The sequence below is a fragment of the Ylistrum balloti genome, unplaced genomic scaffold (genome assembly GCF_031769215.1).
Source record: "Ylistrum balloti isolate Yb309-2 unplaced genomic scaffold, AGI_CSIRO_Ybal_v1 Utg372220, whole genome shotgun sequence".
Classification (NCBI taxonomy): Eukaryota; Metazoa; Mollusca; class Bivalvia; order Pectinida; family Pectinidae; genus Ylistrum; species Ylistrum balloti.
In genome coordinates this window covers 12,754-81,112 of record NW_026783043.1, presented here as the reverse complement: position 1 = coordinate 81,112, position 68,359 = coordinate 12,754, and the positions used below count along the sequence as shown (strand labels likewise).

Here is a 68,359-nt window from a genome sequence, read left to right as displayed (position 1 = left end):
TAAGTTTCTGATTCCGTCTGTATCGGTTGTTTTGTTGAGGTGTAATTTTCCGTCTTTATCGGTTGTTTTGTTGAGGTGTAAGTTTCTGATATTTTCCGTCTGTATCGGTTGTTTTGTTGAGGTGTAAGTTTCTGATTCCGTCTGTATCGGTTGTTTTGTTGAGGTGTAAGTTTCTGATTCCGTCTGTATCGGTTGTTTTGTTGAGGTGTAAGTTTCTGATTCCGTCTGTATCGGTTGTTTTGTTGAGGTGTAAGTTTCTGATTCTGTCTGTATCGGTTGTTTTGTTGAGGTGTAAGTTTCTGATATTTTCCGTCTGTATCGGTTGTTTTGTTGAGGTGTAAGTTTCTGATATTTTCCGTCTGTATCGGTTGTTTTGTTGAGGTGTAAGTTTCTGATTCCGTCTGTATCGGTTGTTTTGTTGAGGTGTAAGTTTCTGATATTTTCCGTCTGTATCGGTTGTTTTGTTGAGGTGTAAGTTTCTGATTCCGTCTGTATCGGTTGTTTTGTTGAGGTGTAAGTTTCTGGTTGTTTTGTTGATGTAAGTTTCTGATTCCGTCTGTATCGGTTGTTTTGTTGAGGTGTAAGTTTCTGATTCCGTCTGTATCGGTTGTTTTGTTGAGGTGTAAGTTTCTGATTCCGTCTGTATCGGTTGTTTTGTTGAGGTGTAAGTTTCTGATATTTTCCGTCTTGATCGGTTGTTTTGTTGAGGTGTAAGTTTCTGATTCCCTCTGTATCGGTTGTTTTGTTGAGGTGTAAGTTTCTGATATTTTCCGTCTGTATCGGTTGCTTTGTTGAGGTGTAAGTTTCTGATATTTTCCGTCTGTATCGGTTGTTTTGTTGAGGTGTATGTTTCTGATTTTTCTGATTCCGTCTGTATCGGTTGTTTTGTTGAGGTGTAAGTTTCTGATTCCGTCTGTATCGGTTGTTTTGTTGAGGTGTAAGTTTCTGATTCCGTCTTTATCGGTTGTTTTGTTGAGGGTTGTTTTGTTGAGGTGTAAGTTTCTGATTCCGTCTGTATCGGTTGTTTTGTTGAGGTGTAAGTTTCTGATTCCGTCTTTATCGGTTGTTTTGTTGAGGTGTAAGTTTCTGATTCCGTCTGTATCGGTTGTTTTGTTAAGGTGTAAGTTTCTGATTCCGTCTGTATCGGTTGTTTTGTTGAGGTGTAAGTTTCTGATATTTTCCGTTTGTATCGGTTGTTTTGTTGAGGTGTAAGTTTCTGATTCCGTCTGTATCGGTTGTTTTGTTGAGGTGTAAGTTTCTGATTCCGTCTGTATCGGTTGTTTTGTTGAGGTGTAAGTTTCTGATTCCGTCTGTATCGGTTGTTTTGTTGAGGTGTAAGTTTCTGATTCCGTCTTTATCGGTTGTTTTGTTGAGGTGTAAGTTTCTGATTCCCTCTGTATCGGTTGTTTTGTTGAGGTGTAAGTTTCTGATATTTTCCGTCTTTATCGGTTGCTTTGTTGAGGTGTAAGTTTCTGATTCCGTCTGTATCGGTTGTTTTGTTGAGGTGTAAGTTTTGTTGGTTGTTTTGTTGAGGTGTAAGTTTCTGATATCCGTCTGTATCGGTTGTTTTGTTGAGGTGTAAGTTTCTGATATCCGTCTTTATCGGTTGTTTTGTTGAGGTGTAAGTTTCTGATATTTTGTTTTGTTGAGGTGTAAGTTTCGTAATCGGTTGTTTTGTTGAGGTGTAAGTTTCTGATTCCGTCTGTATCGGTTGTTTTGTTGAGGTGTAAGTTTCTGATTCCGTCTGTATCGGTTGTTTTGTTGAGGTGTAAGTTTCTGATTCCGTCTGTATCGGTTGTTTTGTTGAGGTGTATTGTAAGTTTCTGATATTTTCCGTCTGTATCGGTTGTTTTGTTGAGGTGTAAGTTTCTGATTCCGTTGTTTTGTTTTGTTGAGGTGTAAGTTTCTGATTCCGTCTGTATCGGTTGTTTTGTTGAGGTGTAAGTTTCTTGATGTAAGTTTTGATATTTTCCGTCTTTATCGGTTGTTTTGTTGAGGTGTAAGTTTCTGATTCCGTCTGTATCGGTTGTTTTGTTGAGGTGTAAGTTTCTGATTCCGTCTGTATCGGTTGTTTTGTTGAGGTGTAAGTTTCTGATTCCGTCTGTATCGGTTGTTTTGTTGAGGTGTAAGTTTCTGATACAGTCTGTATCGGTTGTTTTGTTTGTTTTGTTGGTTTAAGTTTCTGATATTTTCCGTCTGTATCGGTTGTTTTGTTGAGGTGTAAGTTTCTGATTCCGTCTGTATCGGTTGTTTTGTTGAGGTGTAAGTTTCTGATATTTTCCGTCTGTATCGGTTGTTTTGTTGAGGTGTAAGTTTCTGATATTTTCCGTCTATATCGGTTGTTTTGTTGAGGTGTAAGTTTCTGATATCCGTCTTATCGGTATGTAAGTTTCGGTTGTTTTGTTGAGGTGTAAGTTTCTGATTCCGTCTGTATCGGTTGTTTTGTTGAGGTGTAAGTTTCTGATATTTTCCGTCTGTATCGGTTGTTTTGTTGAGGTGTAAGTTTCTGATTCCGTCTTTATCGGTTGTTTTGTTGAGGTGTAAGTTTCTGATTCTGTCTGTATCGGTTGTTTTGTTGAGGTGTAAGTTTCTGATATTTTCCGTCTATATCGGTTGTTTTGTTGAGGTGTAAGTTTCTGATTCCGTCTGTATCGGTTGTTTTGTTTAGGTGTAAGTTTCTGATTCCGTCTGTATCGGTTGTTTTGTTGAGGTGTAAGTTTCTGATTCCGTCTGTATCGGTTGTTTTGTTGAGGTGTAAGTTTCTGATATTTTCCGTCTGTATCGGTTGTTTTGTTGAGGTGTAAGTTTCTGATTCCGTCTGTATCGGTTGTTTTGTTGAGGTGTAAGTTTCTGATTCCGTCTGTATCGGTTGTTTTGTTGAGGTGTAAGTTTATGATATTTTCCGTCTGTATCGGTTGTTTTGTTGAGGTGTAAGTTTCTGATATTTTCCGTCTGTATCGGTTGTTTTGTTGAGGTGTAAGTTTCTGATTCCGTCTTTTCCTGATTCCGTCTTATCGGTTGTTTTGTTGAGGTGTAAGTTTCTGATTCCGTCTGTATCGGTTGTTTTGTTGAGGTGTAAGTTTCTGATTCCGTCTGTATCGGTTGTTTTGTTGAGGTGTAAGTTTCTGATTCCGTCTGTATCGGTTGTTTTGTTGAGGTGTAAGTTTCTGATATTGTGCGTTTGTATGTTTTGTTTTGTTGAGGTGTAAGTTTCTGATTCCGTCTGTATCGGTTGTTTTGTTGAGGTGTAAGTTTCTGATTCATTCTGTATCGGTTGTTTTGTTGAGGTGTAAGTTTCTGATAATCGGTTGTTTTGTTGAGGTGTAAGTTTCTGATTTGTTTTGTCTGTATCGGTTGTTTTGTTGAGGTGTAAGTTTCTGATATTTTCCGTCTTTATCGGTTGTTTTGTTGAGGTGTAAGTTTCTGATTCCGTCTGTATCGGTTGTTTTGTTGAGGTGTAAGTTTCTGATTCCGTCTGTATCGGTTGTTTTGTTGAGGTGTAAGTTTCTGATTCCGTCTATATCGGTTGTTTTGTTGAGGTGTAAGTTTCTGATTCCGTCTGTATCGGTTGTTTTGTTGAGGTGTAAGTTTCTGATTCCGTCTGTATCGGTTGTTTTGTTGAGGTGTAAGTTTCTGATTCCGTCTGTATCGGTTGTTTTGTTGAGGTGTAAGTTTCTGATTCCGTCTGTATCGGTTGTTTTGTTGAGGTGTAAGTTTCTGATATTTTCCGTCTTTATCGGTTGCTTTGTTGAGGTGTAAGTTTCTGATTCCGTCTGTATCGGTTGTTTTGTTGAGGTGTAAGTTTCTGATTCCGTCTGTATCGGTTGTTTTGTTGAGGTGTAAGTTTCTGATTCCGTCTGTATCGGTTGTTTTGTTGAGGTGTAAGTTTCTGATTCCGTCTGTATCGGTTGTTTTGTTGAGGTGTAAGTTTCTGATTCCGTCTTTATCGGTTGTTTTGTTGATGTGTAAGTTTCTGATTCCGTCTGTATCGGTTGTTTTGTTGAGGTGTAAGTTTCTGATTCCGTCTGTATCGGTTGTTTTGTTGAGGTGTAAGTTTCTGATTCCGTCTGTATCGGTTGTTTTGTTGTAAGTTTCTGTGTAAGTTAAGTTTCTGATTCCGTCTGTATCGGTTGTTTTGTTGAGGTGTAAGTTTCTGATTCCGTCTGTATCGGTTGTTTTGTTGAGGTGTAAGTTTCTGATTCCGTCTGTATCGGTTGTTTTGTTGAGGTGTAAGTTTCTGATTTTTCGTCTGTTATCGGTTGTTTTGTTGAGGTGTAAGTTTCTGATTCCGTCTGGTTGTTTTGTTGAGGTTAAGTTTCTGATTTTTCCGTCTGTATCGGTTGTTTTGTTGAGGTGTAAGTTTCTGATTCCGTCTGTATCGGTTGTTTTGTTGAGGTGTAAGTTTCTGATTCCGTCTGTATCGGTTGTTTTGTTGAGGTGTAAGTTTCTGATTTTTGAGGTGTAAGTTTCTGATATTTTCCGTCTGTATCGGTTGTTTTGTTGAGGTGTAAGTTTCTGATTCCGTCTGTATCGGTTGTTTTGTTGAGGTGTAAGTTTCTGATTCCGTCTGTATCGGTTGTTTTGTTGAGGTGTAAGTTTCTGATTCCGTCTGTATCGGTTGTTTTGTTGAGGTGTAAGTTTCCGATTCCGTCTGTATCGGTTGTTTTGTTGAGGTGTAAGTTTCTGATTCCCTCTGTATCGGTTGTTTTGTTGAGGTGTAAGTTTCTGATATTTTCCGTCTTTATCGGTTGCTTTGTTGAGGTGTAAGTTTCTGATATTTTCCGTCTGTATCGGTTGTTTTGTTGAGGTGTAGGTGTAAGTTTCTGATTCCGTCTTTATCGGTTGTTTTGTTGAGGTGTAAGTTTCTGATATTTTCCGTCTGTATCGGTTGTTTTGTTGAGGTGTAAGTTTCTGATTCCGTCTGTATCGGTTGTTTTGTTGAGGTGTAAGTTTCTGATTCCGTCTTTATCGGTTGTTTTGTTGAGGTGTAAGTTTCTGATTCCGTCTGTATCGGTTGTTTTGTTGAGGTGTAAGTTTCTGATTCCGTCTGTATCGGTTGTTTTGTTGAGGTGTAAGTTTCTGATTTTTCCGTTTTATCGGTTGTTTTGTTGAGGTGTAAGTTTCTGATATTTTCCGTCTGTATCGGTTGTTTTGTTGAGGTGTAAGTTTCTGATTCCGTCTGTATCGGTTGTTTTGTTGAGGTGTAAGTTTCTGATATTTTCCGTCTGTATCGGTTGTTTTGTTGAGGTGTAAGTTTCTGATTCCGTCTGTATCGGTTGTTTTGTTGAGGTGTAAGTTTCTGATTCCGTCTTTATCGGTTGTTTTGTTGAGGTGTAAGTTTCTGATATTTTCCGTCTTTATCGGTTGTTTTGTTGAGGTGTAAGTTTCTGATTCCGTCTTTATCGGTTGTTTTGTTGAGGTGTAAGTTTCTGATTCCGTCTGTATCGGTTGTTTTGTTGAGGTGTAAGTTTCTGATTCCGTCTGTATCGGTTGTTTTGTTGAGGTGTAAGTTTCTGATATTTTCCGTTTGTATCGGTTGTTTTGTTGAGGTGTAAGTTTCTGATTCCGTCTGTATCGGTTGTTTTGTTGAGGTGTAAGTTTCTGATTCCGTCTGTATCGGTTGTTTTGTTGAGGTGTAAGTTTCTGATATTTTCCGTCTTTATCGGTTGTTTTGTTGAGGTGTAAGTTTCTGATTCCGTCTGTATCGGTTGTTTTGTTGAGGTGTAAGTTTCTGATTCCGTCTGTATCGGTTGTTTTGTTGAGGTGTAAGTTTCTGATTCCGTCTTTATCGGTTGTTTTGTTGAGGTGTAAGTTTCTGATTCCGTCTATATCGGTTGTTTTGTTGAGGTGTAAGTTTCTGATTCCGTCTGTATCGGTTTTTTTTGTTGAGGTGTAAGTTTCTGATATTTTCCGTCTTTATCGGTTGTTTTGTTGAGGTGTAAGTTTCTGATTCCGTCTGTATCGGTTGTTTTGTTGAGGTGTAAGTTTATGATATTTTCCGTCTATATCGGCTGTTTTGTTGAGATGTAAGTTTCTGATTCCCTCTGTATCGGTTGTTTTGTTGAGGTGTAAGTTTCTGATTCCGTCTGTATCGGTTGTTTTGTTGAGGTGTAAGTTTCTGATTCCGTCTGTATCGGTTGTTTTGTTGAGGTGTAAGTTTCTGATTCCGTCTGTATCGGTTGTTTTGTTGAGGTGTAAGTTTCTGATTCCGTCTGTATCGGTTGTTTTTTGTTGAGGTGTAAGTTTCTGATATTTTCCGTCTTTATCGGTTGTTTTGTTGAGGTGTAAGTTTCTGATTCCGTCTGTATCGGTTGTTTTGTTGAGGTTTCTGATTCCGTAAGTTTTTCTGATTCTGATATTTTCCGTCTGTATCGGTTGTTTTGTTGAGGTGTAAGTTTCTGATTCCGTCTGTATCGGTTGTTTTGTTGAGGTGTAAGTTTCTGATATTTTCCGTCTTTATCGGTTGTTTTGTTGAGGTGTAAGTTTCTGATATTTTCCGTCTGTATCGGTTGTTTTGTTGAGGTGTAAGTTTCTGATTCCGTCTTTATCGGTTGTTTTGTTGAGGTGTAAGTTTCTGATATTTTCCGTCTTTATCGGTTGTTTTGTTGAGGTGTAAGTTTCTGATATTTTCCGTCTTTATCGGTTGTTTTGTTGAGGTGTAAGTTTCTGATTTTCCGTATCGGTTTTTTTTGATGTAAGTTTCTGATTCAAAAATTATCGGTTGTTTTGTTGAGGTGTACCACTCTCAAAAATATTTGCACTTTTATGAAGTTTAAATATTTAATATAAATCGACGAGAAAAAAGTGTGTTGTGATTATATATCAACTTAATGTGAACGGCTGAGACCGTTTAAACAGCCATCGTCTTTAACAAGATTGCCACATGTTTTGTCCATATCATCGTTAACTTACTTTGACAAAAAGATTTATGTTTGCTTGTCCTCTGTATTATTCTATAAACGAAATTAAAGTACCAAATTACCGAATTTAGAGAAATTTGTGTCAGATGTAAAGTTCCATGCTAGTTCGTGATAGATGCTAATCTTAATCTGAATAGTGTCAGGAGCACCTAGACAGAACGCATTTGTAAGTTTTTAGTATAATACTTGCTTGTCTTATGACGATAGTATGCATGCGCAATACGGTTTTGAAAGGAGGCGGTATTATTTGTAACATACAACTATCACTAGTGAACATGGTAAACTCGTTGGAATTTGTTGACAAGTGAGAAAGCTAATTTCAGAAGCTGTAACAATAGGGTTAAACCGTAACTGTTATATTAGGATTAGATTTGGTCTAATAAAATCAGATTGTACAGAACACTGCCTGTTAGACCACGGGAAAATGGTATGTATTTAAAGATAATTCACAGAAAACGCAGTAGTTTTATATTATTGTAGCACAATCACAAATTACAGCCATTCACTGCATGCTGTGGACAGTATAGTAACACTCTTTAAATGTTTTTTTTTGTTATTTCACACGTGAAATATGATTTCGAAGAATGTGATTTTCTGAAAGTTTTTGTTGTGACATCATATTTCCATCATGGCGAAATATTCCTTGTGACGTCATCAAAGGGAAAAGACATATATATATATACTGAGATCTTTAAATATTCTTTTTCAGTAGTGTGTAGGTTACATGATAAACATAATCTTAAATTCGTCTCCCTTTTTATGCGATTTGACTGACCCATAACAATATTTTTCATTTTTCATAGTCTATGTCTTGGTGAAAGGCAAGGCTCGTTATTTCATATTTATTTTACTCCTGTAAAATCTCTGAACAGACAGGCAAGAAGAATATTTAAAAACAAATAAATCAGGGTATGACGTCATGATGAATTTATTCGATGCGGAGCCTGAAAGACTTAATAAATAAACAGATATGACATTATTGCACAATGCGGCAAAACCTTAAAGGGAATATTGTATTTATAACACAGGCCACATTAAAGGAAAAGGTGAAAGGATACCGTTGTTAAGACTTAACGAACCATTGTTAAAGAAATGTGAGAAACTTGTGTATATTGTATAAAGAATAAAAATCAATACGTAAGAATATGGTGGGAAACATATACGGGAATTTTATGATAATTACTTAAAAGTATGATGGGATAAGATGGTGGGAAAACGAAACAGGAATAAGGTAACACTTTTGGGAATATTGTCTTAAGTCATGAAAATACTGAGGGGCATTTTTTCTCAAATCATTTTCAATATCGTATTGAAATCATGCATAACATGGCATTAAAATATTATTACTACATTAAACATAGTGTAAAAATAGTATTTTCTATAGAATATATTCCCCCTTTATGCCATATCCTGGCAACTAATCGATAGCGATCCATACATATTGCGTCAGTAAAGAGTTAAGCGAAACATTCCAATGAGATAGATGCAATAAAATTATAGGTAAAATGTAACAAAGTCTAACAACAGACGACATGAAAGTACATCGTCATTATCAATTTAAATACCTCCGCTAGGATTCGAACCCGGGACCCCTGGCGTACTAGTCTGACGCTCAATCGTTCGAGCTTAAGAGGATTTCTCTTTAGCCGAGCGGTATAATGCGGCTAGTATTTTACCAGGGAATAACTCGTCCCCGAGTTTCCGGGGGTCACAAGAATCGCTGAATATTATTCCCTAGTCCCAACATGGGCGCCAATGTAACAGAGGTCATAATTTATTTCAATGCCGCAGCTAAGATTCGAACCCGGGACCATTGGCGTACTAGTCTGATGCTCAACAGATCGAGCTAAAGTTCTCTCTAGCCGACCAGTATATTATGGCTAGTATTTACCAGAATTACAGCAATACAATTATTAACATTTTCGCAGAAATCCATTTGTAATATATTTTTCATAAATATGAGTCAACAGTGACCTACTTTCAATGTAATAAATGTATGCATGTCTTAAAAAAGTGTTAAATCTCATCTCGCTCATGATACCAGGTCAACGATTTATAAAATTCTTTCTACATTTCGAATTATGAAAAAGCAACATGAAAGAATCAACCAGTATTAACAATGATCTATAAAGTAATGGATTCTCACTAGATCTAGATATAAGGTTATTTGGTAACATATATATATATATATATAGTCTTCCCTCTGCATACAATTTAACAATGGCGGAAAACATTTCAAAACTTCAAGAAATAGATGACACACAATGTGTATGAATTATAAATATGGGTACATGAGCGTGAAAACAGATTTACAATAGTGGCCAATTTATATAACACAAACAAATAACAAATCACACTCTACATCTTCTCGCATATCAATAACAAGTAATTGCCTCTAGTTGAAGCACAGCGATGTAACTAAACAAGCCACACCCAGACTAGTATTATAACTAAACAGGCCACGCCCAGTCTAGTATTGTAACTAAACAGGCCACGCCCAGTCTAGTATTGTAACTAAACAGGCCACGCCCAGTCTAGTATCATAGACGGACCGCTAATATTTGAAGTCATGGTGATAACGACATAACCATGAGGCGAAGGCCATTCATGGCTATAAAAATCAAAGTCCACTCTTTTAAAGATATGTACTAAAACATTTAGCTTATTAATCACAAAGCAGTGGGCTCAAAGTCATACAGGAATATAAAGAAATATTTTTTTTACGATGTACGTTGTTTTACTTAGTAAAATAAGCTTTATAATTGATACTTTTGAAATGTTTTGATTAAAAAGCGTTCATTCATGATTAGGAGTGATCGAATGAAAATGACCCGAATTTCCCGAGAAATAAATATATAGATTTGAATATAGCGTGTTATTCCTAGTAGTATGTAGCCAGAGAGAATGGAAAGGAATTCCAGTATTCGCGATTTGAGTTTGGAAAAAATGTAATGTAAACGAAAGAAATGCGATTTACATTATATAAAAAATAACCTTTTAAAAGAGCAATTATCACAGAAAGCCAACAAATCATCTCTATTAAAGACACGGAAGAAATTTTTAAAAAGAACGAAATATAAAACAGAACAAAACACTAAACAAATATAACACAGAACAAATAAAGCATATCTATACCAAGAAAGACAACTCCGGTTTTCCTTTAACCGATGTAACAAGAACACAGATAAAGAGTTGAATTTATAATTTAAATCTCTGATTAAACAATGATACATTGACACGAGGCGTTTTATAATGTTTCCCTGTCAACATCAGTTAATAGTGGAAAGATATTTTCCAAATTTAATATTATAAGATAAATATTGTATATGTCTTTTCTATCTTTATATTATTCCGTATATGACAAATAAATTATCTAATTTTTAAAGATATATTAATTTCTCTAGATAAATGGTGTTTAAAATCAATGGTATGAGAGATGATATAATTTGGAATGTTTCCATTAAGTTCCCCGTTAGTTGTAATTATCCGTGCATGTCGTTCATGGTTGTGTCAGGGAGATAACTCTTGGTATCATAATTTGTTGATGGTCTCGTGACCGGATCCAGTTCCATCTTGTCCGTGGCTTCTGCTAGTCCATCCTCTGTCATTTGAGAATAGTATTTTACTGCGGCAGGTTTGATGAGAGTGTTCTCCCCTCCTTTACGTCTTTTATAACCCGGCATCCACAAGAATGAATCCATACCGTGTTCTTAACAAAGATACAAGAAATATATAAATATGATTTGGTGGAAACAAAATTATCATTCCAAAATATGCTCCTTTCACATTCTAACATTTAAAAAAATGGAAATCAATATTTTCTAAATATCACAACTGATTTTGATAAATTGATAAATGAATGATGTTTTCTTACGTCAATGTAAAGACATTATATATATTTATTTTTTTTATCTTTATTTATTTTTATTTATCAATTCATCTTTTTTTTCTTCTTTTTTATTTATTTATTTATCTATTTTTTATTGATTTTTATTTCAAGAAATTCATCTCTTAAGACTCGGAAAGATTGATCATATCTGTTTTGTATACAATCATGTTCTTGTTTTTATCCGGGAAATGTAGTTGATGTTTCATACCTTGATATTTATGTGTGCCACGTCCTATGGCATACAGACCCCAATAAAACAACATGGCAATTAATACGATGACTAGGCAGAATACCAAGAAACTCGGCGGTCCAAACGACACAAACAGCTGCAGAAAATAACAGAAATCAATTACTGATACACCATTTTGTTTTGTTTTATAAAATTAATTTCATATTTCAAAACAAACAAACAAACTATTAGTGATACTTGTTATATAAGAATAATTCTTCATCTTCTGCTAACTGTAAGCATGGCCCACAAAGTATTATTACTCCGGGGAAGACTATATTGAGATAATACCATCACAATAGTATATGTTCCGTGTATGTATACAGTGAACATCAACATTAGAAGAACGGATGTCGTAATTACTTACATTACCAACAATGACTGGACAAAGAGTCTCTCCCAAGGCTGCACATACCACAAGACAGGAGGCAACAGATGCTGCAAATCAAAAGCAAATATTCTGTAATATAAGATACATTTTATTTCAAAAAAGAAAATTCCAGCTTTCGTTAAAATACCAATCCCGGATCCAGATATCATTTTCGGCATGTGTAGGAGAGTACCATAAAAACTAACGAGCTAGGGTTAGGGTTAGGGTTAGAGTGAGTGATTACAACACGATGTATTCGAAGATAATGATGTTATCAATTATTTATTCCTGGTAAAGAGCTTAGACTTAATATAAAAAAGTGACCGATTAATTAAATCGTATATTAAAAAGTAAATGGCAGAATGGTTAATACTTAATTAACATTTTGTACTAAATATCAAGTAGACACAAGCATAAAATCAATTAAATTTATTCTTCCGGATTTGCCTTATTCGGGAGAAAAGAGAAAATATTTAAACCAATCTCAATGGTCACTTGATATTCAAAACAAAATGAATACTGAGCTTGTTCAAAGCAAATGTGATTAAGGGACAAAATCCTTTCTACTTTTTTTTTTTTTAATGTCAACAAATCCAATGAGAAAACTCGCATTTTTATTGAGTACATTTAGATTGCCAGGCAATTGCTATCATTCCAAACAAATAATTACGTCGTCACTGTCTGGAGCGGGATTCAAATCAATTTCCTACAATTTGCCGTGATTGCGCAAGCTACTTTGTTTTAATAACCCAGAATGGTTGCCCTCACACACGACTTTTGATTGCCCGGGAACGACTTCGTGCCTTCGTCGCTGGAAAAAGGATGAAGTCACAGTCGTAATGAATACTGAGCTTAAATCACTCCCGAAAATGTCATTCAGGTCGATAAATAGGATTTATCCGTCGGAAATGTTGTAAGAAGAATTAATGCCACAGGAGGTGACGGGAACACAATGTGAAAAAATTCTGTTTCATGTGTTGTTGAAAAACTTAATGCTGCAAATAAAACAAATGTATTAGAAACTAATAGTATACGCCTCAAACTCATCTTGTGCTTCATTGTTTCAATCGGAAGAACTACACGTGATCTGCAGATAATTATTCTGAGTGATTTACAATAAACGAGTAACAATTGTAAAAATGATATGATATGTATAAAAATTTTGAAATATTGTATAAATGTATATTGTAAATCTCTATAGAAAATGGCTTTATATAACTATAAATCGAAAACAACTTTTATCACCCATAAAAAAAACATTTCAAGGTTTTTGTTTATCGTCTTTAGATTCATATGTACACTTAGTTTACTGAAAGTAACACATGACTTCTGAATTGCTTTTGGATATTTATTTCTATTTCAAATATTTTATGATTGATAAAAATAAAATGACATCGGTTTTTGAATTAACCTACTTAATTGACTTTGAGTTATAAGAGGATATTTAAAGAAACATATGAAGAGACACGGCACAAATTACACCCCAACATGTAACAAATTACCAGCATTACAACCAGAAGGTCCCTCACCGTGCCGAGTGCTTTTCATCACCGTGCCGAGTACTTTTCATTTCTTTAGACTTTCAACAATAAACGTACAGATACATACATATTCCAGACAACAACGAAAATACAAGGGCATACATGTAATTTTATATACATTTTCTTCCAGACAGAGAAAGACAGCTCACATCCGCTTACGTCATGAAATTTTCCTGACTCCCAATAATGATTGCATCGACAAGTGCCGTTATTTCATATTTTGACACACAAAATCGAAGTGGCAAGATAATTTAGACCTCGTGGACAAGGAATTATCAGCTAAAACAGGAGAAATCTTATTGATAAAGACATTACATGCAGACCCTTCACCCAAAGGGGAATACAGGCATTAGATCAGACAGTGAAAATAATCCCTCGAGCTCTAACTGTCAACATCACAGACGTTTCAGATATTAATGAAACTTTGTGGCACCCACGGAACCAATCCTAGAAATTGACATCAGTCTTTTATTTGATTCCACCAACCAAGTGAGTTATCCGGAATTCTTTTACCAATGTAGTCGTTGTGCACTCACAAATTCATACTAGATTTGTCAAATATTAAAACTCACCCATATCTGTTGGACGACGTTCTGATGGAATAGTGTGGGAAAAAACGTTAAACAGATGGATGGATGGATGGATGGATGGATGGATGGATGACAGGCAAAAAATTACCATAATAACACAATATATGTTAACGAAAGTAGTAAGAGAATATCTACATGTCAACATAATCATAATCCACGCTCAACTGAAATAAAACAAAAGCAAAATATGAACAAAAGAAAGATTTCTACGCAGGTTGAGGATGCAGGGATATTGCTATTCAGAAATGGAAAATTCACAATAGGGAAATTAAACGGATTACCCTTATCAAACAGCTTGGTGAAAAGCTGTTCATGTTGGTTTCGGTGTAGGATAATATCGGAATAAGTAACTGATGTAGAAGAGTCTGCCATATCTTTGATTTCGAATGCTGATGGATACATATATGATAAACGTAGGAAATAAATATCTCGTTATTTAAAGACAAGTCTGAAAGTGACATTTAACGACTTTGCAAGGTATTTGTGGCCTGATTTGACATGGAATCAGACTTGATTAACGCAATTATCATTATTAAAAGCCACTTACAAATAATTAATAGAAATTAAAATGTAAGAACTGCTTTGACATGATAATAAAGATAAATATTTATACGTGTAGTATGCTGAGAAGATCCTGTGTTAAAGTTATTTTCACTCTGTTTAAAATTTTGTCTCCAAAAGAAAGATCTAAAAACCAATAACGAAAAAAAATAATGGTTTATTTCTCGTATCCTTCGCTGGAATAAAAACCTCTTCAGACACACATTTTAGAATTATGCTATTATTTAAACGCGGTCATAACAGTTAATCTAACCACACACTGCTCCGACTTAGAAGCAATTGGCTAGCTTATTCAGACACTTATACCGTACGATCAGAACTGAGAATTCTTGCGTGTAGCTATTTCCATAACATGATCATATAACGTAATTCGCATTGTTATAAACAGGAGTGGCATTTCATGGTCCCGTGCCAATAACACATCCTTGTCAAACAAACAAATAGTCGGTTTTATACTTACGGGTAATTTTTCATACTTACGGGTAATTTTTATATATTGTTCCGCCATTGACATGCACGAAGGTGACATGCTACTGATGAATAGGCCAACGATGCACGTGCCCACGTACACGACTGTGTGATCAGTGCGACAGATTAACGTCAAAAGCAAGGCTATACCAGTTCCTACCTGTAAAACAATCAAAGGAGAGTTATATAAAATGTTTGTCCCAAGTATCAATGTCACCAGATCGTATAGCTCAACAAACTCGCTCTGATTGATCAGCGCCGATTTTCACGCTTCAAGAGATCTAATCACATATAACCAGATGAACAAAATAAATACTCCTAAACAAATCCAAGGCAAATAAGACCAGGTGTTGGCAAAGCGTCATCTACTTCACTGACGATATTCGATACAAATCTTGGGCAATCCCGGTCAGTAATGCCACGTTTTCTGATGGAAACAAGGTAGGGTAGATTCAAGGACTTCGCTAGGTTTGATCAAAGTCAGCCAATGAAAACAAATCATGTCAGTGAAGAGCTGTTTGTCCCCAGATGCATGCTAAAAGTGCGCTGGAAGATGACATTACCAAACCAGACGAAGACACTATATCGTCAGAAATTAGACCTCCCTTAAGACCTCTGCATATCTTCTCCCAGATTTGGACGTACTTTTCACATAACACACTTCAGCATAGTTCACAGCGATATATCTCTACTGTCGTTCACCATGCTTGGAATAATTCGAGAACGAAGGTGTTCCCTCAGTCCAGAATGGGATAAGGTGATGCACAGAGCCGAAAACTAAATATTCTATATTTTATTTCAAAGAATGTATTGAAGGTTTGCCAAAAGCCCACAGGAGTTTCTTTAAAATCCACATACCATGAATTCCATGTCGTTAGTAAACAGTATCATGATACAGTGATAGTGACAACCATTGTTGTAAGATGTTATGACAAAGGTTTGGTTGCACAACTAGACTAGTCAACAATAAAATGCTCTTTATATTGATTCTTGTGAAGTCGAGGAATCCAATGTAAAAGATGTCTCCATTATCTAAATACGAACCAGGTATTGTAATACTGAAGGATGACTGCAGTAGATCAATAAACTGCATCATACAGCTGTTTCGTCCTACTAGGAATCGTCGGTGATGCTACATCATACAGCTGTTTCGTCCTACTAGGAATCGTCAGTGATGCTACATCATACAGCTGTTTCGTCCTACTAGGAATCGTCAGTGATGCTACATCATACAGCTGTTTCGTCCTACTAGGAATCGTCAGTGATGCTACATCATACAGCTGTTTCGTCCTACTAGGAATCGTCAGTGATGCTACATCATACAGCTGTTTCGTCCTACTAGGAATCGTCAGTGATGCTACATCATACAACTGTTCCGTTCTATTAGGAATCGTCAGTAAAGCTACACCATACAGCTGTTTCGTCCTACTAGAAATCGTCAGTGATGCTACATCACACAGCTGTTTCGTCCTACTAGAAATCGTCAGTGATGCTACATCACACATCTGTTTCGTCCTACTAGGAATCGTCAGTAATAATAAAGGTCTAATTTTGAAACCTAGAGGCTATTGATGCAATCTAAAAATGATAGAAGATGGGTAGGTGCATTCGCCCCAAAATTCGATAAAATTCTGATATTTCAGAATAACGTCATACGATATTCTGATCCGTGCCACGTTTTTTTCTTTATTAATGTAAACGTGACATGAAAGTAACGCCAAACCTCGAAACTAAATGTCAACTATCAACAAGGAAACCAATGCCTAAACCTGAAGGTACAACATACCAATAAGATAGCTCCATACTAAGCAAGGATGTGCTGGATCCTATGTGTAAATAAACATGTCTTGTTTTGACCTCGGTGTACATAGCCGAAAACGTTGGTCTCCTACACCACGTACGCCAATGCTGGTACCCTCCACACTGGTCATTTTTCTGATGAAGGTGACCGTGTAGTCATCGACACGTCACACTCTAATCTTCTACTGGTTGTGTTATAAGATGGAGGTAACCATGTAGTCATCGAAACATTACACTCTAATCTTCTACTGGTTGTGTTATAAAAAAACTTCTATTCCAGTTTCAAAATGTTTATTATATTTGGTATAACTAGAGCGACTCAGTGGGGTAGTGAATAATGCCTCACACTTCTCGTCAATATTTTGGGTTTCGTAACTGTGGATTTAATTTATCAAGGAAACATGATTCGACAAAAGAGCCGGTGACTTTTTTCTGGAAATGAATCACTCTATGATGCTATTATAACATTAGCAAAACTGTTATATTGAATCATGAAGCATGATGTACTATAAGAAAAAAACAAAAATTCTAAGAAATTTCTTTCCCGGAGAAACATGATCCAAAATTTATACAAAAAACCGCCTATCATTAAATCTTCTAACGTTGATGCACTCCGTATTCTTTATTTTCTCAAACATCAACTACCTGATGATAGGGAGTTAAAAAGAAACAGAAAATTTTGATAGTTTTATTACGTAATAAAACCCGTAATCTAATGGTTCAATCTTCTTGAGGGTCTGCGTTTTAAATTACACTCGGCATTTGGCCTGGTTTATAATGACATCTGAATTATTTTTATCTATTCCCGCCGGTCTTCTACGTCATATCATTTTATGATATCAAAAACCTCGATCGAGTGTAATTCAACACTTGTTCGAAATCGTGTCCAACATTCTAAACTAGAGAACGGCAAGAAATCAGATACTTGTGCTGCGTGATATTGAACGGAAAATCTCTCTAAAGAAAAATATATGAATTTGACTAATGACATCACAAATTGCATACGAAGTTGTTTGGAGATTGTTCGAACAGCCCTCTAAACGTCATAATATCTTAACATGTCCGTAGCAGCGATCTGCAGCAATATTTGACCTTATTACAATATCGTTCTAAATAATTAACATATCATGAAACTTTCACTGCCTTCACTGAAGAACTAATATTTCCGCTACCATTGCTCCAACGCCTTACACTCCCGCTAACACCGGTTCTAAAGCTGTAATTCCTCTAAAACCACTCCTAAGGCTGTCATTCCTGTAGCATCACTTCTAAGGCTGTCATTCCTCTAACATCACTCCTAAGGCTGTCATTCCTGTTACACCACTCCTAAGGCTGTCATTCCTCTATCACCACTCCTAAGGCTGTCATTCCTCTAAAACCACTCCTTGGGCTGTCATTCATCTTACAACACTCCTAAGGCTGTCATTCCTCTAACACCACTCCTAAGGCTGTCATTCCTCTAAAACCACTCCTTAGGCTGTCATTCCTCTTACACCACTCCCAAGGCTTTCATTCCTGTAACACCACTCCTACGGCTGCCATTCCTCTAAAACCACTCTTTAGGCTGTCATTCCTCTTACACCACTCCTAAGACTGTCATTCCTCTTACACCACTCCTAAGGCTGTCATTCCTCTAAAACCACTCCTAAGGCTGTCATTCCTCTAAAACCACTCCTTAGGCTGTCATTCCTCTTACACCACTCCTAAGGCTGTCATTCCTCTTACAACACTCCTAAGGCTGTCATTCCTCTTACACCACTCCTAAGACTGCCATTCCTCTTACACCACTCCTAAGACTGTCATTCCTCTTACACCACTCCTTGGGCTGTCATTCCTCTTACACCACTCCTAAGGCTGTCATTCCTCTAACACCACTCCTAAGGCTGTCATTCCTCTAACACCACTCCTAAGGCTGTCATTCCTCTAAAACCACTCCTAAGGCTGTCATTCCTCTAAAACCACTCCTAAGGCTGTCATTCCTCTAAAACCACTCCTAAGGCTGTCATTCCTCTAACACCACTCCTAAGGCTGTCATTCCTCTAACACCACTCCTAAGGCTGTCATTCCTCTAAAACCACTCCTAAGGCTGTCATTCCTCTAACACCACTCCTAAGGCTGTCATTCCTCTAAAACCACTCCTAAGGCTGTCATTCCTCTAAAACCACTCCTTAGGCTGTCATTCCTCTTACACCACTCCCAAGGCTTTCATTCCTGTAACACCACTCCTACGGCTGCCATTCCTCTAAAACCACTCCTAAGGCTGTCATTCCTCTAACACCACTCCTAAGGCTGTCATTCCTCTTACACCACTCCTAAGGCTGTCATTCCTCTTACACCACTCCTAAGGCTGTCATTCCTCTTACACCACTCCTAAGACTGTCATTCCTCTTACACCACTCCTAAGACTGTCATTCCTCTTACACCACTCCTTGGGATGTCATTCCTCTTACACCACTTCTAAGGCTGTCATTCCTCTTACAACACTCCTAAGGCTGTCATTCCTCTAAAACCACTCCTAAGACTGTCATTCCCTTAAAACCACTCCTAAGGCTGTCATTCCTCTAAAACCACTCCTTAGGCTGTCATTCCTCTTACACCACTCCTAAGGCTGTCATTCCTCTTACAACACTCCTAAGGCTGTCATTCCTCTAAAACCACTCCTAAGACTGTCATTCCTTTAAAACCACTCCTATAGGATATCATTCCTCTAACACCACTCCTAAGGCTGTCATTCCTCTAACACCACTCCTAAGGCTTTCATTCCTGTAACACCACTCCTACGGCTGTCATTCCTCTAAAACCACTCCTAAGGCTGCCATTCCTCTAACACCACTCCTAAGGCTAATTAACACCGCACCAAAAGCTAACACACTCTCTGATACTCTCTACTATATAGCCCCTAACGCTACATTATAAAGCAACACTCCCCCTAAATCTATCACTATGCACCATCTACGTCTTACGCGTAAGGTAATGGAAATATTCACGTCAATGAAATTTACCCGTTAATGTTATATTGGGTTACCCTACCTCTGAGTAAGCATGATATTTAATTTAATGTATATACAAAAATCTATCTTAGAATGACATTTTGTCTCTAAAACAAGACATTGTGTTGACATTTCTCTATGTACGAAATACCCTAATTAAGGGATGAGAACAAGTTCAGGAGAAAGTGACACATGACGTCACGGGGTTGAGAAGAGGACTTCAGAGTGAAGTGGGCGTGTGGCGTGATGAGGTTGGAAAGCGAACTTCAGAGTGGAGTAGACGCAAGACATCCTGGGATGAGAGCTTCAGAGTGAAGCAGCTATGTGACGTCACGGGCTTGAAAAGAGAGCTTCAGAATAAAATAGATCGCCACTTCAACAAGACGTTGCTGTCGTGGTAATGATTTCTGGCACTGCAAATAGGGTTTGTCTGTTTTAACTTTTTTCTGTTCTCAAGTTAGGGAAACAAAGAGCCTAGCGGTATTGACATTCACCTGAGGTAAAGAATACTGAATATGATTATTATTAGGGTAAGTAGTTTTCAAGTGTCATAAAAAAGAAATAAATCGTGATAGAGATGATAGTAAGATGATATGATTTCAGGAACGATATGAAACATGAGGAGAGGCATTGTTGTTTTGTCATCATTAGAAAGATTTCAATGATAAGGAACGCACACTATTTTGTACCGCATCTTACATCCATGAAGTGCATTTGATTCTACCATATTTGAGTGATGGGGGCAAAACATGAAATATGGGTCAATTTGACCCCCAGTTTTTGAGTTTCAGCCAGGATCAGTTTAAAGGTATACCATAATTGTTATCCTAAACTAATAATGCTTGCCTATTTTGAAATATTTGCAATGGAAATTAAGCAAATTATGCACAAAATGCAATTTCTTATTAACTATAGCAAAATGAAACCCCCTTACTAGAGTGTAATTTGAGACCCTGGGGTAATGAATTTCACAAGTTTGGCAGATTACCTTAAAAGTCCTTTTCCCCAAAATGAACATGTGAACATATTTGAGCGTTGAGAAGAAAATATTCGAAAAATGAGTGAATTGGACCACTTTTGGTCCCGCCCCTAGGGCCCCTCGGAAACGGGGATCATATATTTCCCAATTTTGGTTCATTCTTGATCATGGACGATTTCTGCAAAATTTTGTTGAAATCAGTTCATGGGTGTTCCAGAAGATATTGAAAATGTAAAATATTTACAAACACACGACGCACACTGCACGACGTACATGTACGACGTCGAACAATAGGCGATCGCAATATAGGTCACGGTCAGATTTGTACCATTTGACCTAAAAGCTATGATTTGAACAGGAATGCATGTCGCTCCCATTAGAAATACACATTGATTCTATTGTTGCTGCGATATAGATAAAGACTACTTACTAGATTACAAAGCAGCATGAAAGCCGGCGTAAATCGAGTGGCTATCCCGATAGACAAAAGCCGACCCAAGGCAAACAGGCCCTGCAACAGGAACGTCAACATATATCTACAGGAAGCAATCAACATGATAAAACACCGCGATAATATTATATCACAGTGTTTTGATTTTTTCGTATGTTTGTTTATGGTAAGTTGAAGAACAAGTGTATTATTGTGCTTGAATTAATTAACATCATAGTGTGTCCTATACTTGTGTAATTTGTATTAACGACAACTGGGTTTTAATGTCTTCGTGGATTGACCTAATTATGTTTTCATGTTCTGTCGATAACATGGATATCTATAGCTTTCTGGTGTGATGGTAGCATGCGTTTTATCTTTGGCTGCTGACACATTTTTGGCATTTTTGTCCGTGCGAGTTAAAACCATTGTATATTTTATTTCTGTCAAATGACGTTTTTGCATATTTTACCCTCCTGATATGTTATCTCTGTTTGTTGGAGATGTGGTTTAGTTTGTCCTATAAAGTCTATCTACTGTAAATATTGCGTTTGTGAGGTGACGTCATTGCTTAGTGTCTGTGTGCTGTATGTGTTGAGAGATTAGTTTTTATTTTGAATGAATCTGCCTTTAGAATGTAATCTTTATGGTTTGTGTTTATTTTATACAACAAACTATACTGTACATATATAACTTTAGATCGAAATCATTTATACATTAGGAAATGACCTTGACATTCACGTGCTCGTCTTACCCAAAAACATGCGTTTAAAACGGCTCCTTCTCCTTTCTTAATACCACTCACATTCTTTTCTGAATAAGAGTAGATATAGTCTGCATACGATGACTGAAAGCAAATAACATTTACTGTGAAATTTGACCTAAAAAGCAACTCATTACTTCTACAAATTTAATAATCCAAAAATTTAAACAAAAGTAATTTTATTATCACTTTCCTTTACTGACTTCGTAATGTCAATGCAAATGGGAAGTAGGATTGCATTTTTAAATACCATACTTTCAACACGTATAACACTTGCCTCATATTCACATATTGCTAACCTTTTCATCCTCACCAATCAAATTTAGTAACAGGAAAATAGAAACGATAAAACATTTGAAAATATAGGTAACAGTATCCATCGCATTGCTTTTTGCACCTAGAATTCTTCTCTCGTTAAGAAAGTTAAAAACAAATATCGAAGTTAATCAATGTTAGAAGACACCAGAATTGTTTTTGATTTATCTGAATATATCACGTGTGAAATTCACCTGCAAACCGTCGAATATGAATAACAATATAGATGTTATAGCTGTAACGAGTAACATTTCACGTGTGCCACAATAGAAACACCTCGCAATCACACCTTCTCCGGAAATGTCATTTAGGTCTGGAAAAAATGAAAACAACTATAAAATCAAATGATAGGTAGCTACATTCTACCACCTGTCTCATTAAATAAAGTTCGATATTTCATATAGGACAATAATTTCCTAAGTTTGGAAAAGTTTTATCAGGCTATTGTGGAAGTTTCAGTGTCATGTTACCATACGAACTTGAGTCATGTGACCTATCCTGACGACACATTTGCATTATTTTATATTGACATCACGGAGAAAGTACTTACTAGAGCAAAAGGTCAGTTTTCCGTAATATTTTTATTAAATTTAATTCGGCGATAAAAAGTATATTAAGCATACATAAATAAGATTGATGAACCTCGTCATAAACTAAGTGATGAAATTGGTGAGTCGATTCGGCTACCCTTAAAGATTTTTAATATAAAATGAGATATACACTGTGCGAAATGACTATTTAAAAAAACTATCAATGCAATTTTTGTGGGTTTTATTCAACTTTCAGTTTTGTCCCCAAGGATTCCTAAAAAAGTAAAAAAAGATAAAGAAAAACTATTTCTGCCTTCCATGCTATGACCTGTTGGCACAATGGCGAAGGGTACACTCAACCTTTGTATATTAAGCAATGTTAAACAAACACCAAAATGTACGTATTTCTTTATGTCGTTAAATCCACTAGTCTATATTGACAACGATAATCTAAATTTTTGTTAAACACATAGTACACAAAGTAATAGATGTACATATACGATATTGATAATTCATCGCTACATACGCCAAAGTATAAAGATACATTTGATATTTTAGAAGTAGAACACATCCAAATAATTGTATTTATACTACGTTTCTGGGATAGAACTTATCTGAATTACTATTTTTAGATTTACGTTTTAGAGATAAAATACATACGAATAACGAAGTTTATACTTACTTTTAAGAGATGGAACACATTCGATTTTATAAGCTTTGACTTACGATTTAGAGATTAAACACATTCGATGCATTCTGACTTTCTTTCACTGTCCGAACAACCTATTTGTATTAGCTGAATACAAGTACCTGTCATGATCGCCAATTTCTCGAAGTCATATTAAACATGTCTGTGAAGACCAATCTGAATTACATTACCTTGACAGTCATACTAACGGTCCCCTTGATCATACATCATATCGTCAGAATGCAATTTACAGCAATTGATTAAAAGTTAAATAAACTAATTTAAAGATAGAACGTGCTGCAATCATACATCTCATATAGATTTACTTTTTGCACAGACAATAACGGATATCCATTCATAAATATTCATAAATAACGTGCGTTCACAAGAAACCCTAACAGTTTGAAAATCTCATTATACCGTACCACACATGGCATGGCCGAATTTCTTGTAGAAGCGATTGGAAATAGACATAAGCGGAACACTCTTTGAGGGAGCTTTGTTCATGTGATAACCCATGCTTGACAGTAAAATCACTCTTGGCTTCTTTTTGAAGACGTGACCAACACGCCTTTGTATTCTCTATATATACAACAGGACGAATCGCGGTGTTTAAAATCTGTTCATTTCAAATGCACTCATTTCAGAATTCCAATGATATCAAACAGTGAACTAATGTCGGGCATTGCATTTTGTAAATTGTGGTAATGGATTTCGGTATTCACCTCCGTTTAACTTATTTTATTTTATTATTTTATACGGTATCATTACGTATTACGGAATAAGTAACGTAGATAGAACATATGTGACAGATATCCGCAACACCGGAGCATAATAGCTTCAAAATATCACCATACTTTAGCTTTTTCGCGAAAATAGTGCGACGTAGGTAGTAATTTTAAACATGAATACCTCTCGACATGTTGCTTTTATTCGTTGCATTGAATTTTAAGTGAAACAGCACCATGCATGCAAATGACTATAAAACCACAAAGACGACGCCATGACACCAATATAAGAAACGTACGAAAGGGACAATGGTGGGCGTGTCTTTGCTTAAAAAGGGAATCTTTTAATCTTCACTATGTCGAAATTTGACAACATATTTAAATGAGTTGTTTATATATGCAAATTGGATTTTTTCCGATTTTTCAGCAATACGCTTGATTAGGATCTACCTATTATTTAGATAATTAACACGGACTAGAAGAATTTTAATTTGCTGGTGATTGGCACATCGAGAAAAGCAAACTTACTAAAACCTTTTCACTTTTTATTTATGGTTTTATCATCGCAACTTAGTAAAATGTTACAATGAACTATTTCGTTTTTCATTCAATTATATATGACTAGCCAGTAATCATTGTTTGATAACAACATGAACTTTTGTAACGATTATACTTATTTCATAAAAAAGATGAAACGCACACTGAAGGCGTCATCTTAAACTATAATACAGGTCATCTGTCTTATGACATTTAACGTGCATTTACAAAAAAAACACTAACGAATTTATTTTCCTCTATAAAAGATGAGACTTGTGAAATGTATATTATTTGGGGGAGTTTTAGTGTAAGAGTAGGGGTGCAGACCTTGATGCCATTTTAGCATAATTATTCATTAATATACTGACCACATCATTGTCATCTTTGTTTTTCTTCACACATGTTTTGCATTCCACACAAACACACGATATGTTCAGTAGTTGGAGAATACTACATGCGTAATAAGATTTCTAAATTTTCACTTCATAATGGTTAACGTAACGTTAGCATAGTGGTAAGCTCTCCGCTCTTGACGCCAAAGGTGCTTGGATCGAAACCTCAATTGCCATTTTTTCCCAACCGAAAAAGAAAATTACATTATTATGAAACTTTCACAATATTTTTCTATTTTGTGTCGTTAGAGATCATTAAAATATAATGAAAAAATTAAGTCGTTGATAATTTGAGATGTGAAATTTAATCTTAACATAATTTTTTTAATTGTCACTGTTTTCCATTTACTAGATTTACTAGAACTCCAGTGTATCTGTTACGCGTGCAAAATTCTTTTTCTCGTTAACAACAAAAAAGTGGTAAGACATACATATTTATGTAAGGAACTATTCTTCTCTCAATTCATTTAAATCAATTATCAGTAAGACAGAAATGATACATGAAAAATGCTTTTTGATATGAGATTTACGTAATTTAAACATACTTCATTTCCGTTTGAGAAATCCTGCCAGATCTCTTGATTACGCACCTTTTAGAGCAAAATGTAATACAGCTGAATGAAGATACGGCAACCCATGTGAAGACTTTAATTACTATTTCTGTGTTTGTCCCCTATACGTTCAGAACCGAAATCTATTAAAACGAGAGGTACAACCTTTCTCTGAGAATTTAATTTAGATTTACTCATATATGGCAATCCGAAATTAAGCAAATATGATAATATCTCTTAAATGTTAAAAAAAAAGGATTTGCTTGAATGTGTCTCTCTCTCCCCCCCCCCCCCTCTCTCTCTCTCCCCCTCTCTCTCTCTCTCTCTCTCTCTCTCTCTCTCTCTCTCTCTCTCGTAGAACCTCTGGTATTTTGTTTACTATGTAGCAGAGTTACTTACCTTTGTCTGATGAAACTGAGTGCAGGGACCTTGTACTATTTGACTGTGACAGAGCAGCACCAGTCCCAAAAACTCTCTGTTTTTCTAGCACAACTACCATAACCACGATCACGGTAATAACTAACTGTAAATACAAAAACAGTGTTACAGTAGAAGCCAACTTAACAAGGAGATTTGTCGTACTCTTAAAAGACAAAAATATATCCGGACTTCCTAATCAGATGACAGAAGTTTAATTAGTGAAATATCGACAATAGAAAAATATCTAAAATGGATCTGTTTCTAGATGGGTGTCAACTTGGACCTTCTAATGGCTAACATCGATTAGTTTGTTTTATTGTATATCAAGACCTTGGGGTTAGGCTATCATGGTATGACATAAAATTAAGGTCAGGGCGGAGAATTGCTTACCTTTTCAGCTTTTATACTATACAAAACAATTGGTATATTTTAAAACATAAAGGTGTGTTTAGGCAAAACATATCTTGATCATCGTTTCTTACTATTTGAATATATTCTTCTATTCAATCAGTTTTAATTATCTACATTTTGGAATCGCACGATGCATGAAAATAATGAGGAAATGTTCCACAAACATTCAATTTTGTCAAAATGGGAAAATCATAGGATTTTCCACTTCATCCCTCTCCTCCTTTATAATTCGGAATGATATGTGAACTGACCTTAATTCCATGACATGTCATGGCATTATCCAAAGGTATTCATATACAAAAATAAACCTGATTGGTTGTGGTAGCCACCTCAAGACCCAAATTGGTACCTATCACTTGTTGATAAGTCAATGGAACTGATTATCAATAAATTACATTGTAAAGTACCTTATAGTAGAGGGTAACACTGTGATACTTATCTAAAGCATATCCATTTAACTTACCTCAATTAGTAAACAGTAATCAACTTAATAAGTCAGACTAAAATGACACGTGCCATATTGATTATAGGCTTGTCCATCCAATCACTCTGAGAAATTGCTAGAATTCACTAGTAAACGGACATCTATTATAACAAGTACTGGATTGGTAGACCAAAGGAATATAGGCGACCATCTTATTTATTTCACGCTAATTTCAAAGAGACAAGTTATTACTATCAGACCATCAATATTATCATATACATAAGAAAACTGTTTATAGATTTAAAGAAAAGTCCAAATTATAACATGTTTTTACAACATTTACTCGGGGTCTTTTGTTTCTCCTTGGATGATGTTTTTTATTATTATTACTGTAAATTACTTAGATTTCGCGAATACTTTATGTTGCGAACTTATCTCTTCAGACATATTCGCGAGCACATGATGTCGCGAACGCTGATCTAGAAATAACTTTTCAATTCTCGAACGATGAGCTATTTGAGGTATGAACTCTTCAAGACATCGGTAACTGAACCAACATGGATCCCATCTAGATTTATTTTTGTACAAATAATTGCCAGGGATTTGAATTTGCGATTGATTCTCTAATAACGTGAAAATGAATCCCACGCGAAATATAAATGATTTACAGGTGTATGTGACAACTGACATTGTTAAGGCCGCTTTTCTTCATGGATGGGAAGGAACATTATTGAACGCCTACAAATTCACTCTACCTGAATTGAACCTAAAATCAGGAACGCTGTTTTGGAATTACTCAAATTGATGGCACGTGACAAACGTGGAGGATTTGGCGGGACAACTGACGTCATAGTGTCGTTTTCTCCTGCCCCTGTGACTGGAGGTTTCAGCGTGACGCCGTCTATGTATACTGAACAGTCCACGTTTAGTATAAAAGGCGCAGCTATCATTGGACTCACAAACGCACCAAGACCATAGAAGAAATGCATAGCCTGAAAAAAACGGGAAATATTATTTCATTAAATCAATATTGTCTGATCCCAAATAATTCACATACATGTATTTCAAAAAGAAAGATATTGAAGTATTGTGTTAGGACGTTTTACATAAAATGAACCTCGCGAAGTTTCTATGTGTCAATGATCAACAGTTCTAAATGACTTACGTTATAATCGTGTCTTTTCTTTAAGAGGCAGAAAGATGTCCGTAGAAACGTTATTCAAACTCGAAATTTATGAAAAATAGGTAAAATCTGACTAAACGAAATATTTCCAAAAAGACGTTGATAAACTAAGATTTTTAAGGAGTACAAGAAGAGTTGAACCTTGTGTTCTGGAAGCTTTGTCGTATTTTGTAAACCTGTACCAAGTTGTGTTGGCCAGCTGTCGATATCTATGTCACAGAAATCATGACACTCGGAACAATTCCTTCCAAAATGAATCAACTACGGCCATTGATTGAGGACGTGTTTATAATGTACATGTACCTCGAACATTTACAATAGCGAACTCAAACCCACCACATTTTTCATATCGATTAGTGGAAAGCTGTCCCTGTTGATTGTAAGGAAGGATTGAGTCTGTTATACCCTTTACTGTAGTAGGTAGACAAAGTTATTACTATCATTATTTTGTTCCATATTCTGTGTGTGTAATTAAAATTCTAACTGTTAAAAGTTTGAATTAAAACAAATCGTTTAAACCAAACAATTTCTTGTTATCGTCAACTATGTCATATCTAAAAGTGAAGATGAAGGACTTGACAAGGTCATTGAAGCCTGTCTTGACAAGCTCTTCGATAACCTCAGTCTGGTTTCAAGACAAAAGCAAGTCAGTCAACATTAGGGCACAGCTTGTTTCCAAAGCTATGTCGTTAGCCGAGGCAAATATATATCATATGACTTCCCGATTCTTTTGAAGTTTATTAATCAAATACAAACGACGAAAGTCCGTAGTTTTATCACTAACCGAATGGTATACCAAGCATAAAAAGCTAATAACCGTCTTTGGAAGAAAACATAATGTGTATTTAAGGGTTTCTTTGTTATCAGGAAAATTTTAATTAAATTAGCAAGAATTGGACAGTGTTTTCGGAAAAAAGATAATTTTTTATACCTTATCTGCAGTCTTACTTCTTACTTAAATACATTTTAAACAAATCGTTAAGAATTGGCTTGACAGAGACGGTGAACGTACAATTATTGATTTATATGCTTTCAACCATTTTTTAAAGTTAGGTTAGATAAGAAGAAGATTACTTAGGTCCTCTGACAAATGGAATTGGATCTTCAAGTCAACTATATATTTTCAAAAAAGTTGTACGATTGTGGAAAGGAATACATACAATTGTGTTGATCCAACTGCCGCAGCTTATTTTGAAATGATGTATTTAAGGCTGGGAATAACTTAACAATTTTGATGTTGTAAGGCTTGGCTGACAAAAAGGTATTCTGAAAATTCCTCTTTGGTGTAACAAAGTTAATTGTTAGTTCGTTTTTTTTTCTTACTTGGTTTGTAGCAGGTGTTTTAACATTGAATGATCTGATTAAAAAAATCTGACATTTTAACCTTTTTTATGAGTTTTTACAAATTTTTATATTGATACCAGCTGTCTGCAACACCTGGATTAGTGATATCAATAAAACGTTATTTAAGAAATCTCCCGTTTTAGACAGGGATGCTTTCACGGCCGTTTATACCACTCACTCAAGAGGAGGTTGTCTATTATAGTTCAAATATCAATGCCTTCTGGTAATACAAAATGGAATGTAGAGTTTTACTCTGGTATGAAAAGTGATCAGAAATATATGAACTTCCTTAACAATAACTAAAAACTCTAAGTTATCATGGTTTCAAGTTAGAATCTTTCATCATATCGTAGTTACAAACACTTTTCTCTATAAAATAAATCCAAGACTTTTGTGTATGTTATGTCATATGGAAAATGAGAAAATGATAAATTGCTTATGGAATTGTAAAGAAGTACAAATGCTTCTCCAGAGATCTGAAACGTTATGGGATGTACTTTAATACCGTTTGCATACAATAAGGATTCCTTTCTTTTTGGGATAGTTTCTCAACAATGTAGTTCTGTCGATAATGAAATATAAATCATTATCAAATATTATACATACAAAACTAGATGCTTTAGTAACTCTCTGAATCTTAATGCCCTCATAAATGTTCTCAGAGATAAGTTTATGTTCCAAATATACATATAAGTCAAACGAACATATTAAAAGGCAATTTGAATTAGATTGGAGAAGATGGAGGCCTGCATTAGATCTATAGATTATTAGTGTTATTATGAGCACAATCTGCTTTAGTATTTTCTGTAATCATTTTGGTATATTGATATTTAATGTAACCATATTTTGGCTGTTTAACCCGATTATCAAATTTATTTATTGAAGATGTAGTTACCTGCACGTGGAAAATGTTGCCTCTTCCCCCCCCCCCCCCCTCCTCTCTCTCTCTCTCTCTCTCTCTCTCTCTCTCTCTCTCTCTCTCTCTCTCTCTCTCTCTCTCTCTCTCTCTCTCTCTCTCTCTCTCTCTCTCTCTCTCTCTCTCTCTCTCTCTCTCTCTCTCTCTCTCTCTCTCTCTCTCTCCCCCCCTCTCTCTCTCTCTTGTTTGTTTGTAAGTGTGTGGGTGAACATGAAGTGTAGTTATATGGTTTTAAGCTTGTAATGACATTCTTATTTTGTGTTTACAAAGATGTCATTTTGTTGATAATAATGATGTCTCATTGTTGAGATGATATGACATTGATGATGATGATGATGATGATGATGATGATGATGATGATGATGATGAAGTTTCTTGCGCATCGAGAATGAAAAAAAACAACAAACCCAAACAAAAATGCTTTATTGTTCTAACTCGTGTCCAGTTGGACGATAGTTATAAATTATGAAGCAGGTGATATTATTAGGTATGATCGACAAGCTTTTTGATGAGTGGAAAAAGACACCGTGCATATATAACCATATCAAATCGATATATAGATTTTGTAATTACCTTGTAAATTGCCTTTTTTATCTTAAATCATAATTTTTTTTATACAAATTAATTGTATATGTAATGGAGTATATGTCTGGTTTTACCTGTAAAAATGGCGCAACGTTTGTCTCGAATCGTCGAATCATCCTCAAATTGGCCACACAGTCGATACAGCCCATGCACCATCCCATTAACATTAGGTCTATTAATAAACCGGCAAACGCCGAGCAGGCCGGAATTATAAACATTGTGATAGGTAAACCTACCATACCAACCAACATCAGCACGTGCACAGGAACAGCCCTGAAAAACAAAAGTCAATACATAATAACAACAGTACGGACAAGCGAATTGTCAAATTTTCGATGCAACCTGTCACTTTGTCAAGTCACAAATATTACATAACATATGTAATATTTGTGTCATGTTGTCCTTACTATATATACATATATATATAATTCAAAAAAGATAAAAACTTTGTGTATCGTATACATAGAAAACAAAACATTAGCATGGCAAATAAATAGTATGAAATCGCCGCTAACGTTTTCCGGCCTTATGGCCATCTTCTGGCGTTTGACTATGTAGCGTAATTCAAACGCCTGAAGATGGCCACAAGGCCGGAAAACGAAAGCGGAGATTTCATATTTGCTATGTTAATGTTTTGATTTTCTATATATACCACTGCACTACAATGTTTGTCTATTCATCACAATACCAATGTATTTTTATTATTCTAAAGACTGTACGTACATCGAAAATATCAATCAATGACAATTTCATCTACATTTAATAGTTCTAACTATACAGTACAAACATTCAACAGTTTCTTGTTCTAAAGAGACAAAACTTTAAAATCGCAATCTGTGATAGTTCCAGCACCACCACTTCTAAGTATAGAATTTGTATTCATGACGTTGATATTCGTATGAATTTACAAGAATTCTTGTTCGAAAAAGGCTGTTATTTAATTCAGACAAAAGTTTGCGAAGACATGAAATGAAAATAACACTATTGTAATGTTTCCTTTGAATAATTGTCTATCAGTTCTTAGTTATCTTCAAAATACGTCAGTTGTAAAACACCATTAGATTGCGGAACACGATTAAAAGACATTTCCATTTCAATTATGTTTCCTCTCAAGCATAGAAGCATATCAAATGCATATTTCTTAATTAGTGTGTGTAGAGCGAAACAAAGATAATTTAGATAAGAAGTTTGGAGTCACGAAGAACGAGAGAAAGACAGACATTTAGACGGGTCGTATAAAGGCAGAGGAACAGAGACAAAGACAGGAGAGACAGAGCAGAATAGAGTCAAAGAAAGGCATACAGACAGAAACAGACATCGAGACCGACTGGCAGACAGACTGACGAACGGATAGGGACAGACAAACAGACGGACAGTTAAAGATAGTGGAAAATAGAGAGACGGAAAAAGATTGAGACAAATAAAGAGAGACAGACAAACATTTAGAGGGATGGATATTGTTAAAACGAGAGAGAAAAAGAGACAAACAGTATCCCTGGTCAGTTACAATAGTCGTCAACAATAGCATGTTTGATGATATCTTAATCTTGAATCCGAAGATATCGATTCCTTGACGAAATAGCTGACGCCTAATTGGCATTGATCTTTGGTATAAGAGAAGATGAGATAATAGCAGAAGTCTGATTGTATTATCTCACACGAAGAGAGCTCGACTAGAGACTTGGGATCTGCTTACTTCTACTGACAACGTTCTTAAACGCGTCATGCCATTATAAACATTGAATTGTGCCTCCAGGAAACATAGTCGATCTGACAAGTTGCGATCCTGGCAGACGATGTAATAGACAGATAATAAAACACATTTTAATTAAATATTCCCTTTTGGAATAACGATTATTGACTTTCGAGATGGACTAATTCAATTGTCGTCAGTGCTGTTTCAAACTTCTAAAATCTTAAAGATTTATCTTGAAATTCATTTGGAAATTATCGATTTTTTTTTCTTATTTCGAAACGGGTCTCTTCTGCAATGTGGAATTCGATAGCTGGAAATGAATCTCTTCCGTAATGCGGAATTCGATTGGTAAAAAGTTATCTCTATCGTAACGTGGAATTCGATTGGTGGCAATGGATCTCTGCCGTACTGTGGGATTCGATTGGTGGAAAAATATCTCTTCCGTAACGTGGAAATTGATTGGGAGAAATGAATCTCTTCCGTAATGTGGAATTTGATTGGTGGAAATGACTCTCTATCGTAATGTGGAATTCCATTGGCGGAAAAATGTCTTTCGTGATGTGAAATTCGATGGGTGGAAAGGAATATTTTCTCTTATGTGGAATTCGTTTGGTGGAAATTCCCTGATTTCAAAGAATAATATGACACGCTGTTTGATTTTCAGCTCGATTGAACAATTATGAATTATTCTAACCTCATTCAACATCCTAAGTACCTCTAGGAATATTTTTAAAAGAATTTGTTCCCCCAGTGGTAACGTTTTCAGCTCGACTGAATAATTATTAATGATTCCAACTTCATTCAATACCTCAAGTACTTCTAGAAATATTCTTTTAAAGAACTTGTTCGATCGGTAGTAAAGATTTTCACGTTAGCCATATGCATGAGATGTCATATGTTCGATTCATTTAGCGGGTGCCTATTTAAGGCAAAATATCTAAATATGTGAACTCAGTTGTATATGACACAACTTTATCAAGTCGTCCTGTAGTCTGTTCCTTTTGATCTTCTTCGATGGATTTATCGAAATAGTTTATTATCATTATCATTCATTTACCTTTATCTGTCACATAAATACCATATGTGGGTTTATTGAATAAACCTATTATACAACTGGTGTATGCAATGTTATCTATATGCACGATAACGGTCTGTCTCTGATATTCTAAATACATGCCGTAGGTCTGAAATCAATAAACATTTGCAATATTACGGCAATACTCCCGATTCCTTTTCACCAGAGAGATATTAATGAATACCAAAACGAACTCGCCTGACGCTTATATATGTGCATGTATCAATTTATACTGTACATATCGTAACGAACGCGCTTGAAGCTTATTTCGTATATATCTATATATATATATATATAACCAATGTATTTATACCATAACGAACGCTTCCAATACTTATATCGTATATGTAACCAACGTTCCCGACATTTTTGTTTATGTCAAATGTAAAATTGTTAAATCGTTTTCCAATATATATGCATCTTATTCGCATAACTATTGATTGTTTTCTCTACGAATCGTGATTAAAGGCATGGAAAAGAACGTGGCTTCCTTTCTCGCATGCTTTCATATAGTTTTTAATTATAAATGTTGTATATCTTGAGTCCAGTATAGATGGTCAAAATGATCCTATATCGGTAATAACTTTTATTGATTGTCGGGAATTTATTTTAGTCAACATTCACCATTCACGTTCACTCTCTTGGTCTTTGATTTTCTAACGTTCATGATTTTTTCATATTTTTTTTAAATAAAACACCATTATCTTTGTATCAGATCACATTTGTATAAAATTTGTGAATTATACATGTATGGTATAAATATGCACTTAACACCTACCTTGTGACCAGTGACCGTGTGTTATGAACCCACGTGTCTAGTACACCTGTGTACGCATTTTATTAGTTGTATACATCGAAACGCAATCAAACGTCTATTATTAATGAATATATAATACCGCCTGTTTCCCATTAAGCATAGAGACATACAGCTGATTAGGACTACAGATGTCGCTAGTAACATTTCCTACGGGCATACATATAACTAAACAGTCATACAAACACAATGCACCATTTGGTCACGTAGATATATAACATGGTACACATGCTACATCATGATGAATGTCACTTAACAAGACATCTGTCAAATAAATAATTTAAATTTCAGTGATATATTGTCACGCCGTGTTGTACTTCTTGTCACTGTAGAGCTTACTTGCAGTTGAAATCAGAAGACTATAGGCATTCATTGTAGAAGTAGTTTGTATGGTACATCAAACATGCTTTGTCGGTGTCGTCAAGAAGAATAAGGCTATAGAATCAGATGTCCTTAGTTATAAAGCGAGAGAGATGACCTCCCTACAGAACGTGACAATAGGACGAGGTTGTCTACCTCACAAAGTGAGAGAGATGACCTCCCCACAGAACATGACAATAGGACGAGGTTGTCTATCTCACAAAGTGAGAGAGATGGCCTCCCTACAGAACGTGACAATAGGACGAGGTTGTCTACCTCACAAAGTGAGAGGGATGGCCTCCCTACAGAACGTGACAATAGGACGAGGTTGTCTACCTCACAAAGTGAGAGGGATGGCCTCCCTACAGCACGTGACAATAGGACGAGGTTGTCTACCTCACAAAGTGAGACGGATGGCCTCCCTACAGAACGTGTCTATAGAGTGATGTTTTCCTTACAGAGTGAGAAAGTAGTATATCAAAACGCAACCCAATATAGTGAAATCGAATTACTTTTCCATCACAACTCGATTCCATTAAAACCTAATTGAAACTAACTCAATATAGAAAAGACACACAACTGAATAGAAAATCGATACTTTTTAACAAGTGCGAAATTTGTTTCAATAAAAGTACACCAAAAAAATATATCAAAAAGACGTGGATTGAAACATGGTTTAAATTTTTGAAGATGATAGTATTTTCCTTTTTAACCAAGTTTTATTAAAGTTCACTCCAGATCATGTCATTTTGTTCTGGAGATTCCATTACTCCGGTCCAATTGTAGTTACTAACATCGCGAATCTAACGCGTTTTTTACTCTCCGTACCGCCGTGAAGTGTGTATTCTCTAGAGAAGAGAGATTGATGTCGAACTGATATAGGATCTAATTGTTTCCCCGCCTCTGTATCTCGACAAATTAATAAATCTCCATAGGGCCCCACATCAGTAAATCCTTCCGAGTAGAAACATATATACTAGTTTTAATGATAACAAGATGATGGCGTATTACATCTGCGTCCTTCCGTCTGTTCTCCGGAACTATTACTTTCCATCCGATGTTGATGATTCTCATGGGGGTTATGTGTTTATTTCTATCACAGTATGTCTCACACTTTTTATAAATACAATTTTTTTACATGTTAAAAATACGGTGGTATCGCTACATGTCTCAGGTTAGTCTCATATTATCACAATCAATATTACCATCTGCCACATGTGTGTCTCATATTATCACAGTATATTACCACCTGTAACGGGTGTGTCTCATATAATCAAACAGAATATTACTATCTGCCATGGGTCCGTCTCATATTATCACAGAATATTACCTCCTGTCACATGCATGTCTCACATTGTCATATTGAATATTAGAACCTACCTTGGTGTTCCGCATTACTATACAGAATATTCTGTCATATATGCCAAATATGTGTCTCATGTTATCATACAGAATAATTCCACACACCTGTCACGTGTGTATTTCGTGTTATCAAACAGAATAATTCCACACACCTGTCACATTTGTGTCTCATGTTATCATACAGAATAATTCCACACACCTGTCACGTGTGTGTCTCATGTTATCATACGGAATAATTCCACACACCTGTCACGTGTGTGTCTCATGTTATCATACAGAATAATTCCACACACGTCACGTGTTTGTCTCATATAACCATACAGAATAATTCCACACACCTGTCACGTGTGTGTCTCATGTTATCACCTATTCATGTTAGGCTGTGATTGATCTAGTCATGTCTAAAATATCGATTCTTTAATCAATTGCATGGCCCACTCACAACATCCATAAGTTTAATTACCAATTTTATTAAGTTACAATCAAATTGATTTTAGTTATCAATAAGGCACTCCTCGATGTCATTAACATCAGCAGAAAAGCATTCGTATCTTTATCGTCCTCAGTAGAATTCACATCGTTTAAATACCATCAACATTGATACAATCCGTGAGTTAACAGTATCCTGTAATCAAACGGTGATAATTGTAACAATCCATAAAGCGTGTGAAATATTTAACTATCGCATTTAGTAGCACGATTGTAATACTAATAACCGTAAATAGAATTGAGACCTGATCTAGCGACAACAATAAAATATTTATTCCACGTATAGCAATCAAATAATTAATAAAACAAATAACAATTTAATAACCCGTTACTTTGGAAGCAAATTATAGCTGGAAATTTCATAAACTTGTGGAATTTGATAAAGAAACTCATCCGCCATTCCTTTATTGAAACAATTGTATGTTCTCTAAAACGGTCCTAGTGACTATAAAAAGACATGTGCTTGTTTGATGAACAACTTTTTAACACAATATAATTTCTCAGAATATTTCGTAAAAAAAAAAAGCATTGTTTTCTTCATTGTCCATTAAAACGTTAAAAACATTGCACTGAAGGCGAAATTTAATAATTGTTTACCAAAACGTAAACACTTTGTACTGAAGGCGAAATTTGATAATTGTTTACCAAAACGTAAACACTTTGTACTGAAGACGAAATTTGATAATTGTTTACCAAGACGTAAGAATTTTGTACTGAAGGCGAAATTTGACCGATGCCCCCCAAAATAGTAAAGACCTCATCCAAAGTAAGGTTATTACAAATTGGCGCCATATTATCACGTCTTAAGCCTGTTGAACACCTAATAAATCATCACCTTATGTAGAGTAGCTTGCAGGGAATATTGAAGTGAATAAGCGATAAACTTGTGTCAGATAAATCACATTTCGAAATCGTCACCAGAGTAATTTGATGTAAGACAGGGGAGTGCCGCCATGATGGATTGCTTCTGTCAGGGTTTCAGAGAGGTTATATAAACCTTCTGACCACAAATGTCCGGTAGGATATTCATCCGTTCCTGTCTGTGACCAAAGTGTGATCTTTTCGCTGACATTATATCCTTATTAACGTTATAGTTATATGTAACCTCTCCTTGTCTGTTCCGATGATATCGTTCAGAGACTGAATTTGCCTGGAATCCAAAGTAAAAGGGAGAGCGGTTCAAGGAAAGCTCCTATGAGTCTTCATTATCCTTTTTAGTATTATATATATTGATGGAATATTGCATTTAAAACATGCATTAAAAAGAAAGAAACTTCAGTTTGCAAGGATCAGCTGTTGGAAGGTTCCTTCGAATTTCGTATTTCAGATCATATGTAAACGACCGACTGAAATATACACTGTAAGCAATTTCATACCAATAAAAAAAATCAGCATGACAGATTTTAATATCAATGAAAAATATCCGAAGTATTGTGGTTTACTATGAACTTTCAGGGTTTTAATACTGGAGTGCAATTCGTTTTTACATCGTATTTGCAGAGAATTTAAATCATGTTTCATCTTAATCTAGACGACTGATATCTGGCTTTCTTTTCGACGTATAGATTAGCAAAAGAAATCAATTAGAACCAACATGTAACATATGGTTTAGAGTAGTGTAGTGTGTGCGGAAAGGGGCACCCTAGGGGTTGTGGTTGTTCCAGACGACAGCAGAAGGGGAAGGAACTTTGAAAGGCTAGTTCTGCTACAAAAAACAGACAGTTACGAATGAAATATGCTTAACAGTGTTAAGAAGAAAGCGATTGTCTGTAATCCTTTGGGAAAGCGTTTGATGAAATTCTGATTGTGCAATCAGTCACGTGACTACATAAAATTGGAAAGTCAGCATCTGACTGTATCAATGATATATGTGTGGTGAAATAGTTTTTATCGCTTTGTCGTGATAACAATGACCGTAGGACCAGACCATCTGTCCCGATTTAACTGATTAATGCATCACCTAGGACACTCTCCGGGACACTAGTCTCTAAACCACTATCGTGATAGATAGGCATAGGGTAGTTTATACCTAGTATGAAAACGTTATGCTTCCCTTGAAATAACAGGATAGTGTAAATAAGTAACGAGAGAGCGCCCTTCTTCTTTTTTTAACTCTCAAACGTGCGAGAAGGTAAATGTCAAGGTCGTTCTCGTTGTGTTTGAAAGCATATATATATATTCTCAATACTCAGTGTAACTTTTTTTCATGTTTAACGTCTGGAAAACTGCCTCATTCCAAACTTTAAAAAGAGACTTCCGAAGTCACACATTCTCAGATTTGATTAGAATGAATTATGAGCTTTAAGCTTGATCTCCTATCTCATATAGTATATATCTATATGTCATATTGCTGAATATTGCATAAAATATTTTAAGCCATATTAGGAAAGACATTCGAAACCAATCATGTGTGTACATATAACATGCGATGGATTACGGGCAGAGTAGAGTGTTTAAACTATAAAAAACCTCTTATAACAAAAACATCGGTGTTTAAACTATAAAAAAAGTTCTTAACGTCGAGCTCTATAAGAAACATGATAATTTTGTTCCACAAATCGTTTAAGAGAAGTGGAAGAAATGGACGAAATACAGAATAACAAAGAGTCATTTCCCGGAGTATGGAGGATGAGTCTTTCAAATGTGTTCACATATGTGCACGGTCTTTTCTAGTTAGCCTTTTGCAAGAGTGCACGTGCTCTTCTGGTAGGACTTTAACAAACGTACTTTACAGGTCATTCCTTCAAAAGAGGGCACGTGATCTTCTGGTCAGTCTTATGTCCTTCTCTATGTCCTTCCCTAGTCAGGTTTTACAACAGGTCATCCACGAAATGATAGGAGGTACTTAAAGACGAATGGGAAAAATCATTTCTCCGTGTTTGTACTCTTTCATCTTTTTAGGTGTTTATTATCATTATTATTTAAACACAAAACCAATCGAATATAGGATACACAACCGAAAATCAAAATAAAAACAATATGACTGGGTTGTCAGTCATGGCTAAATGGATAGCGTACTCACCATTCAACATGGCAATCGGGATTCGATTTTCAAATAGCACGTGAAAAGTTCAAGGTCAGCTGTCTGATAACGTGTTTTCCACGTGAAACACTTTCATTCATGCGTACAAGATGATCGAAGCTAGTAAGTGTATATTGTTTCATATTTGTTGTTGAATTGATAAATTTTGTTGTTTAAAAAGAAAGATCTAAAAGAACAAAAACAAAACAAAAAACAATAATAAAAAAAACAAACAAAAAAAGCACCCCCCCCAAAAAAAAATGAAAAAAACAAATAAATAAATAGTTCAATGGGATATGATAAGCATCGTTTCAAAATTAAGATAACCCTATTTAAACAATTTGTATATGACAGCGACACCAGCTATGCATACGAGGATAAGAAATTGAATTAAGCGCACATCACAGCGAACTCCAAAGTTATCATCAACGTACACATATCGGGTTCGATGAAATTATTTTTACTATCTCACTTCCGGTTCAAAGGCTCCATACAATCAATCAAAGTAGCCCAAACTATCTCACTTCCGGTTCACAGGTCTCATAGAGTCAATCAAAAATGTATTCCGAACGTCCAGATATATCATTTCCGGTTTAACTGTCAAAGGCTCCATATAGTCAAATAAGATAATCAACATTTGTTGGATCCAGGTAAATATTGTCAAAGCTCTGAACGGTCGAAAGCTATTTACTAAATATTTTCAGTAAACATTTTTTTTCGGTTTTAATGACATGTGACAAGCTCGATTTTTATCCTGAAATACATCGTGTTGTGTTAATTAAGAAATATGTTTACGAGAGAAAACAGCCATTCGTTAACGAGAATAACTGTAATTACTTCATGTACAAAACTGTCAGAGTAAATATCTGTTAGATTATCTCTCCAGTATAGGGATATATTGATTTTTCATTCCGTCACATCTCCAAATTGACCTCGAGCAAAGCGATAAAATTTGTTGATAGTAACTGGCGGAGTTTATCATTTTATTGATATCCAGTTGCATTTTTACTCAGAGGTTTAATCATCAAAGAGATAAGTTAGAAATAGAAATATCAATTTCAAAAGTGCTTCACTGCTGACAAACAACTCCATTCTACAGTCTGGTATTATGTATCAAGTTAATATGTCTCGCACCTAGATTTATTGTACAGCTCTCTGATGTAATGTATCTGATATCAAAAAAAGGGTACTTTACTATCCGAAATTTACAGTTAACGTTATATCTGATATTGATACAGGACGAAATCAGGAAAATCAGTCACACGGGGCGTTGTATTAGTAAACATGATAGTTTTAGAGTTGTCTACTGGCGACTGTTTTATCTGTCATAAATAACTTCACTCCGTTTGATATTTTGATTTAGTAGAATATGATAATACAGGATATTTTTGACGAGTAATGTTACATATACAATAAAAAGTCTGTTCTATATTTGAACCATTCACTGTCTCAACTTCATTTACATTTTTATTTTTTTCAGTACCATCAAACATATTATTTATTATTTCGGGTTGTCCTTTCGGCTGATATACGTTTCCGATCATAAAAAAGTATCGTTCAGAACAGTAGTTTAGTGATAAATTATTAAAATGTCCTTTAGAGCTGGAGATAAATGTGTGAATACTGTAGAACAAGTCTACTGATAGATAAAACATTGAAATATACAAACAGCTTTTATTGCTCAATATCTTATGTTCATGTTATTGCAATAAATGTTTTAACTCAGTGAAGGACGAAATAATTATATCGCTAACAAACCCCACATAGGTTGCCTCATAAAAACGTGCACCTTTTTAAAACAACATATTTCATTTGAGATTTTTCATTTACTCACAGTGAATGCTAGACATAATCTATGTGCAATCAAACAATATTGATTCATAATATTTAATATTGACTGGTGTAGTGCTATTGAAACAAACCTAATGACGCTGAAGCGGATCTTTGATAATCTTATTGGCTTAGTGATAAACCTAATATTTTGCAATACTATACTAAGCATCAGATTTTGTTGTGTTGGGCTTAAAGAAAAGATGGTGGGATGATGTTGAATTCAATTTCTGATAATCTTCACATTGAGAATTAAATCAGAAAATGTCAAATACTTATAAAGTAGATTACAGTCATACAAGTTATAACTGGTACAGTTTCATATCCATCTGGTTTTGGGGTTTGTTCTCCTCTTCTTTTTCCTTTTTAATACCTTACAATACCTCCAGGTACCAACAAGGCATGCCAGCAATAGTGTATTATGACTTGAACTTTATAACTTACTGATTCTAGATGTGGAGATCCTGGTCACGGCACCAAAAACAGGTTAAAAATTCATTTCAATTTATTCTACTTTTTTCTCTCTATCTCTCTCTTTCTCTCTCTTTCTTGGAGACTACTTGTCTGACTTTGATCAGAAACAAATGTGTGATGTTACTGGACAATACATAAACGTACGATCCGTTGTTCTTTATTTAACAGCAAAGTATTTTGGACAAATGCAAATCGATGTGAACATTACGTCGCCGGAACACCGACGTTTGCCGGTTAAACGATGCCCGACAGCTCGAGGAGTCGCAGAGACGGAACCAAGATGTGGGCGTTATCGAAAGATGTCTCAAATCTTTTATTATTAGGAGAAGAATGAAAAAGTTCTGAGCTTTTGCCCATTACATTGATAGCTAATTTCATATATATGAAACGTTTTAGCATTTCAAAAGCTGTAACGATATTATACACGTACATGATGATTAAATGAAAAAATATTATTCGCCGCTCCAGATTGACAGGGATGATACCAACGACATCAGCGTCAGTTATTATTACATAAATTTGATTACGTGTCCCGCAAATAGGTATACTTTGTTTATCGATAAATTCAAATCCACACACACTTCTGATTTGTTCAGACTCCTTTTATGGTAATTTATACATTTCTTTCTTTGAAATGAAAGAAAGATATGGTTTTTCGATATAAATATCGTTTGTTTGTAAAACTATAAAAACCTTTTGATTTCAGTCAACATATGGCTTTATCGGTTAACTGTACATCGTATGGCAGTCATGATTCCAGTTAATTATACATACTTACATAAACTACACATTTTATTAATATGGTGTATCCTATGTAACAGAAATTATCAATGGCATATCGCTTTAATAAAAATATTCATTAGTAGAATATTATTGAATAAATAAAAAGTGACGTGCCGTTCACATATGTTGAAGAGGTTTTAATCGATATTTACAAAGGCGCAGATTTTTTATCGGTTTTCGTTGTTGCAGTAACAATGACCAATTTTTCACGATATAACTTTATCACATAAATTTTAAAGGTTAACCAACAGATGGATAGATGCTATATTCTGATAAAGCTATATATAAGAAATGTTTATTGAAACACGGCAACTGTTCCCGTCTCCACGTGTTTGTCGTTAACTATCAGACACAATGTCACGAGAAGCTGTTGTATCTGTATATATAAGTATTGATATCAAAACCGCAATATTTTTTTATATGGATTGTATTGCAAGGTGTGAAGCAAATAGCAATATGAAATGAATTTTCCATTAAGTTTTGAATAAAGATGTACATCTGAAGGATTTTCCGCGTGATGGTTACGATACCTACACCAAGAACAGGACCTCGTGCAGAACACGTGTCTATAATGTGGGGGTAGAAAGTCTATAGCAATTCAGTACATTTTGTACTACGTAAATTACAAATTTGTACGTGAAATGTTTTTCCCCTTTCAACATGAGTTTCCAATTTTTTTCATTACCTACCGTGATTAATAATCATACCGTTTTCTACTACACATGTATAATGATCCCACGTGGTTTATCAATAGATATAGCACAGCGTTCAGTAAGACAAATTAGTTTCAGTTTTTCCTCAATTATGGATTTCCAATATCTTTTTTAAACACTTCCAGACATTTCCTTCCAAATCTATACCAAACACTGAAAACTTAGTTTCTACAGAATCGTAACTCAGACCCGAAATCTATTGGACTTATGAAAAATATGACAAAGGAAAAAAGAGAGAAAAAAAACGTAAGCATCTCACAGAAAGATAAAATTTTTTTTACATGTGTCCCTATATCCATGAAGCTTTATTAAAACACAAACATAAATTCTGTACACTTGGCCTAGTTTTTTTTATTTCGCTGAAATCCTGGATACTAAAAGTTAAAGCATCACATTGAAAACATTCGACTTATTTTTTTTTAAAAAAAGGAAAATTTGAATCCTTTGATAATTACAACTTTTATATTAATTCTGTTTGAAATAGCTTCATGCTAATAATGTCAGTGTTGTTCTATAGAAATATGTAATTTCTGCTTGATCGACAACAATATGTTAGTCAAAGCATGTAATTGCATGTTCTCTAAATAAGAACTGGGGCAGCGACACCACATAACGTACTAACAAACACAACGTCAGTATTTCACAATCAGAAAAAATAACAAAGATTTGTTAAGAATCTTTATCAACAGGCATCTAATGAAGCCATGTATAGATAACTTGTCCTCCACGATCAGTTGTCGTTTTTAAAGGAAACTGTGCTATCTCGAACATTAAGTCCAATCCTTCATATTCACAACGTACATGAAGGTTACGAAACCAGGACTAATGCTATGTTGTAACGGAATTTCTATGTATTTGTGTAATGCATTACGGTAGATTAATAGCCTTCGTACACAAATTTACAGGTAAGTTATTATCCTAAGATGAAGCTTTAATTGAATTTATTTACATTTTACTGGTGCTACTTTGAAAAATATAAAGAAAAGAAAGCAAAAAGACTTCCTCATACTAATGAATTTTCAGTCATAAACGTATTTTGAAGGTTACGTTTATCTGCAGTCATCTTCCGTGCGTTTTCTGAAAGTATAATAGAAATTAACACTTCTATGAAGTTCGTCTTTCGATGTATTGCTGTTACAAGTCTTTCCATGACATTTCTTAATGCACTTTCCTGCATAATTTATCACCGAAAGAGAGTGTAAACGTGGATTGTATAAATTACCCGTTAAAACAGCTGCTTACACGGAATAACACCATATCTATTCTCACCAACCCGAGACATTAGTCTTTACACAAGTTAAGGTCGATAGTTTCAAAAGTCATCGCCGCTTCCTTTGGGTCGACTTGACTGCTGCATGTGTGTGGCTTATTTTTTTTAAACTTATTAAAATTCCTGCTAACCCGTTGCATGAGCAAAAGAGGCGAGTCTGGATCTATTTTCCCAAATGTCTCCGTTCACACTGCCTTACGTTTGGTCTTTAGCGCTTACCCTATGGGGGAGGCTTTGGGTTTGTCCCCTGGCTGAGATATCCCAGAAAGTCGTGTACAAACAATAAGACACACGACGATACACCCCGGAAGCTTGACCACGGTTATCTTGATGTAAACCAGTGATTCAGTTACTCAAACTTTATAAAAAGGGGAAGTTGTTAGGGTGACATAGTTTTGCCATCCAGAATTCTAGGTCACACTACAGTACCGTAACAGGACTTCTTGAGATAACTTTAAATCAACTCTATCTCTACTTGTCTAGATATTCAGAACTTGACACGTCGTTACAGTTGAACGAAAAAGACAAGTGAAGTTTTAAATTGTTCGCTCAACATCTGTTTAGAATACGAGACTGTCAAGGGAGAACACCAACAGAGATATATTGGAAATAAATGTTAAAAGATATCGTAGCTGATGTTAGGTCTTTTTAGTGTCCCCCTTGTGAAACACAAACAGTGAAGTTCTGGAGCGGGCCAATATCGAGATAATGCATCGTCCCTACAGGGTCCTACAAAAATAAATATGTATGCATCCATGCATAAAATATCTTTCCTGCTCCTGTACTGGTCAGGAATAAAATATCAGCTGTATTTTGGCGAGGGTGAAGAAAGGCCAAAGTGGCGGGCCCGTCTCGGCTCGCCACTTTTGTCTTTTTGTCCCCAAGCCAAAATGTAACATACATTTTAAGACACTGACCATGTATTCTATTTATCCTGCAAAATTGCTTGAACGTTGTACTATTGACACGCTAACCGTTTTGTTAACACATCTGTGGTCACGTGACGTTGCCGTTACGCTGAAGTTTGCCCGATAACGGACGTCAAAAGAGCTGTTTTCTGTCACTGCCGAATACAGCTAAAACACATGTGGTCGACTGCCAGTTTCAGGATAAATAGGGATAATGGGAGAATAGAGCTCGGAATAGGAAGACAAGAGTGGCGCGCCGCTTTTGTCTTTCTTCACCCTCGCCAAAATAAGTCTCTGATCTGCATTCTATTTATTCAGCAACACTGATTGAAAATCACACTACTGACACTTAAACCGTTTTGTTGTTCAATCTGTGTTCACCTGACGTTGACGTTACGCTAAATTTTGCCTGATGGCGAACGCCAAACTAATTGCTCCGCGCGGAAACATAGTTCCAAACTTTATCGGATATAAGAGCGATTTTATTAATTTTCATACATCAACATGTTCATTATAACATATAAGACCGCTTATTTCAACAACTATTCATATTTCTAAAAGTAATACTTAAGTAAATTCAGAGAGCAATTCTATGGAATTACAGCACGTGCTAAAACACAGCTCTTTTCCGTCACTGTCGAATACAGCAAAGCTATATGTCTGTGGCAGGTGTATTCCGACAATGGCAGCGCCAGTTGCAGGATAAAAAGTATTACTATTCAGCTTTTAATACTCCCAAAAAGTATATCTATGGCCAAATTATGTATGTTAGATATCGACGTGTCCTGTCTAACACGTTCATTTCAAGGGTTGGGGTCTCGAGAGGCACTTCCGTTTCTCCTAATAAAAAAATACCTTTATCACAGAGAGTGCAGATAATATAGATACTTATCTATCATTCCCAGTCTATCTTACTGTTGTAGACAATTCAGCCATCAAATATAGTTCTCATTGCTCGGGTCATTTATCAATGTTATTTGTTTTCCCTTGGGCAGACAATATCACCATTCACGATAGAGCTCCAGATCGCCATTGTCGTTTTTCGAGGTAATCTCATACACACAAAAGCGGCAAGAATTCAGTTCAACGGGGATATAAGTCTCTGAGCAATATGTTTCCAAATGTACAGTATTAAAAACTATCGATATGTGTGTTATATATTCCAAAACTACCAGTTATGAGAAACATTCAAAATTCCTCGAAGAATTTGCAAAAAAAAAAAAAAAAAAAAAGGAACAGACACATTTCAAAAACAAAAATGACATTCAAAGTAATTCAAACCTCTTTACACATAAAAATAAATCTACCAAGAGGTGAATCATCCTAATGATAACGTATTACATCATTATCTTCCGTCGAATTCATGACATAAGCTTTTTTTCTCGGGCTGTTTATTGCAACACATATCAGTTGAGAGTTGAACGAAACTTATTAAGACATTCCCATCACTGAACGAGAAGAAAAAACAAATGAAACGAGTAATACTTAAGAATGATTAAAAACAAATGTAAAGAACAAACAAGGCTTATTCCCTTCTTCCACTTTGGATTTTTCGGTCCCGACATCGCTGAAAAAGTCCTCGAAGAGCGAAAGTTTTATAATGTAGTTTTGTTTGTTACACTAATACTTCTTCATTGTTTTTTCTTTTTCATTTTTTTTTTCAACATTTTATAACAATTTCAAAAAAAATGTGTTTATAAAGTAAAAAATATCGATTTAAACCAAACAAAAGTGGTAAGTTCCAGTATGGATATGAAACTAATGATGGGTTTTACTTTGAATCATACACACGGTTTGTGATCCCTAAGGCAATGGTATTGTACCGTGTGCTTCCAAAAGGACTTAATTAATTGTGGTAGTCCTCAGCCTTTCAATTCTTAACACAAAATGTCGGCGTGCTGCCGGTAAAGTTACCTGACTATTGCGTTAGGGATTGAACGACTACAAAGTCACCCCGTGATCATTAAAATGTTTTTCTTTGTAGTTGTATCAAGATGAGTTTTGCTGTTACAGACGAAGTTAATTACGGGCTTGTCTCTAGGGTAATGTCACCAACGCTACAAGCCTGTAGGCTACACCAGGAAACTGATAGAACTTTAGCAATTAAAAGATAAATATTTTTTGGCCAACTTAAAAAAGGATCTTTTCAAAACTGAAGTTTGATCAGAGAATTTAACAACCTCGCGGAACTTGTTCTCTCTAACTGTGAAAAAAAAATCAGTAATGAACTAATATGTATAAAATATAAATTAGATCCGTCCGCCACATATGTAAATATAGATTAAAAAATATCCATATAAATTATGTGGAGCGAGACCTGTGTTTTTTTTTTAATTTTGTTATTGGAACGTTAGGGTATTATTTGACGTGATATTGATTTGATAACTCCGACATCCCGGTCAGATTATTGTCCTATTGAACACGTCGTGACAAACAAGATATAAAAAACATAATTTATCGAGAGGAGTTGGGAAATATTGATGAGACACTACAATGTATTTTATCTGTGTTGCCATGACATTGATATCCGTAACATAACTAAATTAACGGTAGGTCGCACTATTTCGACCCAAATACAACTATACACGTGTATTACGTCAATAAAACACATTTGTTAGTGGTATATAACGCCATCTTTTCTCTCTTCGTTACTATGGTAAACAACGTATGACCGTACTTTTTTCTACGTTAACATTGTTTTATATAATATTAGTGAAATATTACGTCACACTTTCTCTACGATACGTTTTCTATTCGTTACCATGGTGTTATGTAATTCCAGTTACGTCACACTTTCTCTACGTTACGGTTTCTATTCGTTACCATGGTGTTATGTAATTCCAGTTACGTCACACTTTCTCTACATTACGTTTTCTATACCATGGTGTTATGTAATTCCAGTAACGTCACACTTTCTCTACGTTACGTTTTCTATTCGTTACCATGGTGTTAAGTAATTCAAGTAACGTCACACTTTCTCTACGTTACGTTTTCTATACCATGGTGTTATGTAATTCCAGTAACGTCACACTTTCTCTACGTTACGTTTTCTATTCGTGACCATGGTGTTATGTAATGCCAGTTACGTCACACTTTCTCTACATTACGTTTTCTATTCGTTACCATGGTGTTAACTAATTCTAGTTACGTCACACTTTCTCTACGTTACGTTTTCTATACCATGGTGTTATGTAATTACAGTTACGTCACACTTTCTCTACGTTACGTTTTCTACACCATGGTGTTAAGTAATTCAAGTAACGTCACACTTTCTCTACATTACGTTTTCTATTCGTTACCATGGTGTTATGTAATTCCAGTAACGTCACACTTTCTCTACGTTACGTTTTCTATTCGTTACCATGGTGTTATGTAATTCCAGTTACGTCACACTTTCTCTACGTTACGTTTTCTATTCACGACCATGGTGTTATGTAATTCTAGTTACGTCACACTTTCTCTACGTTACGTTTTCTATTCGTTACCATGGTGTCATGTAATTCCAGTTACGTCACACTTTCTCTACATTACGTTTTCTATTCGTTACCATGGTGTTAACTAATTCTAGTTACGTTACACTTTCTCTACGTTACGTTTTCTATTCACGACCATGGTGTTATGTAATTCTAGTTACGTCACACTTTCTCTACATTACGTTTTCTATTCGTTACCATGGTGTTAACTAATTCTAGTTACGTCACACTTTCTCTACGTTACGTTTTCTATTCGTTACCATGGTGTTAACTAATTCTAGTTACGTTACACTTTCTCTACGTTACGTTTTCTATTCGTTACCATGGTGTTAACTAATTCTAGTTACGTCACACTTTCTGGTGTTACCTACATTACGTTTTCTATTCGTTACCATGGTGTTAACTAATTCTAGTTACGTCACACTTTCTCTACGTTACGTTTTCTATTCGTTACCATGGTGTTAACTAATTCTAGTTACGTTACACTTTCTCTACGTTACGTTTTCTATTCGTTACCATGGTGTTATGTAATTCTAGTTACGTCACACTTTCTCTACATTACGTTTTCTATACCATGGTGTTATGTAATTCTAGTTACGTCACACTTTCTCTACATTACGTTTTCTACATCATGGTATTATGTAATTCCAGTTACGTCACTCTTTCTCTACGTTACGTTTTCTATACCATGGTGTTATGTAATTACAGTTACGTCACACTTTCTCTACGTTACGTTTTCTATACCATGGTGTTATGTAATTCCAGTAACGTCACACTTTCTCTACGTTACGTTTTCTATTCGTTACCATGGTATTATGTAATTCTAGTTACGTCACACTTTCTCTACATTACGTTTTCTATTCGTTACCATGGTGTTATGTAATTCCAGTTACGTCACACTTTCTCTACGTTACGTTTTCTATACCATGTTGTTATGTAATTACAGTTACGTCACACTTTCTCTACGTTACGTTTTCTACACCATGGTATTATGTGATTCCAGTTACGTCACACTTTCTCTACGTTACGTTTTCTACATCATGGTGTTAAGTAATTCCAGTAACGTCACACTTTCTTTACGTTACGTTTTCTATTCGTTACCATGGTGTTAAGTAATTCTAGTTACGTCACACTTTCTCTACGTTACGTTTTCTATTCGTTACCATGGTGTTATTTAATTACAGTTACGTCACACCTTTTAACGCTTTACTGTTCGGTCTTTGTAATTCCGGTCACATACTATATGCACGCTGCTCTTTTTCTACATTACAATGTGCTACAACATAATGCTTAGATAGATAATACACATTCCGATAGCGGACCATAAACATCCTGGGATAATTTTGTTCTTCATGATGATTTTAGCCAAGGTGAGTATTGTTCCAGTACGGAAAGTTCATCTATTATGCATATGCCGTTGTCACGAAGCGATCTCCTGCCGTGCTCTGCTACCCGTCCTCGGGGAATATGGTATTGAATGAAAATGAATACTAAAGCGATGAACTGCGCTATACTGTAGTGGACCCATCTGACCGCTTCCTGCTACTCTTCCGTAGCCAACACGTTCGGGATGAATCAAGGAGTGGAAGTTGGCGCAATATCATCCAAGTCTCTATTGCAGTTATACAAGCGAGACTTTATAGGCAATTTTGTGCATTTGGTGTGCCAACGTGCTAAAATACGCCACATAAATCGTAATAGATAAGACCTGATAGGGTTAATTTGCAAACATAGTGTTATATCTACAGCAGATTTTGGTTCGGTTCGAGTCAGCATCAAGGCTTGCTTGTTTATGGATACGTAGTATAAGTACTCGCGCTAGCCCTGGTCAAATGATGACGGTGTCTTCAAACGGCGACACCAATCAAGAGCAACATTAGTACCGTCTTAACCTATGTACGACAGAAGAACTTGGTCATATTATACTGCCAACAAGGGTAATATTATACTGAAATGTCATAAACTGGACACGGTCGCATGACACTGCACCTGGTCACATTAAACAGGCAACAAGAGCGCAAGTACTACCATCAAACTGAAATGGCATGACCTGCACATGACGGTATGACACTCCACCCGGCCACATTACACAGATAACAAGGGCGCCAATAATACCATCACACTGAAATGTCATAACCTGCACACGAAGTATGACATTCATGTTATAGTATTACAACAGTACATAACCCTGCTCGACAGGGCAGACTCTCAACACCAAATAATGAAATGCGTACTTGAAGGACAATTTTTGTTTCCGGAATTCCGCACGGCAAAGATAATTCGTTTTCTTTGTAACCAAATTATACACGTCACCACCAAGAAATACAAGTAAAAAAGGATACACAAAAATGGGTCATTATTGACGTCACTGCTGTCATAATGTGAACACAGGAATAGCAGGATTAGATAGTTTTTCTCTAATTAATTTCATTATTTTCCAACATGTATTGATAATATTATCTTCACATTGTTTGGTTTATGGAAGATTCCTAGCGTTAACAAGGAGTGTGATCAGTATGGATATATAACATCGTAACAACGTTTGTTTATTGATATTACGTCAATATCAAGTGTTCGCCTTGAGGAATGGCGTTGATTAATTCTGCATTTTTTGGGACAATATCATAATGAGTTCGATTTTTTTTTTTTTTTTCGGACTTTTTAACCCATTTTACAAGATGTCGTTCAACTTCCGTTAAGCCAATGAGTACTGTTAGTATAAACAGACATCCATTTCTACAACATAACCCAGGGTAATCAGCTGAAAAAAAAGTATTTACCTATCGCGCATAACATTACACCGAGAACTTTGACTTATCTAAAGAGCCGGAAGTCAGCCATTTTTTCGTGAAACGGAATGATTAACAACATATGTAGCTAATATGTTATTGTGATTTTGCGTTTACACTTGTGCTGTTGCCAACACGTGTATCAGGATGCTGTTGCATGTCTGGTGTACCGTCGTGCCACGGTAGAGAATGTGAACTGTAACCTGTTCCCAGAGGACTTTATTTTGCACACGAGTACTTGAGATCTGCACATCCTAAACAAAGCAGATACAAGCACGTGTACAGGCTGCTGCCAGACATCCGAAGCTACATCTCAGTAAATTATTGATAACACATTCTTTCGCACACGGTGACTTGTTAATTTGTCAATTAGTGATATATATATATACACATACATATGCAAGTTTTCTCAGCTTGCTCAGAGACTACATTGCACGTTGTATGGAGAAAATTCCCAAAATTTGTTATTTACAAAGGTACACTGTGTTTAAATAAAACCTGGTATATTCCTTAAATCCATAATTTTAGTAAAGTGTTCGGATGGAATTGATGTGCACAAGGCATTGTGTTCACCAGCATAAATCATAAAAATTTTGAAGTTACGGGTTCCTTACACCTAATTAGTTTTGTCTAATTGTAAAATGGCAGGTTAGACGACAGATAGATTCTCAAAATTGTTGTTATGTGGTAAACCAATTTAGTGAAAGTGACTTAAATTAGGAAGACTGTCATATATTTAAATAAGTTAGGGAGATATAGAGGGTCCCCTTACAGTACGATAATGTCTGTGTTCTCTCTCTAATCACAAATCGTTAACGAATCAAATATGTAAAACAGCGTTTTGTGTTTGTGCTTTTTGTGAATATAATGCTTCCCAAATATACTGCCACATGCAAAACGACTCCCACTTATCTTTATAAGAATAACAATCGCTATTTCAATATCAGACTGAAATATTCTGTCAAAGTCAGCCATCTTGAGTTGTTAATTCCATTCATTGTATATTCAGCACGGCGAGAAAACGCCGCACACTCATTAAATTCGTTTTCGTTCGAAATAAAAATGACGTCATAGGAAAGAAATCGACACATAAATGAATTTGATTTAGTTTGACGTATGATAAAACCAACTGTGTATCTTTTGAGTAGAATTCCATAACATCGCTACAATTATCACTTTAAAATTACACTAATTAATTCCGAAACCATAAAATCAAGAAACTGATTCATTTCTGAAATAACGAGGGAATAAGTATGACTTGATTTGTAATGATACAGCGAATATACGAGAAAAACAACACGCTGATCCATGTAAATCAGAGCAAGACACTGACACCGCCTCCAGTTACTGTTAGACAGATTCTCTCCGATATTCAACTCAATCACTTAATGATTTCGTTGGTATTCGAGAAGGCAATGTGGTGCTTGTATTGACTTCGGAAAGGTTTCTTTCTTCACATAACAATAGCTGTCGTTTCCAAACGTCAACACCACGCAACCTGGGGAGAAACTGTACAACAGACCGATACTGGTGTACATTGGACCTTTAAGGCCAATTTTCAGACATTCTGAAAACAAATTCTAGTGTACTTGTAGAGGATCGGGTATTGTGATTCGATAACAAAACATCGTGTTCATTGTGTCGATTTTGATAATGTTTCAATTTCATTAGTCACACTTGTTAGTCCAGATAAAAAAAGAGTACCCGCGAAATCTTATATTGTAGGGCAGATGACTAACCCATTTTTACTGCCGATTGGGGAATCGAACCCGGTCGCCTAGGTGAAAGACGAATACGCTTCGAATACACAGCTTGACCAGCTGATTCAATTTTATGTATCACAGCTTTGTGTTTTTATTGTTAATTTCAAGGTGTAAATAATGCAGAGGGACGACATTTTATCATTGTCAAAAACACTTTATCATTGTTAATGACACTTTATCACTGTTAATGACACTTTATCACAGTTAACGACACAACCACTGTTAACGACACTTTAACACTGTTAACGACACTTTATCACTGTTAACGACACTTCATCACTGTTAACGACACTTTATCATTGTTAATGACATTTAACCACTGTTAACGACACTTTATCACTGTTAACGACACAACCACTGTTAACGACACTTTATCACTGTTAACGACACTTTATCACTGTTAACGACACTTTATCACTGTTTCCGACACTTCATCACTGTTAACGACACTTTATCACTGTTAACGACACTTTATCACTGTTTACGACACTTCATCACTGTTAATAAAACTTTATCACTGTTAACGACACTTTATCACTGTTAACGACACAACCACTGTTAACGACACTTTATCACAGTAAACGACACTTTATCACTGATAATAACACAACATCACAGTAAACGACACTTTATCACTGATTTTAACACTACATCACAGTAAACGACACTTTATGAATGTTTCCGACACTTAACACTTTTTACAAAGCTTTGTAACTGTCAACGACACTTAACCACTATCAGCAACACTTTATCACTGTCAACAACGCTTTATCACTGTCAACAACGCTTTATCACTATCAACAACGCTTTATCACTATCAACAACGCGTTATCACTATCAACAACGCTTTATCAGTTTAAACAGTTAACATCACTTAATCACTATTAACGACACTTTATCACTGTTAAAGACGCTTTATCATTGTAAATGACACTATTTGTAATTAAGTATCAGGAAAGCTAGCCTACTTCCATGTATATTCGTCGTTATGTGTTACTCCTAAACGTTGCTAGGAAACGACATTTTCATTTGTAAACGAAATACGATCACACGGGAAACGTATAGCACACTCAGGCACCGAAATCCCCGGCGTCCTCTCTCAACCACCATATTTTCATGATTAAAGATATTAATTTGAAACATTAGAATGAAAAAGATACCCAGAAACTAATTCCAAGTCAGTCTAATAGCTTATAGTTTTTCTTCCAGCCAATCTCGGGCAAAATGCGTCTTAAAAGCTCTGTACGTATAGATCAAACCATGTTTGTTTCTAAATGTTGATGCCTTAATAACCATTAACTTTCGGCTAGTGTAAAAAGAGTTTAATATGAAAAAGACAGTGCCGAAAAACGAGCGCCAGTTGACTAACAAGATGGAATTTTGATCGGCCCGATTTATGGTTTCACTGAAGTAGTATTTTTGTTTGTTAACTTTTAAAACAATACACACACTCTGACACATCCGCATGTACCACTGTGTAACGCTGTTGGGTGGCGCAATGATCTAGCCGTCCGGGGTTCGATTTCCTGATCGGATATGGATTTTCTCCGGTTTTCTAACCAAGTAAAACCCCTCGCGCGCTTAGATCAAAAGCTTGAAATAAAATTTTAAACAGAGATTATTCTATTTCGTTTTAAAGGATCAGTATAACTGTTATATTTTTTTCATAAATATATCAAAAGAAGTATTTATAAAGTTTCCAACATTATATAAATTGCCTTTTTTGAAAACATAGCAAAAACTTTCCTAACACCAAAAGTTATCCCATTATAATGCTATATAGGTCTTTAAATGCATAATCATAATAATATTCAAATAAATATCGTAAGTACGTTCAAATATTGCAGGTAGTGCAAATAACCTTGCAGGTTTCAAGCGTAATCGGGACCTTTCGGCTGTTTCCGTGCAAGAGTCCTAAACCGGAAATCAGGTGCACCGGAGAACAGAAGTGGTCCTTAATTTGAATGGTTAAAATCTTCCACGAGTTTTGGGAGCATGCGTTTCAACCTATCAATGGATTTTATTTCCATATGAAAGCATATTTTGTTGGTCAAGGTATGTTTTAATCCATTCAACGTGTCCGACAGTTCTCTTTGCGTGCTGTGGGAAATGTATTGTGGGTAATGAAGTACCAACCACACTTCCGTTTGAAGTTGATCGTATGGGCAGCTCGTTGGTTTTGATTTACCACACACAATACCATAAAGCGCTCGATGCGCTCGCTTTTATGACATTGAGATTACTCGGAAAATATGTTTTAATAAAGGAAATGATAAAAGATCGCTGTAATAGGATTTCGAAAAAGCTAGTCCCCAGTGTGACTCACAATATACATGTACGAACGTCACCACCATCTGCCTGTAGGTAATTTTCAATAAATATCGATTTCACGCACGGAAAGAAAATTAGAAATTCCAATTTCACTCTAGAAACGAGTAAAACGAGATTTTCTTGTTTCAACCCATTAGTGGTCAATGCCTGTAGGTTGTGTATTAGAAAATAGCCTATTTTTCTCAATCAAGCTGAACAGGAAAAACTGAGAAATATCTATTATCTGCAATGGACGTGAATTTTGAAATATTGATGGCGGAACGTATCTGTGTATGATGTATGATTAATAGAAAACATTTGACATTAATTTGAAATAGTGACGTTCTGACGCAGGAAACCTAGCTGTTTTATACGACAAAAGATAAATTCATTTACCGTTTCCAAGCTAAACTGACGTTACTGCTAAGGTACTAGAATCATTTATATAATAAATTAAAGCATGTCTGTTGTATACATACGCATGTGTCCATATCGATTTCAAGATTATTTATTGAAATTGTAATAGACAATGTAGCTGAATTAATGAAATAGAAATGTATGTAAACATGACTCACTTCACCTCTGCTGTATGATGTAATGGTGCTGAGCTATTCTCAAACATCCATTTGAGATATGAAAATAAAACAATGGAGGGGGTAAAATATCAGAGACGTTGAGGCAGAATTTCTTATTTTTAAGGTTTTTGATGACATTGACTACTGCAGCTCACGTGCAGGACATGTAAGCTTGTCTCTGACACTGATTAGGTCGCGTTCAGTACATTTAAGCCTGTTGAAGACAGTGGCTACGCCAAGTACGATAAAGTTAAGCATGTCGATGACATTGACGAAGTCACGTGAATTTGACTATGTCACATAACTTGGAATTAAAATGTCGGGGACCCTGACTAGGTGACGTACAGAAGAGTTCTTGAAACTGTATTCTTATATACAAGATTAAGCATATCAATGACTAGTTTACATACAGAGTCTTAATCGTTTCGATGACACCGACTAGGTAACACACAACGTGGAGATAAGCGTATTGTGATGAAAAGACTGTGTCGTGTCTCTCTGATGTGTCAAGTCACTCAGATATGTCGTGTTACTCTAATGAGTTAACGTACTCATATATGTTGCGTGTCTTTAATGTGTCAAGTCACTTAGATGTAATGTGTGACTCAAATGTGTCAAGTCGCTCAGATTTATCCCTTTACCGACTAATGTAAGTCTGATGTTCTAGTTTCTCCATAATTATTTCAGATCCGTTTTAATTTCAAAAGAGATATTAAGTTAAATTACCAGAAAGATATTTTTCTAACACCGCCGTAACAAATGGTTAGAACGACATTTAAAACTGATTTCCGAGATGTTTTGAAAGACGTTTGATATGGTAGATCCCCTTAATGATCAGTACACCAAGACGTATAATATGTTAAAATTAACTCATCAGTTTACATGTATATATATCAGTCACTCATCAGTCTACATGTGTATATCAGTCACTCATCAGTCTACATGTATATATATCAGTCACTCATCAGTCTACATGTATATACCAGTCACTCATCAGTCTATATGTATATATCAGTCACTCATCAGTCTACATGTATATATCAGTCACTCATCATTCCACATGTATATATCAGTCACTCATCAGTCTACACATATATATATATCAGTCACTCATCAGTCTACATTGTATATACCAGTCACTCATCAGTCTACACATATATATATATATCTGTCACTCATCAGTCTACATGTATATATCAGTCACTCATCATTCCACATGTATATACCAGTCACACATCAGTCTACACGTATATGTCAGTCACTCATCAGTCTACATGTATATGTCAGTCACTCATCAGTCTTCATGTATATATCAGTCACTCATCAGTCTACATGTATATGTCACTCATCAGTCTACATGTATATATCAGTCACTGTCTACATGTATATATCAGTCACTCATCAGTCTATATGTATATATCAGTCACTCATCAGTCTACATGTACATATCAGTCACTCATTAGTCACACATGTATATATCAGTCACTCATCAGTCTACATGTCTATATCAGTCACTCATCAGTCTACATGTATATACCAGTCACTCATCAGTCTACACACATATATATATATATATATATATCTGTCACTCATCAGTCTACATGTATATATCAGTCACTCATCATTCCACATGTATATATCAGTCACTCATCAGTCTACACATATATATATATCAGTCACTCATCAGTCTACATCAGTCCCTCATCAGTCTACATGTATATATCAGTCACACATCAGTCTACATGTATATGTCAGTCACTCATCAGTCTACATGTATATGTCAGTCACTCATCAGTCTACATGTCTACATCAGTCCCTCATCAGTCTATATGTATATATCAGTCACTCATCAGTCTACATGTATATATCAGTCACTCATCAGTCTACATGTATATACCAGTCACTCATCAGTCTACACATATATATATATATATATATATCTGTCACTCATCAGTCTACATGTATATATCAGTCACTCATCAGTCTACATGTATATATCAGTCACACATCAGTCTACATCAGTCCCTCATCAGTCTACATGTATATATCAGTCACACATCAGTCTACACGTATATGTCAGTCACTCATCAGTCTTCATGTATATATCAGTCACCCATCAGTCTACATGTATATGTCACTCATCAGTCTACATGTATATATCAGTCACTGTCTACATGTATATATCAGTCACTCATCAGTCTACAGGTATATATCAGTCACTCATCATTACAGGTAAAACATCAACAAGTCCTATATGTATGTTTACATCCCGATATTCAGTTGAGTTTTTTTGCATATGGTTACAAACTTAGTGTTTTAGCTAGTAGCCTTTCATAATTCCTTTACTATATTTTTGAAGTCATACTTGACTTAACATAATCGTTCTCTAACTGACACACAAACTACTTATTGATACAAGGTATTTTAATTTTTAAGCAAATATGCATGCTATTGAGATTATTTCTGCCTATCGATACACAAATATATTTACTCTACTTGTTAAGTTCCAACTGAATGATTTTCGCCTACGAAAATTTGAATACCTTTTAAAAAACCAAATCGACTTCGATATTTATCTTAAATTGTCGCATAGCCTTTTTCCTGCGCAGTTTTACCGACGTTCAATATTTTAGGGTGTTTTACTGGTAAATACAAACAGTATACACAGCTGAAATACATGAACCGTGAAGATCGAAACACTTACCTGTCAGCCAAACATCCAGCCGAAATAGATCCCACTAATGTCATTAGAAGTTGAACAAAAAACACCCAATTCATCTCTTTAAGATCTGATTTTGTTTGGCATCCCAAATCGAAGAGTGTGGGTCCCAGAAATGCCACGCCCATTCCAAAACTTCCAAAAACTAGGCAATCGGTTACAACGGAAATCCAGTTCTCCTTGAATAAGTCCCAGAATCTAATTTTGTCCCTTTCCTCTGGGACCCACAAAGGAGGAACTTCTGGTGGGACACCATTCCGTTTGTCCTTGTCCTGGACAGATACTCTCTGAATTATGTCCGCCCTATCCTCCATTTCGGACATGCTGACCGAACTATCAAATTCCTAAATTGGTATTCTCGCCATTAAATTGTGTACTAGCTACGTTGAAAACAAACGGGAGACGAGACAATAGCGTGTCATTCATCTGTCAAACATTGCCTAATTATTTCTCGTCAAAATATGTAAAACAGCAATTATCAAAAGTACAAAAGTAACTCTCTGTTGTATTTTTTTAAAACTTCAATAATGCATTGTTCGTCGCTTAAAATACCTGTACATGTCCCAACACCTGTAACAGCACTGTAATATCCGTGGTGTGTTGTAAATACCTACAACACCGCTACAAAAGTGTGTTCCAAGTCCAAAAGGAAATTAACGGTAGGACATCACTAATTGAGGTATGCCATCTTCTGTGTCAGGACCGAATCAACCACCGGACAACGCGTTCTTTCGTTCTCGCGTCAATACACAAACAGTAAGCTGGCCAGACTAACTCGAGTCAGGCTAGCGTGAAGATGGCACGGAGCAAAAGATCGATAGTGCCTGCTACTGTATGCTTCAGCGATGCACGGCCGTTCTAGTGTGTATGCTCACCTTACAACCATGTGTACATAATTCATAAACTTTCATTAAGTATCCTACTACACATCGCAGTCTCCGTATTAGCTAATTATATAGCAACAATTCCCGCGTTTTCGAAATTGACTGACTCCAGGGACAAATTTGCCTTATGATCCAGGATAAGCGTCCGTCATTCAACACCCGCGAATATTTTTAGTCATTGAAGTGCGATGTTTCCTTAAAGCACGTGTACCTCAAAGAGATGATTATATTGTCTCTCTAGTACGTGTCGAATCATCCCATTGAATGCGTGCAAGCTAGTACAAATGTTGATAATGTTGCCGACTGCAAGCATATTCGGGAGATCGAATACAGATGTTGTGTTTGTATATAACAGATAGATTACAGCCTGGATATCGACCATGTCAACAGGCGCTAGGATGTTTTAAGAAGACTAAATATTTCTTCTTAATCGACAAAATTTAACTTAGGAGTCCTCTGAGCGTCGTTAAGTCTACCGAGTCATGACTTTTCATTATGACTAACTACTTAGGTGATAGGTAAATGTATTTTGATCTGTACGCTGGAAAACTGCCACACAAATGATAGGGGAAAGTCTTGTCATTGTGTAAACTTTCGTCAAGGTCACAATCAATGGTTGTCAGGACGCATGTTAACATTCTCTTACAACATAGACACACGCATTTATATTATCAAACCGATTGATTCTGAATATTTGTTATAACTTTTGAGTATTTTCGTTTAAGACTAGAGGTTTAAGACTAGTCAGTCTTTTGCGTGTTGGTCATAAAAAAATAAATTAATTCTGAACCTTTAATAACAAAAAACCCTGTAAGAAGTGTCAGACGGACACTTTTTTGTGATTGAGGGCATATGACGTCATCATATTAATTGGCATTCCAAATATAGTTGACAAGACAGGAGAAATCCATGGATGCTTGAGGAGTGTAAGACTGCTTTAGATGATTTTAAATATCTCAGAATTGTACAGTTGATACAGAAGCGAATAGCATATTTTCATACAGATTAGGAAAGAAATAAATTTACGTCACACAGCTGCTTCATTCAACTCGGATTTTTCAGTGGTGTTTGGGGCATAGATGGTAAGAGGCGACATCAAAATTTGTCAATATCGACGTTAACCTACAGATGGGGTTTTGTGCTAACCCTTTAATCCGAAGAAAAACAAAAAAATCCGTCTGGTGGAATTTCAAAATAACGTCAAGGTTATGAATATAGACTAAACCTTGACGAGTGCCTCAGGGTATACAGATTTCAGTCGGAATCATATTTCGTTGTCATTCTAATATCTACAGTTTATTATAGTTGGACTGTAAAACAGTAATAAAGGTTATAAACTAAAGTAAAAAGATCGCTAAGGTGTTTTCGTTGATATCGTCAGAAAGTCAGCCCAAAAAATTGATATTTCAAAGTGTTAAAAAGAAGCATTTGGCAGATTTATTGCTGTATTGGTAAATAACGCTAAAACTCTGCAAAATACAAGTGTGATAGAAAAACCCAGAACCTTAATCCTACGCTATCCTTCTTCTCACCAAGGTCTTGAAACCGAAGTCTAGCTCTACCAACTAATACAGTTACAAATCTACGATATCTAACAGAGGCCAAAGGTAGTATTCGATCCCTAGAAATATAAAGGTCAGAGGTCTTGATCCAAATGGATGGTCTTCCCTTCGCATTAGGGTTCTGAGAGAGATTACAAGTTGTCTTTGTTTTTAACGTCCTCCCAACAGCCGGGGTCATATGAGGGCGGATGTCATGAACACAAGAGTGGAAATCCAAGCAAATGATAGACCAGTTTAGGAAAGAAAGGAAAAGATCAGGAAAACCCCCGTGTGTTCTGATGGGGCAGCGTTAAAAAGTTATGTCCCCTTGGTAGGAGAAACGGAAGAAATATCTGATTCTGAAGGTTTGTCCCACAACTAGTCGCCTGTGACGACATGTAGTAAGATACAGTTGGGATATTCCTTTACCGTCGACTGTATGACTCGAATCTACAGAATTTTTTTTGTGTAACCCTCTACTGTAGGTTTCTGAGTGAGTTCATTAAAGATACCAGTTTGTATCCGTTTTATTAAGGACAAGGATCGACGGTCGAAAAAAGAAAGATACTGAAATAAGGTATAAAGCATCTCACTAAATGACACAATAATGAAATTTCGAACCGATGTGTTGCGTCAACACAAGAAAAGAATTTCTCAATTGCATTATAGATTTTGTCCATCCTGAAGAGTCCCATGGTAGATGTCTCTGTCCGTGCTGTATGTCCCAATCATTGAACATACCTTTATAGACCCATTCAAGCGATTCAAATCCGCCTCTCCAACAATCCTAAACAAAAGGTGCACTCAGCGGCGCTATCTGAGGCGGACACCTCAAACAGACCAAGCATTGATTAGACAAGTGAAATCAGCATTAAACCGGATTATTATATGAAATTGATGTGTAGATGATACTCTATTATCCACCTTGTTTGTTTTATGCCGCAGGTAGCACCAGTCACGTGATTAACTGTATACAGATTCGGGCGGCTTCCTGTGAGCGCCGCCGGAAGTTATGTCAACCGAGTACACCTCATTTGAAAGTAGAATGTCGATATTCCGGAGGGAATGACACGTCGAATCGTTATTTGAGCTCGCTCCTATTAGTTAATGGCTTGTTAGTCTTCGATTTACAATGTCTCGTGAAACCACTGTTAAAGAGTAATTATTTGATATGTGTTTCCTTTCTTTTTTCTTAATCTCGTTCACAATGCCCATGATTGCTTCCGTGAGTTTACGGGATCCGCTATGAGGCTGGTGAACGAGACTAATTTTTGCTGAGCATACATGTAGATGTCATTGTATACCATATGTGAGACTATATGGCGTGGTGCATTATGGGTTATTATATGTTTTCGTCTCATTACCCCATACAAGAACTAGTCCAACCCACTAATGATAACATTTAGCAGGCCGCGATAAATGCGATTTGTCACCATCAATTGAACCATTGAAAATATTGAATAATTTGTGACGAGTTACAAGAGGTCTACAAATGACACCATGAAAATGCAAATGATAGCATGGAACGTTTCTTAAACAGAAAATAATTCTAATGCCAATATCCTGCAATCTAGTCGATATATTAAGAACACAATGATATTTTCATCGTTAACTGTTTAACACTTGTTAGGTAACAAAAGCAGGTACCATGGTTCTTAACGTGCATCAGCTTACCCGGCGGTAAAATTGAACAATAATTGCACAAATGTTTCGTAGACAAAATTCTTGCTTAAAATGACCTCGCATGCCAATATTGAAAATCTTCTCATCGATATTTTGACACATATTTCTACGGGAACCAGTTTCGATTTTGGTTTTGTGGTGTCGCTGGATACCAGTTCAGGCCTTTCAGGATAAAACTCTAACATTTTTAGGTCCGCTCTTAAAATCTATACATTTACTAAACATCGTTTCTTGTTTTGAATGTATAACAAATATGTCTTTGTTTACTATTTCAAACTTATTTTGTGAAAAAAACGAACACATTGTTCGTGATGATTTTGTTGAATACATATAAGAGTTTTTATTATACTGTTGTATTTAACTAGTACGGGTAAAGTGGCACTCTCTCTTAGCTAACTTGTTTTCGTGATTTCTAGGACCAATTTTTAAAGAAGAGTTCGCAACAAGGAGTGAACACATTTAATAACTTATTTATTAATGAATTACAATGCATAGTATATTGACAAAGCTTGGCCTAGAAATGACACACAGAGGTGTGGAACACGATGAAATGTATGCTCTCCTGAAGCCAGTGATATTGACCTCACACATTCAAACCACAAATCAGTAAGCTTAGCGCTTTTAAAGATTTTTTCTAAGTTCACCATTTCTTAGTAGTAAGAACATGCTTCCAAAGCCTGCAATATTTACACGCAATTGAGAAATGTTGAAGGATTTTCTTTGAATTACGAGCTTATTTGGCCACCGTCATGGTATAATTGGGCGATTTCTCACAAGAGATGGAAGTTAGTTTCTCATTACAATCTGTATAGTGTACTACTGTACATATACATATTATCTAATGACATATGTTGTCAAATCAGCTTATATTCTGCTCATACTTAGATCCTGAAATAAATTATTGGGTAAGTGACATTTATGATGTTCTTTCAGTCTTTCTTTCTCGGTTTTTGTTCGGCTATTCTGTTTCTAATTCTAAATTTCCAGTAAAACAAAAGATACTACATTAGAAAATATAAGGTTTCAAAGATTTCCGTTCGTTGATATCAGCATTTTTTGTGATATTTTCGTCTTCTGTGATATCTTCATCTCCTGTGATATCTACATCTCCTGTGATATCTTCATCTCCTGTGATATCTACATCTCCTGTGATATCTTCATCTCATGTGATATCTACATCTTTTGTGATATCTACATCTCCTGTGATAGCTACATTTTCTGTGACATCTTCATCTTTTGTGATATCTACATCTGTGATATCTATATCTCCTGTGATATCTACATTTCCTGTAATATCTACATTTTCTGTGATATCTACATCTGTGATATCTACATCTCCTGTGACATCTTCATCTTTTGTGATATCTACATCTGTGATATCTACATCTTTTGTGATATCTACATATCCTGTGATATCTACATCTGTGATATCTACATCTCCTGTGATATCTACATCTTCTGTGATATCTACATCTCCTGTGATATCTACATCTTCTGTGATATCTACATCTTTTGTGATATCTACATCTCCTGTGGTATCTACATCTTCTCTGATGTCTTCATCTGTGATATCTACATCTCCTGTGATATCTACATTTTCTGTGATATCTACATATGTGATATCTACATCTCCTGTGATATCTACATCTCCTGTGATATCTACATTTCATGTGTTAAAGCTTACAAATACAGATGTACCCGTTAAACGCACCAGTAAAATGCCTAGCCTACACAGCACTTGATACAGACAAGTTTCCTGGAACCTTCCGCCAAAAATAATTAGTTAACTTATTCCATTTGTCGTTTGAAAATATGGTTTAACCGCTTCCTGCTAATGTCAACGTCCCTGTGAACTCGACGAGAATATCGTGTCATTTAAATGTGTTGAATAGCTATTTGTACTATTATAGTGTTACACATTTCATTTAAAAGACAAGCATGGTTTATTCCTTTGATGTATTAACAATGTATGGTTGGACAGTGTTTGTCGTAGATCTTTATCTTTTAATCTATCTTTATTGTGATGCCAATAAAAGAGACTTATTGACAAAAAAATCAGAATTAAAATGTCCATTTAGACATTGATACAGCTGCACGATACAGTAAAATGTCAACTGTAAAATACCAGGAAAGCCAAGCATTTCTGTTAACAAATTGGATCATCACGTCCAAAAATCAATTATTTTGAAAAATCAATGGCAGTAAATAAATAAATAAATAAATCAATCAATCAAACACGTGACAAAATGTTTCAGTTTATCTTTTAATCATTTAGAAGCAAGCCATCGGTGATATGCTTGTGACTATTTCGACACAAGGGTAGTTGTGTCGTATCTGTAAATCCTACAAACTAAATGACCCATACACGACTTCCTGTTTTCTACATCACATCTGATGTTTACACCGTCTAGAACCAGTCAGACAATAGTCACGGATTGGACAATCCGATTTGTTTTCTGAAGGAAATTTGTTTAAAAGTTAATTAGGTTCGCTAATTCGAAAGGGTAGAATAGAACTACGCGAGTTAAGTACTAGCGAGGTCATTAAAACGTTGATTAAATCGTGAATCATTGTTTCACTTTAATGGACTGTGTTTGGAAAATGTCAAAATTTTCTGCCAAGTTACAACACCTTCGAAGAGAAATTAGACATGTTTTAATCTTTGGAAGGTTTCTATGTCTGGTTATGGATAATGTTTATGTATGTTTAGCCAAAATGTACAGACGGTAAAATAGAATTTCACACAAATCTTATTATAGGGATATTCTCCGCAAACGTCAACAGCATAGATACGTAAATTGCAAAAGAGGACTCTTGACTCCTGGAAATTCTAATCTGGAAACCAAAATCACCAGCCAGGGGGTAGCAAGGTTTTCAGCACTGCCAAATCGAAACCTGATTTTGGTGTCGTCTATTTGTAATTAATGACACATTTCCCGACTACCCGATTTCAATTGTAGGTCTTGCCGGACAGAACAGGAATCAAAACTTGTCCTTTGTCATAGATATGCATATATGTTTAATTAAAACAAAAAATCATTACCTAATCTCCCGTATATACATAGAAATAAGCATGTTATCCTCACTCTAAAATGATGTGAGATAAACAGTGATCATGTATCGCAATATCGACGATATTCAACAAAAAACGATGACTTGCACAATTTTCTGCGGGACTGTTTCTCAAATGTTCTTAGCCAAACAAAAGGCTCGTTGATGACGTAGTTATAAGTTCCGCCCATTTTCTAGTCAAGTTGTGGACAGATTCGGGTCAAGACGTAGGTCAAGGCATTTAAAAAATATTTGAAAAACATTTCTCTGTTTGGATTAACCGTCTTAATTGTTGTTTATGTTAATTCCTAGTGTATATACCAAAAATTCGTCAGGTACATCTCTGAATGGTGAAGGTATCTGTTCGCTAAAGTAGACAAACTCACTTGGAAAAGAGAAAAAATTAATCGGAATATGTCACATAGATTATTATCAATGTATTCTATACTTCACATTTCGTTGACACCTTTTGGCATGAGTTTATCCATCGTCGATTTCGATCATCTACCTCTACCGAATAGATGGTCGCTATGTTTGGGCTAGCGTCATACATTATGTAATTCTTGAATATCTCGGGGATTAGATCATGAAAATTATCCAATGAAAAGAAGAGTTACATAATCATTATTTTAGAATATAGGATATACACGAACGAATGTTTGATTCGAGTTAACGTTTTATTGGAAATGCTAACGAAAAAAGACGGATTTATCTGCACTGTTTTCATCCTCTTTCATTCTCTTCAAATTTTAGTGTACGCATTGAATCTAGAAAACGGTTAAACATGTTTATGTTTTCATTTATATCATTTCATTTATCACAACATTTACGCGCGTGGTGTTATTCTAGATACTTGAACGAATAATACGGGAGTTTAACAACGTTGTTCATGCATCATTGTTTACTGTACATCTGTGTAGGCGCTTCCGGGAGGTCTTTCTTCTTACCGAAAAAAACACGATATATATAAAAGGTATGTGGACGTCTCCTGACTAGACTCTCGTCACATATCTCGTAGATTCTAAGAGGAAATTATCAATATATCCCTCACCAATACAAGTTCTTCACATACAAATGAATGACATTTTAACCACTAAGTCAACATTAACAGCATTTCCATTAGCCATTAGCGATTCCGCACATTGATCGTTTTAACACTAGCGAGGGACCAGCGTAGCCAATGATGGACATGTTAAGACTTTCACGAGGTAGATGAGACGAGGATACGTCATCCTGGGATAATTGTTATTGAGAAAGTACAAAAAGGGGATTCGTGATTTCCGGGTTTATTTTTTGGAAAAATAACAGCAAACGGCAACAATAAACAAAAACATTTTTTGTTTTGTTTTTTGTTTTTGTTGTTTTTTTTTTTTTTTTTTGTTTCTTTTTGCAAATCACAGACTTACCGTTAAAGCCCCAATATACGTAAAAATCACTATAAAAAAGCAAACTTTATCTTATTTTCCCCGTAATATATGTAATAAAACAAATACTTTCCTTTAATTGAAGAAAATAAAACTGACTGTTTTCAATTTAAATAAAAATTGAAAAAATCGGAAAATAAACAATGTGGGACCCACAATAATTCATATCTTACCGCTCGTAGCGATGACATTGCGCATGCGCATATTCCGCGTGTGTAAACATGGCAACACAGTACAGACGTTCATTAGTCGCTTCCTTTTTTTCCAATCATACATCAGGCCAGTTCTGAATTCTTACGTTATAATTGTGCGTCGTATCGTTTCTAAACTAATTATTCCTTCTAATAATTTCCCAAAAACTTAAAGTTTATCACAGAAATACCTCAAGTCTACGACAAGATTTCGCAAACAATGTTTATAAACAAAAACCTACCGTAGACACATCGGCATGTGCTTCCACTATAAGTAGAAACCTCAACTCTCGCGAGATCAGGTCATGAACTCTCCGACGTGGTTCGGCAACAATCGTAATTTCGATGGCGGAGTGTTTAAAATGGAGGTGTGTTTACAAATAGCGAGTTTCAACTGCTCATATATCAATACTTTATGCACAAAGTCATGGTAACTATTGTTTGAATAACTTAACTTTAACTACATCTTAGAGAATATCTCAATAATTATGTGTGATTCTACACTAAATTTTTGGTGAATGTTACGTATATTGGGGCTTTAAAGTATTTTCAATGGTCTCTCTTTATGATGTCAACAATTTGACAGTAAATTTTTCGATGGCTAAA

At 35.6% G+C, this 68,359-nt stretch overlaps 1 protein-coding gene across 1 annotated transcript; it reads right to left on the bottom strand.

Annotated features, from left to right (window-relative positions):
• Window positions 1-7,832: 7,832 nt before the first annotated feature.
• Window positions 7,833-60,257, bottom strand: LOC132564367 (major facilitator superfamily domain-containing protein 4A-like). The gene is made up of 11 exons (XM_060229020.1): window positions 58,965-60,257; window positions 30,629-30,827; window positions 27,282-27,518; window positions 25,671-25,794; window positions 22,040-22,158; window positions 21,522-21,614; window positions 20,768-20,848; window positions 14,581-14,728; window positions 11,406-11,476; window positions 11,018-11,135; window positions 7,833-10,629 (listed from the first exon to the last, which is right to left on the bottom strand). The coding sequence occupies exons 1-11, from the start codon at window positions 59,300-59,302 to the stop codon at window positions 10,403-10,405; spliced, it is 1,755 nt and encodes a 584-aa protein (XP_060085003.1). The 5' UTR covers window positions 59,303-60,257; the 3' UTR covers window positions 7,833-10,402.
• Window positions 60,258-68,359: the final 8,102 nt, after the last annotated feature.

Excerpts from the sequence above, each read along its gene's own strand:
- LOC132564367 (XM_060229020.1), bottom strand. The coding sequence starts at position 59,302 with ATGTCCGAAATGGAGGATAGGGCGGACATAATTCAGAGAGTATCTGTC. Across the intron at positions 27,519-30,628 it reads ACGTTGCGCCATTTTTACAG|GCTATGCATTTCTTCTATGG; the intron begins GTAAAACCAGAC and ends CGTTTTTTTCAG. Across the intron at positions 22,159-25,670 it reads CTCAGTTTCATCAGACAAAG|ACCTAAATGACATTTCCGGA; the intron begins GTAAGTAACTCT and ends CATTTTTTCCAG.